Genomic DNA, 72,089 nt, shown 5'->3' with positions numbered 1-72,089 from the left:
CAGCACGGAGCCTGCTTGAGATTCTCTCTCCTTCTCTCTCTGCCTCTCCCCCATTTGCACTCTCCCTCTCTCTCTCTCTCAAAATAAATAAATAAACTTAAAATTTTTCTATTCACTACCCTCCAATTAGATTCTATTTGTGGGACAGAATCCTCCCACTGCCTAATTCATATACTTTCTTACCCACCCAATAACAAAGAAATTATCCCCTTTACCCTGGTGATTTATAGAGAAATCCTCCCTTGTATATCTTGCTTACTTCCTGAAACAATCTTAGGCATCTTGAAATAAAGTCAAAATGCAACATAATCATTTAGATATGAATCAAACAATAATTACTTTTAAGAAACATCACCAATAGAATATATTTGTAAAAAATACAAGCATCTTTTTAGCAAATGATCCTGGCTTGCACTGTTGAAGCATTTAGATGAGGAAATTGCTCAGAAATATGGTAATAGGTAGCACTTCCATTATACTGATATTGACTCGAACTTAGATGTTTCAAGAGCCATAAGCTTCAGCACCTATCTATTCCTTAATTTTAAATCCTCCCCAGTTGGGTGTGTGCTTGTGATCTGAAAGAATCCATTAACTTTCCTGTCCCTTTCAGGAAGCTTTTTGTGTGTGTCTATATCTAGGCAAATAGCACATCTTTATGGGTGGGTAGAAGGTCATATGGAGTGGGGCAGAAGATGATAGTTATTACGATATTTTTCCCTTGTGGTGTCCCAGCCTTGGAGTACCTAAACGGGTTGGAAATACTATGTGGACACATGTTACATTAGCATGTCCAGTGCAGAAGCAATATCTATAGCCAGAGTTCTATGATCTCATTGATAACCAAGATAGAAAACCAATTTTCTGTTTCAATATGAATCCCAAATTGCCATTTTGAGGGTCAGATCAAAACAGCTTATAGGCTATATCTAAAATATATTCAAAACAATAGTTTTTTTTAATCTTGTTTTTACAGGGTTTTTGTTTGTTTGTTTGTTTTTGTTTTTGTTTTTTTTTTTTACATTTTCCCTGAAGCATCTATCTATCTATAAGGCAGCTCCAGCTAGGACCCTGTAAGTAGAATGAGTGTTGAGTTGTTAGAAGAGGGGAAATTTCTGAGACATTTTCCAAAGTGGAAGTGAGTTCTCTCTCTGTGTTGGCCAGCAAGAGTTCTGGTTCTCAATGTTTGCTACAGAGAAAACAATCATAATAGGACACTTGGGTTGAATATTTTGGATAATAAATACTAAGCAAGTATGTGAACCACAAATCAGTGTGTGACCTTGGGCCACTCACTCAAAGAAAAAGGCTTGGTTTCTTCACCTCAAAAGAGGTCTCTGAGGTCCCTTCCGCTGTAATTTTTCACATTCAAAACTTGAATCTATGTACTCAATATACATATTCTGAGGTGAATTCATTTTTCAGATATTATGTGAAAGACTAAGAATAATGGCTTGCTTTTTTTTTAGCATAAATATGTAAAGTTATCTCATTTCATACTTGGCCAGATCAGTCCCATCTCTATACCCAAAACACATGTGTGCATGCATGTACACACACTCACTCAAATATGCACATGTACACAATAAGATGTAACATCTGTATCAGTAATAATCATGACTAGATTATAACACACTAATATTAAGGTGTCCCAATGTATAAGCAGTTTAAAAACGTGACTAAGAAGAAAATCAGAACACAATGAGCATTCTTCAGATTAGGTACCTACACTTCTAAGGGAAAGCTAAAATTATTGGGGGTTTTTAGCCAAATTGTGGAAAAAGCCTAAATGTCCATCAACTGATGAATGGATAAAGAAATTGTGGTTTATATATACACAATGGAGTACTACGTGGCAATGATAAAGAATGAAATATGGCCCTTTGTAGCAACGTGGATGGAACTGGAGAGTGTGATGCTAAGTGAAATAAGCCATACAGAGAAAGACAGATACCATATGTTTTCACTCTTATGTGGATCCTGAAAAATTTACCAGAAGACCATGGGAGAGGGGAAGGAAAAAAAAAAAAAAAGAAAGAAAGAAAGAAAGAAAGAAAGAAAGAAAGAAAGGGAAAGAAAGAAAGAAAGATAGATTAGAGAGGGAGGGAACCAAAACATAAGAGACTCTTAAAAACTGAGAACAAACTGAGGGTTGATGGGGGGTGGGAGGGAGGGAGGGTAGGTGATGGGCATTGAAGAGGGCATCTTTTGGGATGAGCACTGGGTGTTGTATGGAAACCAATTTGACAATAAATTTCATATTTAAAAAAAAAATTTTTTAATTAAAAAATAAAATAAAATTATTGGGGGTTTTTGATGATTCACAAAGAAATAACCAATTAAAAACAAAAGTTGGCTGGGGATGTGTCTATTAAGATCTGATGAGATATATACTTAGGATTTATGTACTTTCCTATTATCTATTTCAATATAAAGTTTAAACATTTTTTAAATGCTGGAATTCGTGCTGCATCTCAATTACATCGGTCAATAATAAGATTTCTGTTCATAGCCCATTGAAATATCAACTGCATCACAAAATCGTATTATACAAAGAACCCATGACATTCATATTTGGATAGTTGTGAGAAGGCTATAGATAATGCAATAGAGCAATGAAATCACTCACTTGCTACTGGTAATTAGGTTTCATATGCAAAATTATGCTGAGAAGCTTACGGTGTCTCTTTGGAAACATGAACATTAAAAAGTTGCAAAGACTTCCACAAAAAAATCCTCATCATAGATTCTATTGCAGTCACTGCCATACTTTATCGTAATGAAAATGATTGTATTTCGGTGCTAACTCAAGCAAGAAAAAATGTCAAGTTTAAAACACTTTGGGCTGGGCCCCTGGCAAATTACAGAGCGTTTCTGTTGGGAGTTTCTCTTTTAAAGGAGGTTTGGAGAAAGGGAAGGGACCCATAAGTATGTCTCAAGCACTGCTTCTGGACTCTGGAGAGCATTCCACCAGAAGTAATAACTCCTATTATTATCTGTAGAGAATATGGACAGTGGAAAATCATGCCCGCATACTTTTGAGCCAAGTGGAGGGACGGTAGAATACATAAGTTGGAAGTTACTGTAAACACACACTACTTAAAACTGCAGATGTAGGATACATTCATTGTGTGCCCAACATACCCATTTCTTAGGTTCCTTTGGCCCGTGATGTCCATATCAGTTTGGGGACTTGAGGTCATCTCTGCAGGGGCGCTGTTGTCCCAGCCAGTGAAGGAAATCTTCATCCTCTCTGTGACTAAGTATAGAGAAGCAGCTGCTTTAGATAGTTCTGTGAATGGCAAGAGACTGCCTGAGGTTAATCAGGCAAAAAAAAAAAAAAAAAAACATGACTGACCATGCAACAGTGGTTCATCACAACTCAAACTTGTTATGGGAAACAAGAGGTGAAACCAATGGGCTTGATGTCCTGAAAGTGAGTTAATACCATACAGACTTGAAATCTAAAGTGTCTCCTCATGGCTAGTGAAAGGTCCAGGGAGATGTCCTTTGGTGGCTCTTTCATTTTCTGTATGTGCATGCAGGAAGTATAATATGCATGCTAGGGCTTAGAATGAGGTTGCAAATGATGTCACAATATAACAACTTTTATTATGGTTTCCCTGAACAGTGAGGAGGGGCAGGTATCTATTATTATGCAGAACATACAGATAAGAAAACTGAGGGTAAGTGAAATTAAGTGACTCACCAAATATCACAAGCCACAAAAAAAGAAACACAGAAAGAAAGAAAGAAAAAAAGAAAAGAAACTAATTGAAAAGATAATGAATTTTCATGGTGCAGGGTTTCACATAGGTAGCAAGATGGTCTTTCAAGTTAGAAATTAGAGGACCTTCAATGCAGATCTAAAGAACTGAAAGTTTATTTTGAAAGTAAGGGGAAGGCACTTTGAGGAGGAAAGCGACTTGGCAGTGTTTAATGGGGATTAGTTCTATAGAAAAGAACAAGATTGGCAGGGAGAAACTACACTGTATATGAACAACAATAACAACAAACTGGCAAGTAAAACTGTTTGAGCAGTTACTATGTTTCAAAACCTCCACTATGGACCTTACTTGTAGAGCCTCCACCTAAGCTAAAAGAGAAGTGATATTATTAGCTCCAGCATATAAATAAAAATATCATTGGAAGAGAAAGGCTTTGCAAAATCACCTGTAACTAAGTAACAAAACCTGGGTTCAAAGCCACATCTCTGGCTTTCTAGTGGTCACTCTCTAATCTCCATGGTGTATTCCAGGGAAGCGGAAGGGAAGCTGGCACTGAGCAGCAACCACTTTAAGTCAAGGCACTATCATCATCTGCCTTGACTACTACAGGAACTTTCTGCTACTGTTTCTGTTTTTACCTGCTATATCAGCTAGGTATGGCCACATAACAAACAATCCCAACTTTGGCTGCTTAAAATGACAAATATTATCTAAGTTTCCGAGAATCAGGAGTCCAGGAGCCATCAAACTGGCTTGTTCTGACTTTAAGTTGTCAGAATATTGGCAGGAGCTATAATCATCTGAAAGCTTGCATGGGGCTGGAGGACATGCTCCCAATTTGGCCCCCTCACACAACTCATGGCACAAAGTGCTCAGTTTCTTACCAGAAGGTCTTAGTTCCCCACAATATCGCAGCTGGCTTCCTCCAGAGCAAGTGATTAAAGAGGGGTGGTAAAGGTCACATTGTCTTTTTTGACCTAGCCTTAGAAGTTTTATACCATCAAACCTATCATGTCCTATTTAAAAGGAGTGTTGGGGCGCCTGGGTGGCTTAGTCGCTTAAGTTTCCAACTTCAGCTCAGGTCATGATCTCATGGTTCGTGAGTTCTCGAGCCCCACGTTGGGCTCTGTGGTGACAGCCCAGAGCCTGAAGCCTCCTTCAGATTCTGTGTCTCCCTCTCTCTCTGCCCCTCCCCTGATCACGCTCTGTCTTTTTCTCTCTCAAAAATAAATAAACATTGTTAAAAAATTAAAAAATAATAATTTTTTTTTAAAAAGTACTGTCACTAAGCCCTTCCCACATTCAAGGGAAGGAAAATTAAACTCCATTTCCTGAAGCAAGGAATATCAAAGAATTTGTAAACATACTTTAAAACTGCCACACTCTCCTCTTTAATAGATTCTATATATGCAGTCATTATCTTTCATAAAGATCTCTCTTTTTACATCTCTATTTACATCTCTATTTTTATTAACCCTTCAGTGGTATCTCATCAATTTGAAGATAAAACCCAACATCTTTGGTCCTACTTGATGTGGCCAGTGCCCACCACCTTCTAATGTCATCTCCCATTTCTCCCTAGCTTTCTGTCCTCTGGCCACACTCTCTTGCTTTCAGTTCAGCCAAATTCCTCTTGGCTCAGGATCTTTGCTTATGTTGTTCCTGTAACCAGAATCATCTTCCTCTTGCTCTCATTTATTCATCACTCATCATGAGCTTTTCTGACTCATTAGCCTTCATCAACTCCCCAGCTACAAGTTCTTGGTATACCCTGAACTCTTCATCTGTAGGGCTAACCAGTTTATGATTACTTACTTATCTAATTATATTGATTATAGTTATCGGGTCCGTTTTGTTTAACATTGAATCCTAGTGCATGGTAAAGAATTTGGCTGGTGTTAGTACAGTAAATATATCTGTATTGAATAGGTTACGAGGAAAGTAAGATGAATTCATAGAACAGATGAAGCTAACCCTTTAACAACATGGGCTTGAACTGTACTGGTCCACTTACATGTAGATTTCTTTCAATAAACACAGTACTCTAGTACTGTATATAGTACAGTACTACAGTGCTATAAATATATTTTCTTTTTTTATGATTTTCTTAGTAACATTTTCTTTTCTTTAGCTTTATTGTAAGAATACAGTATATAACATATATGACATACAAAATATGCGCTAATTGACTATAATTGGTAAGGCTTCCAGTTCAATGGTAGGCTATGAGTAGTTAAATTATACACTATGCTAAGTGAAATAAGCCATACAGAGAAAGACAGATACCATATGGTTTCACTCTTATGTGGATCCTGAGAAACTTAACAGAAACCCATGGGGGAGGGGAAGGAAAAAAAAAAAAGAGGTTAGAGAGGAAGAGAGCCAAAGCATAAGAGACTCTTAAAAACTGAGAACAAACTGAGGGTTGATGGGGGGGTGGGAGGGAGGGGAGGGTGGGTGATGGGTATTGAGGAGGGCACCTTTTGGGATGAGCACTGGGTGTTGTATGGAAACCAATTTAACAATAAACTTCATATATTGAAAAAAAATTACACACAAATTTTCTATTGCACAGGGGCAGTGCCCCAACCCCCAAATTGCTCAAGGGTCAACAATATATCTTCTGCTTCGAGAAGACTCAAATTAAAAAGAGGTAAGCCAGGGGTGTCTGGGTGGCTCAGTCGGTTAAGTGTCTGACTTCAGCTCAGGTTCAGATCTCTCATGATCTCGTGGGTTCAAGCCCAGCATTGGGCTCTGTGCTGACAGCTCACAGCCTGTAGCCTGCTTCGGATTCTGTGTCTCCCTTTCTCTCTACCCTTTGCCCACTCACACACACACACTCTCTCTCCCTCAAAAAAATAAATAAGCATTAAAAATTAAAAGAAAAAAAGAGGTAAGCCAATATATCTCTAATGTTAAATAAAGACAAAAAGAAAAACATACCATAAATGTGCATAAAATGGGATACACCGATGATTGGGACATGAAGAGGGGAAATACAATTAGAGAAAGACAAGGAAGGGATACATGTAATCAGAACTCCTACTGAGTCTCTGATCTATTTAAAATATTAAAGAGATAAAATCCTAATCTTAAATTGTACTAAAGTGGAATAGACTTGGCTCTGAAATTTTAAAATATATCTGCTCATCAAGGTAGCTTTGAGCCCTAAGAACTTTTATTCTGATGTTTTGTCCCATCATCAGCCTGCAACTCCATCACCTACACACTAATGTGCATGTTAAAAGATGCACATATGGCAGTCTCTGAGGGCTGTCACCCACGGGCAAAAGCACCATCTAAAAAGTATCACTTTCGTAGTCTCATTCTCTTTGTTAACACAGCAAGGATGAGGCTCCTGGATTAGAACTGTTCTGGGTTTGGGGCTGTCTTCCGGACAGGAAGAGGTTGTGTTGTCAAACACTTTGCACTCACGGGGACTAAGACGTCTGCATTTCCGAGAGTCCATGCACAGCGCAAGTAAGAAAGGAGAATGGTTTGTTGGGAAAGAAGTTCAGTTCCAGAAGCACAGCTCTGAGCCTAGAGAGGACAAACAATGCTGCTGCTAAGAATAAAAGCAAGTTCAGTGTTTCTCTCATTACGGTTTCTCTTGCTTGAGCTCCTTAAAACCTCTTCTGTTGTGTCCAGGCCTGAAAGCTTCTGGTGATCTGACTGAGCCTCTCTAATGGGGTGCTTGCAGTTCATCTTACTTCTCATTAAAAAAAAATAAGCTCATCAGCACTATAGCCTCAGGGGTCCACAAGGAACATGTTGATAGAAAAGAGACCTTCGTTGTTTATTAGCATTACACAAAGCCTCAGAAATTTACGCTGGCCTAAGCAAGCTGTGGTTCCAAATGTGAACACTTGTCACAAGGCATAAGTCATTGCTAGTGACGGGCCCACAGGGCCCTAAGAAGGCTGCCCTTTCACTCACCCCAGGTTATTTGAATCAGAGAACCTTTAAGGCGACACCCTTCCCAGAAGTCACAGGCACTCATCTGGGTTGAGGCTGCAGGAAAGACAGTCCTTTCAAACTAAAAAATTGTGAAGCACCTACTTACTGTAAGTCCAGGAGGAGAGATGACGTGAATACGGCATTGCACAGGCGAGCGTACGCCGTTGCGCATGCGGGGGTGTAGGGGGGTACACTGTCGCACAAGCGGGGAAGGGGGAGAGGGCATGTGTACACTGTTGTGCGTGCAGGGGTGGACGTACGCCATTGTGTGCGTGGTGAGAGGATACACTGCCACACGTGCGGGGGGGCAGGGGGAGAGTATGCCTACGCCAGGGTGTGGGGTAAGCTGTCGAACGTGCGAGGGGAGAGTGGGAGGGCACGCCTGCGCTGTCGCACGTGCGGGGAAGGGCACGCCTAAGCTGTTGTGCGTGCAGGGGCGTGGGGGAGTACGCCGTCGCACGTGTGGGGGAGGGCACGCCTGCGCTGTCGCACGTGCGGGGGAGGGTACGCCTGCGCTGTTGTGCGTGCAGGGGCGTGGCGGTGCGCCATCGTGTGTGTTTGGTAGGTGGGGTAAGCCGTGGAACGTGCCGGGGGCGGCGTACGCTGTCTGGAGTGCGCAGATAGTCTCCTAACAGCAGCAGTAGTTTATGAGGTGAGTTTCTTGCTTGGTAGGTTAATCTCTGCGTGTCGCAATGACTTCGTGGCTTACTCCAGGTCATACAAGTAAGGGGTGGAGTCAAAAATTTTTACGTGCAAAACCAGGACTTTCTAATCTCCGAGCCTCCCTTTTCCCTACCAAAGTGTATATAGCCTCTTAACATAAATGCAATTTTAACAAACGCCCCTTTGAGAGTCTCATCCCAAACTAGGCAGGCGGAGTAGTGCCAAGGGGGCACAGGGCCAGCCAACCTGGGTTAGAGTTCAGTGTCTGCTGTTGTGTCGTGCTGGGTTACCAGCTGGGCCAGTCTCTTCTTTGGGGATTAGGTTGGCTGCCCTGCTGGAGGACAACTTGGAACACAAGTTATGCATCAAGCAACCAGTATGTCAAGAACCGAGAAGAAATAATGTTCCACAAGGGTAGGCACAGCAGGAAGAAAACTAAATTAATTTCAATTGCTGCCAGAGGAAAAAAAGACATTTATTTCAGCGACTGATACCAAATACTGACTGTTACGAGACTGAGCACAAGAGCAAGTGACTTCAAGTTAAACCTGACCAAATTGATTAATAGTAACCACCAAGTAATTGCCTGTAATAACAGCTGCCTGAAAGGCACTGGAATGTTTGTAAGGAAGTCTCAATTCCACCCAGCCCAAGCATTTAATAGAACCTGAAAACAAAGAACAGAGTTTGTGACTATATCAAGTATATAATTACTATTTTTAATTACTTGACTTAAAGGTGGTTAGTTTACATATGCTTCTTAGTCTTTCCCTCCTCCTCCTCACACAATAGCTACACAATAAATACTGAAGCAAGGAAAGAATGAAATGTAAGTAAGCAAAGAATGCAACAGGTTCAATCCTATTCCACTTCGCAAGGCAAACTGAAGCCCTTTTCACTAAGACAGGAGAGAAACGTTTTCACCAGTAAAGCGTAAAAGGAGACATAAATCGGTGTCTGATTAACCTAACATTCACCAGAAATTTGGTAAGGTAGAAACCTATTCTGCAAATATTCCTCTCTAAATTGAGTTTGAATTTTCACACTGTTCCTATGTGAATCAAATAATTTTTGAATTAGCCATTACTATAAATCATCTCCCTGTAATTAAAATGATTGGCACAGTTACTTCTATCATAAGTCAAAATAAACTCTTCCTTCATATTCAATATGCTAGTTGTATGTCAGGAGACCATCTGTAAATATCTGACCTGAATCTCATTCTGAGACAATAAGATCCTGCAGGCAGTTAGTATGGAACAAAGTGGCAAGTTCTGATTAGCACAGGTGTTGTTTTAAGGAGTCTAAATCCATTTAAGTTTGCTCCAAATGTGGGTTTGCCTTAGGAGAGACTCAGAACATTTTGTGATTTTAAACCAGGTTGGCAAACTATGGCCTAAGGGCCGGACGCAGCCTCCTTCACCTGTTTTTATAAAGTTTTGTTGTATCACAATGACATCCATTTGTTTACAAAATACTTATGTCTGCTTTCAAGCTATAAGAGCAGAGTTGAGTAGTTTAAGAGACATTTGCAACGCTGAACATGTGTGCTATACAGTGCTTTACAAAAAAAAGTTTGTCCACTCCTGCTCTAAACTATGCCCAATTCTTTAGGTCCTATCACATAAACCAAATCAAATCAACAATGTTTATTAAGTTCCTGTTATGTGTAAACTGGCGTATTCACCTCTTACTGAGTAATCCCAGTCAAAATCTTCCCCAGGAACATCCATTATCAGGGTTAGAAATAATGTGTCTGGCTGCTTGCATAGTCCAGAGTTCCAGGGTCATGGCCAATGCCACAATCTTTTTCAAGCAGCAGATATGGACTCATGGCCCTCTGCCATGGCTCTGTTCTCGGTGTTTTGGGTAATATAGGACATAGGAGGCCCAGATCATGCTATGACAGAGCTGACATTCTGCCTGGATAAAACGTAGACTAGATTTATAAGAAACTAATGCCTGCAAGATTTAAATTTTGCAGTTAGCCTTGACAACCTATTCAGACTTTCAAGTCCCTTAGGCTTAAAAAGAAAAACAAAAACTATTAATTTTTCTGGGTTGGCAGGGATACTTTGTTTACAGTTATATGAAGGCATTCCTGCTTAAATCCTTTTAATACTGTAAGTTATTAATAAAAATATAAAGAAACATATAAACAATTAATTGTATGTAGCATCAAGAGATCATACAAACATGTTTGCATCAATCTATCAGTAAAAGCCCCAGAACTGAGAGGGGAAGATGACAGAAAACCCAGGCACATTGAGATCAATAGAGTGATCACTGAGCACATTTCTGCCCTAGAGCATTGCACACATCAGTATATAAAGCCCTAGAATGATTGCTTTTTGAATGATACCTTTAATACTAGGAAACTCGTTACACCTAAGCAGGACATGACCACTGCTTCATTTAATGTGTGTCAATGTGCTGTGACTACATTTCTCAATAATATGTTGATTGCACGTTTATGAGAAGATAAGTCCTCTTGTTAGTTTTCTCAGAAAAAAAGAAACAGACATTTAAAACTTGGCAAGATTTCTGGCAGTAAGTATTCTACAAGGGTTCATGACATTTCCATGAAGCTGTCTATAACACATCACCTATCAACCTCTTTGACACTATCTACACCAAAACATCCCAAAGGCAGTCAGAGGTGAAGGCTCTGGAGTCTAATTAACCTGGAAGTGTCAAGTTTTCAAATTCACTCCAGCCTAAAGATTCTAGGAAATTTCAATATGTTCATTAATTCAACAAATATTTATCAAGTTTAAGGCAATGTTAAGGATACAAAAATGAGCAAGAACAGGTTCTTGCCTTCAAGCACCTCAAAATATATCTGTGTCATAAGAGAGTGCTAGTTTGAGGCGTAAGTGGGCTAGAAAATCCCTGACAAAAATTATTTGAGCTTTTCTGTAATAAATCAAATCTAGCCTATCAGAAAATTGTTTCCTAAGTAAAAAGGATTTTGCTAGAAGGAAAGAGATTATGTGCTGTTTTGAAATGGTTGTAGTTTTTTTTTTTAATTTTTTTTTTTTAACGTTTATTTATTTTTGAGACAGAGAGAGACAGAGCATGAGCGGGGGAGGGTCAGAGAGAGAGGGAGACACAGAATCGGAAGCAGGCTCCAGGCTCTGAGCTGTCAGCACAGAGCCCGATGCGGGGCTCGAACTCACGGACCGTGAGATCATGACCTGAGCTGAAGTCGGACGCTTAACCGACCAAGCCACCCAGGCGCCCGGTTGTAGTTTTTTTTTTAACCTGTTATACTCAAGTTTTAAAATTTCACACAATAAATTTCTTACTGATTTAAAGCAGTTCATCATATATAATACAAGAATTTAACACTTTTTAAAAAAAGAATATGAAGCTATTAATAGCCTTTGATAATCATGAAAGACCAAAGCTTTTAAAAATAATAATATTGTGCCTATTGTGTTATTTAAAGATAGAAAGGTAAAAGCAAACAACAGCCCCTACATGCAATTGGATGCTGGAACAGAAAAAGGTTATTAGTGAAATAACTAGGGAAATCTGAATAAAGTCTGTACTTTAATTAATTGTATTGTAGCAATGTTAATTTCTTAGGTTTGATAAATGTACCAAGATTAAATAAAATGTTAACATTAGGGGAAACTGGGTGATATTGTATATGGGAACTCTATATTTTTGCGTCTCCTCTGTAAACCTAAAATTATTTTAAAACAAAACTATTAAAGAATAATGCATATCCCAAGTCATTGTTCAAAGCTATTTAGCTTTCCTCATATCTTGGTATAGACATGAGAGAATTCAGACAGGAGCATTTGAAATTGGCCAGATAGGAAAAAAGTAAGTCCTGATAATACCTTATCTAAATAAGAGCACAGAAATATAGGCTTCCAGTGGGTCTTTCAAATGTGAAATGTACCTCTTTCCTAGGAGATTTAGAGGCAAAAGTACATAACTCTATGAAAGTAGAGTCAGAGAGATCCTTAGGTTTATTCCAGCTCTTCTCAATTTATCCATCAATAACTCCCTTATGGACAGACTGTTAATGGGCCTCCAGAGGGTATGGAGGTTTGCCAGAAGTGACACAATTACAGATAGAAACTATCTTCACAATGTCAGGTTTAACTTCAAAACTTCTCACGATAAATTATGTTTCATATTATTTACTTCTATAATTGTGTTTCCAAAGTTCTTATAAATCGATGCTCAAAACAAAAACAAAAATTTCTGCTCTTATTACTTAAAAAGTATTAGCTGATTTTGCCATGTTGATCTAAGGGTATGATTTCATCTTTGGCACAACACTATGAAATTTGGTGAGGGGTGGGAGCAAGGAGAAGGAGTGGGCTGTAATTTGAGAATGACAGAGTTCTTGGCCTAATAGACATCTTGAGCAAACTGCATCAACTCTGTCAACTGAATTAAGACCAACCACTCCTGCTGGACGGGGTGGGAAGAGGAGTGGTCTTGAGCATATGGAAGTGCACACTCTCACTTCAGACTCAGGGAAGCTTTCATCCCAGAAAGTTCCTGGGGAACTTTCCCATTTTATGTTCCCTGTCTTTGTTTTGTCATCCCCTGTCTTTTCCCCATATGGGGATGGGAAGAACCTTTTTCAATATATCAAACTCAGTCAATTTAGGAATCCAGGAGGCTGACATACATTTTTTTTTAATGTTTATTTATTGAGACAGAGAGAGACAGAGAATGAACAGGGGATGGTCAGAGAGAGAGGGAGACACAGAATCCGAATCAGGCTCCAGCCTCTGAGCTGTCAGCACAGAGCCCGACGCGGTGCTCAAACTCACAGACCGTGAGATGACCCGAGCCAAAGTCTGACCCTTAACCGACTGAGCCACCCAGGTGCTCGTGACATACATTTTTAAATGCCTTTTCTTTCAGTTTGTTACACTGATAAGCCCATTGTAATGGACTCTAAAAACTGCATGAGAATATGTGCCCTCCAGGGGCCCACTTCTGTCAGTTCTACAGAGCACAGGGTGAAGTGATTCTATTAGCCCACTTCAGGCAGTAAAGATCAGAGTACAGCTCTGATTTGAGAAATACCACCCCAAATCTTATTTATAGAATTAAAGACAGGCCTGTTTGATTTATTTAGATAATCCCGCAATTTATGGATTGGGTTGTTTTAACGGTTTCACCTGACATTTATTACTCAGATACTATTTCTGCAGTCATTTCAAGTTCAAGATTTGCCTGTTTTTCTGTTTAACTCCAATCGATGGCCAAGATTACTATGGTAAAAATTGTTCTACTTTATATTCTATCAATTAGGATTGCAATATAATGCACACTGATATAAATTGTAATTAGTCTGATGAGCTAAAAATCATAAGTATTAAATTGCATATTTGTTCTACATATTGGAACAGGAAATACCACATCCTGTGTTTCTGGCATGGTTAATTTTATAACCACACCTCCAAAAAGCATGTTATTGTTTTTTCTTTTCTTTTCTTATTAGGAAAGAAAAAGAAAATCAGCCTGATTGGGGGATAAAAATCCTAAGAACTTTAGTCAACTCTAACTAGTTTCTGAATAATTCTAGGAATGACATCAAATCCTCAGATGTCAAGCTTCTGAGAAACTTTACATAGATGCATTCCTTAGGGGCTGGTTAATAAGAGTCATGTAAGAGATGTTGGTAATGTAGCACAATAACATTTAAAAATTGTCATTTATCAGGGTGCCTGGGTGGCTCTGTCAGTCAGGCATCCAACTTCAGTTTAGGTCATAGTCTCATGGTTCGTGGGTTCAAGCCCTGCATCAGGCTCTGTGCTGACAGCTCAGAGTCTGGAGCCTGCTTCAGATTCTGTAGATTCTGTGTCTCCATTTCTCTCTCTCTCTGCACCTCCCCTACTTAGGCTCTGTCTCTGTCACTGTCTCTGTCTCTGTCTGTGTCTCTCTCTCTCAAAAATAAATGTTAAAAAATCCTTTAAAAAATTGCCATTTATCTCCTGTTTTGTCACAAGGTAAGTGTGTTTCCTCTATTATCCATTGATGCTATTTTGAGTTTATTTCTAAATGTCTTTTAGAAATTGGAAGATGTGTTTGCCAGGTTTATGACTTACTCATTTTTATGGGTTATAAGTTTAAACTAGATTTGTCTTTTCTACATGATATTACTCTAATCCTAGCACATAGTTGAAAGGAAATTGCTAGATTTACTCATCCCCTGTATTCATGGAATATTAATGTATTGGATTTTCTCCTGTGTTTCTCTTGAGTTCTTAGAAAAAGCAATGTGAGTTTTAATCACACCACATCATATAGAAGGTATAAAAAATTTTCAACATTTTATGCTATTTGGTAGAGTTTATTTTTTCACATGGTACAATATCTAAAATTATACATTTAGAAGGCATAAACTCAAAACAAAAATCTCTTACTTTAATTTTTAATAGTCACCCCATAAAAGGCAACAATGCTTTTTGGAATTTTAAGGTGAGAAAAGAAATATTCCAGTAACTGAAAATTGAAGCTAAGCCATTTTAGACATCATCCAGATATTATAGTCTAGATATCCCTTCTCCTGTCTGCCACCAAAATATCCCCAATTGTATTAGTCAGGATTTTCAGAAAACACAGAGCATTATACATATGTGTGGATGGAGAGAGAAAGAAAGAAGTTGATTGATAATAAGGAAACGGCTCACATGATTATGGAGTCTAGGGAGTCCTAAGATCTGTAGTTGGCAAGCTAGAGACCCAGGAAATCCAGTGAATCAGAGCTGAAGGCAGAAGTGGATGGTCCCAGGCCAAAGAGAGTCAAGCAGGAAGAATGAATTCTCCCTTATTCTGCAGTTTCTTCTAAGGCTTTCAACAGATTGGATGGGGCCCACTCTCATTGGGCAAGGCAATCTTCTTCACTCAGTCTAGGGATTCACATGTTAATCTCATCCAGAAATACCCTCACAGAGAGGCCCAGAATAATGTTTAACCAAATATCTGGGTGCTTCATGGCCCAGTAAAGGTGACATATGCAATTAACCACCAAACCAATCAAATCATGGTAGGATGTTGGTCATCAGATAGCATATAAGCTGTGTTGGTATTTAGCTTCAGAAGAGTTCTAAGGGACATAACTTTTGTGTCAAACTGTAGCATCTGTAATTTCTATTGTGCAGCATACTTCTTGCCTCCCATCCTCTGATTACTTGGAAAATACTTCCTTCATTCTATATGCTTCTGATGGAATATCAGTTATGCTTCAGAAATGGTCAATTCCAGTATTACATTCCCCAGTGAGAGTTGCCTAGGATTGATAAGCAGCTGTAGAGAAGAGTATTGCTTTCTTTCTAGTGGTTGTCAAACTAGGATGGTGTCAAGTTGTGGTTGTAGGTAGTCATCTTCCCTGCCCACGTGAAGGAGGCAGTCTGTAACAAAAAGTAAGGTGACCATCATGCACAGAGAAGTAGAGACAAACAGAAGTATGAATGGAAAGTAAGAGAGACTATTAAGGAGAATATTTGAAACTCTAGATCCAGTTGTATCTGAAGCCATCATTCCAAGACTTTCTGGTTAAGTGAGCTAACAGTTTTTTTGTTATTGTTTCAGTTCATTTGATTGTAACCAAGAAAGCCCTGGCTAATGCTAACTATGCTCCTATGTTAAATATATAATATATATATTATTATTATATATATATATTATATATATACACATTATACATATATATATTATATATGGGAGAGTATCATATGGATAGATTGTCCTTGTTGACCAAAGTTACAGTTTTGATGGGGGTTACTTAGAGCCATGGACAGGACTAGGATTCTTGATCTTTCAGCTGAACAAGTCCTGGAGAACAGTGGAATGGCAGCATTCTAGCTGGATGACCCTGCTGAGAGTAACTCAATGAGATCATAGGAAAATTAAGTCTGTAACTAACGCTGCCACAATTACAGTCATTTAAAAGCCATAAGTCAATGGAATACTACATTCAAATTAAGAGAGATACTCCAGGATCACTCCATACCAAGTAGCAGCTCTAGTACACGGAATACTAACTAGATTTCCAGTAAAGCCCACTCCTACAAGAGGTGAAAGAACAGCACAGATCCTCTGCAAAGTGTAATGAAAGCCACAATGCAAAACATCATCAGGAGCAAACACACCCTAGAGCTCTGTTAAAATCCCTTATGAACTTATACCTCTGTCAACCTCTGAGAAATCAGCCAATGTCTGATTTCACAGATACATACTACATGAGGGCTGAGGCTGCATGTTTTGTAAGCAAAACTTTATGATAGGGTGTTTTGTTTTGTTATTGTTAATTAAGAAAGAAAATAGAGATTCGAAAAGGCATAGAATGGCATCCGGGGCCCAGGGATACATTATTGCCTCTTGCCCTCTATGCCACATACCCTGCATCATAGCATGGCCTTCCATTATAGCACATTTTTCTCAGTGTCTTAATATGACATCACACAATACAGTGTCCTGCAGATGAGGGATGGGTTGGTCTATACTTGTCAGAAATTTATTAGAACAGTAAACCAGAAAAGACATAGAAGTATATGTATAACACGGGGGAGGGAAGGATCATATTCTGATATACTGATATTCTAGCAGTATAAAAACTTGAAAATATTATCAAGATGGAAATTTAAAGAAAGGAAAATGAGGACCTCATCTTATGGAGTGACCAACCCTTTGTTATAGAGTGTGCCCTCTCTCACCCTTTTCAGGTTATTCTACGTCTCTGCCCAGAAGGTTGATGTGCAACCATACTAAGGATATCAAAGCTTTTCCATCCTTTAGCCAATCCTAGTCATTATAATACACTGACATAAAAAACAGATGTCATTAACAGATTATAGCCCTTGCACTATATGCTAACTAATATGGATGTAAATTAAAACAATAAAATTTAAATTTAAAAAAAAGGTAAAGGGAAAAAAAAAACCATTATGGCCCCAAATTATTTTTTTTTCTGTGACTCATATTCTCTTAGATCTTCCGGATCCACAGTATAACTAACCAAAACACTACGTTTTTCAGACGTATCTTTCAAGCAGTACTAGCAAAATGAGCAATAATAATGCCACCCTCTGTATATGTTCATTACCGCGCAATCTCCTGTGTACGGATAGATGTCACATGGAACAACCACCTTATCCCAGCCACTCTTCATACACAGGGCAGAGCTATCCCATTCACTCATTCCATTGAGATCCCCCAGTGAAAGAAACTACAGGTCCCTACCAACACATATCATCTACTAGATGAGGACTTCAAAAAAAATTTTTTTTTCAACATATGAAATTTATTGTCAAATTGGTTTCCATACAACACCCAGTGCTCGTCCCAAAAGGTGTCCTCCTCAATACCCATCACCCACCCTCCCCTCCCTCCCACCCCCCATCAACCCTCAGTTTGTTCTCAGTTTTTAAGAGTCTCTTATGCTTTGGCTCTCTCCCACTCTAACCTCTTTTTTTTTTCCTACCCCTCCCCCAGGGGTTTCTGTTAAGTTTCTCAGGATCCACATAAGAGTGAAAACATATGGTATCTGTCTTTCTCTGTATGGCTTATTTCACTTAGCATCACACTCTCTAGTTCCATCCATGTTGCTACAAAGGGCCATATTTCATTCTTTCTCATTGCCACGTAGTACTCCATTGTGTATATAAACCACAATTTATTTATCCATTCATCCGTTGATGGACTTTTAGGCTCTTTCCATAATTTGGCTATTGTTGAGAGTGCTGCTATAAACATTGGGGTACAAGTGCCCCTATGCATCAGTACTCCTGTATCCCTTGGGTAAATTCCTTAGCAGTGCTACTGCTGGGTCATAGGGTAGGTCTATTTTTAATTTTCTGAGGAACCTCCACACTGTTTTCCAGAGCGGCTGCACCAATTTGCATTCCCACCAACAGTGCAAGAGGGTTCCCGTTTCTCCACATCCTCTCCAGCATCTATAGTCTCCTGATTTGTTCATTTTGGCCACTCTGACTGGCGTGAGGTGATATCCGAGTGTGGTTTTGATTTGTATTTCCCTGATGAGGAGCGACGTTGAGCATCTTTTCATGTGCCTGTTGGCCATCCGGATGTCTTCTTTAGAGAAGTGTCTATTCATGTTTTCTGCCCATTTCTTCACTGGGTTATTTGCTTTTCGGGTGTGGAGTTTGGTGAGCTCTTTATAGATTTTGGATACTAGCCCTTTGTCCGATATGTCATTTGCAAATATCTTTTCCCATTCCGTTGGTTGCCTTTTAGTTTTGTTGGTTGTTTCCTTTGCTGTGCAGAAGTTTTTTATCTTCATAAGGTCCCAGTAGTTCATTTTTGCTTTTAATTCCCTTCCTTTGGGGATGTATCAAGTAAGAAATTGCTACGACTGAGGTCAGAGAGTTCTTTTCCTGCTTTCTCCTCTAGGGTTTTGATGGTTTCCTGTCTCACGTTCAGATCCTTTATCCATTTTGAGTTTATTTTTGTGAATGGTGTGAGAAAGTGGTCTAGTTTCAATCTTCTGCATGTTGCTGTCCAGTTCTCCCAGCACCATTTGTTAAAGAGACTGTCTTTTTTCCACTGGATGTTCTTTCCTGCTTTGTCAAAGATTAGTTGGCCATATGTTTGTGGGTCTAGTTCTGGGGTTTCTATTCTATTCCATTGGTCTATGTGTCTGTTTTTGTGCCAATACCATGCTGTCTTGATGATTACAGCTTTGTAGTAGAGGCTGAAGTCTGGGATTGTGATGCCTCCTGCTTTGGTCTTCTTCTTCAAAATTACTCTGGCTATTCGGGGCCTTTTGTGGTTCCATATGAATTTTAGGATTGCTTGTTCTAGCTTCGAGAAGAATGCTGGTGCAATTTTGATTGGGATTGCATTGAATGTGTAGATAGCTTTGGGTAGTATTGACATTTTGACATTTATTCTTCCAATCCATGAGCACAGAATGTTTTTCCATTTCTTTATATCTTCTTCAATTTCCTTCATAAGCTTTCTATAGTTTTCAGCATACAGATCTTTTACATCTTTTTTTTTAATGTTTATTTTTGAGAGAGAGACAGAGAGAGAAGGAGACACAGAATCCAAAGCAGGCTCCACGTTCTGAGCTGTCAGCCCAGAGCCCGATGTGGGGCTCAAACCCACAAACCATGAGATCACGACCTGAGACGAGGTTGCATGCTTAACTGACGGAGCCACCCAGGCACCCCTACCAGACTAGGACTTCAAAGAAATACTTCTTTAGAGATTCACTACAAGTGATTTGAGGAGAGGTTTCTTCTGAAAACAGGAAGGTTTAATTCTAAAAGACTTTGTCTTTTTGTAAACTTTCTCAGCATTTTCATGTGGAAATAATCCATACAGATTTAATATTCTCAGCATTTATTCATGCTTGTGGATTTCCTCCCAACTCCCACACACATCTCCCACATCCTGCTTTTCTTGAAAAGTAGAAAATTCTAGGCCTGCTCAGTGTGGAGCATAATGGAATTGTTTCATGGTTCCCATAAACTCTGCTTTCAAGTGCGTCCTCCAGACTTTGCTCCTCAACCGTGTAGTACTTTGTGGTCTGCTGTGGTCCAGGCAGACTCTGAGATTCTTCTTGTCCTCCCTCTCACAAGGTACCCAACCCCCTGACCCCCACCGTGTAGGGTTCCTCTTTCTCTTTCTTTGTACATTTCAACGGTTCCTTATGCTGTATATTCTGATCATGTGCCAGCTTATCATGCTCAGTTGAATTCTAATTCTCACCAGAGTGGAAATGATGAACATGGTCTCTCTTTTATCAGAGAAGATAAATTATTTTTGCGTTTACATCAAAAGTCTTAAATCAATAGCTACTTCAGAAACCCAACAGGATAGAGGCAAAAGGCTAAGCAAAACAAAACAAAGGAACACTGTCACAGATAGCAATGCAAGTATGAAAGGGTTGACCCTCTCCTATTCAAATAGCTCATCTTTCTATCTTCACCGTCTATTTGAATCTAATTTGTTTTGCCTTAAAATGTGGGAGAGCTTTTCACACTTAGGGGGATTTACTTCTAAGGTATTAAAGTCAATATTACCAACATTGTAAATCCTGCTTTGTGGTTTATGTACATTATTTAACTTGATATTCATTACCACTTAAGTAGACCCCAGATAAATATTCATGTGTTCAACAAAATAGGTATTGAAAACTGACATGCCAGAGAAAGGACAGCAATAGCCAACACTTTGGCATGATCCTTGGAAAACGGATTACAAGATGCAAGCAGAATAGTTAAAAAGCTGGCATAGTGTAGATGTGAAGTGACTGTGGCGTGGGCTAGAGTGGTATTGGCAGTGGTGGTTCAGGAAGGGGGGAGAGGCAGATTTTAAAGATATTTAGGATGTAAAATCAATATGTTGATGGACTGGATTGGGGGTCTGGGCAGGATATAATTTCCAAAGTGTGAGGTGTCAAGGAATTCCTAAGGTTTCTGGATGTGTTAATTGAATGGATGAAGGTACTATTCATGAGATTTGGAGACAGTGGGGGAGAAAGTTTAGAGGAAGTAGATCTATCAGTTTGGTTTTGGACAGTGTGAGTTTTGAGGTATGCCTGAATTATTCCAAAGGAGATATGGGAAAGGCAGTTAGATATACAGGTCTGGAAGTCAGAGGAATAGTCTGTGCTGGAAATGCAAACATGGCAGTTGTCAATGAATGGCTGTTAAGAGCATGAAAACAAGTGTGATCATCTGGTGTGAAGCTGAAGAATGAAAAGAGTCCCTCAGAAAGTGCTTCCAGAAGAAGAAACGATCAAAGGAGACAAAAAATGTGACCATGGAGCTAGAAGCATCCAGGGAGATTGCAATAAAACAGATAATAAAACAGATGCTGTAAATATAAAAGAAAGAATGAATATGTGGCTAACAATCCTGAGAAGTCACATAAGAGCTTTTTGTATTTATGGACATGGACTTCAAAGCTGGTTTTTGGTGACATAAGTTTCAGAAGACTAGAAAAGACAGATGAAGAGTGGAGTGGCTGAGTGTGGAGTGAAGAGTGTGCCAGGCAGCTTCCAAGTGCTTTACATGCATAGCCTTATCTAATCCTCTATTATAGTAACTCTTACAGATGATGAACCTCCAAGTTCAGAGAAGTAAAGCAATATGACCTACCCAAGCTCATGCAGTTCTGGGAGGCAGCAGAGCAAGACCTCAATACCCAATATCAAAGATCCCTGATTGAATTTCATCACTGAGGCTTTTTTTTAATTAAAGATGAAATACTTCTTTTAAAAAGTGAGAGTAGAATAAATTTGCAAGTCACTTTTGAAATATTCAAAACAGAGGAATAAAGCACCATAGTCTTTATTTTAAGGTGTTCTGTTTCATTTTATCAATACGTGAACAGATTTGAAAAGGGTTATTGTAAGAGCACCTATACCCTGCTCTGTCCTCACCTTGTGTCTACCCTGTAGAGCAATCACTTTGAACCTTTTCAGCTGTGTAGTTGATCTTGGTTATGTTGTACTTATTTTTTCTATTTCTTTTTTTTAATGTTTATTTTTGAGAGAGACAGAGACAGAGACAGAGCGTGAGTAGGGGAGGAGCAGAGAGAGAGGGAGACACAGAATCTGAAGCAGGCTCCAGGTTCTGAGCTGTCAGCACAGAGCCCGACACGGGGCTCGAACTCAGGGACTAAGACTTACTGCCCGTGAGATCATGACCTGAGTGGAAGTCAGACACTTAACCAACTGAACCACCCAGGCGCCCCTTATTTTTTTCTATTTCTAAACAATGAGTTTATGCTACTGTTTCTGAGTTAATAATTTTTTGATATTAACTGTGCACTTCCTGTTAAAGTAGAAATAGCCCAATTACACATGGCCCACTCCCCCTTCTCTTCCTAGTGAATATAATTATATCATGATTTTAATTATAGAAAATTATGTCATATGTTAATGTAACTTTGTATATATTGTTCATTAGAGACAGGTGTTGTGTCATGTGTGGATTTTCCTTTGAGTTAATAATTGCCTCTTTTTAACTTGCATGCTTTTTAAAAACCTACTTTTTTTTAATTTCCATAAGCCACATAAAATTGATTTAAGTATGTCATAATTACACCTCATACCTAGGACATACAGTACACTAGTCAGTAGTTGTTCTTCCTGGTTTTATTTATTCCATCACCAGTAAAAAACATTTTGTATATTTTATATTGTCCTAGCAATTAAAAGACAAGCTCCGGGGAACCTGGGTGGCACAATCAGTTGAGCATCTGACTCTTGATTTTGGCTCAGTTCACCATCTCAAGGTCATGAGATCTAGTCCCACATAGGGCTACCACTGGGCATGGACACTGCTTAAGATTCTCTCTCTCCCTTTGCTCCTCTCCCTGATGAGTGCTCACATACTCTCTCACTCTCAAACAAATAATTAATAAATTAATAAATGGCAACCTCTTTGAGGGCAGGAATGCCATTGACCTTATCTGTTCTTCCATTATGATTTGTGTCATAGTTAAAGGCAGGGTTGCAAAGTCTCAGGCACATAATGGTGTAAACCTATTTTGATTTTCCACCTTAATTACTTTCTGGGAGTCACTATAAGCCAATCACTGGTTGTTTCAAATTGCTCACATTTGTGTCCTCACATTTTTGTGCCTAGTTATGTTTTTATTCTCCCTCCATCTACTCTTTCTTCTGGATTCCCCTGGAAGTGTGCTTTTCTCTTATGTTCATATCCTACCCTCCTTGCAATGGAATCTAGTTTTAGAGGATGGAAAACAACCTGATGCCTGTTCCAGGACACTTTGAGTGTTAGATCCCCACAACTGTGAAATGGAAGGACTGGTTCCCTGCAGAAGGCAGGTGAACAGAGGACAGGGGGATCCTATCTGCACTCTGAAATCAGCCTAACAGGCCACCATGTGTCACTGCAGGTGTTGTAATGTTGCCTCCTCAGTTTCACAGGCACAGTTGAATTAAGACAGTAACTTAACTTTCCATGAGGACCCTCCCTCCACAGACTGGTGCCATGATCATTCTTAGTTACAGAAACATGTAAGTGAAGGTTGAGTTCAAAACAATCTATAAACTATACATTATTAATTTTGCATTAAAACAAATCATTCCTTAAAATGTAATTTATGTTTAGTAAGTAGTTTTTCCTAGTTGTTAAAGCACATTTCTAAATATTTTATAAGCAATTGGTGTCACTATGTCAGAAATATAATAACATCAGGGAATTTTACATTTATTCCTAGGAAAGTAATTATACAGTAGGTTGTAGAGCAAAACAAACTGGTTTATAGTCACTATTCATTTATTTTTGCAAGGACTACTGCTGTTTTAGAAAAATCAAACAATGCTAAATATGTACAGTTGTGAACTAGATACTCTTAAATATATTAATTGGCTTGTTCAACTTAATTGGTACTTGCTGTAATATAGTTCTAAGCTGAATTTTATAAAGGACCGTATTATCTTGCTCTAAAGACAATGACAGCCTCTGGTTAAGGATGGCACATAGACCACAAAGCATTAAGTGATAAAGACCCTGTAAGTTTTAAGATCTCTGCTGGTCAAATTCCACTGGCCTACCCATTGGCTAGGTCATTAGACCCAAAATGAGGTCCCAGCTCCAGCAGCATCAGAATAACTTAAGCACATGTTAGAAATGCAAATTCTTAGGCTGTATCCCAGACCTACTAAGTCAAGAAATTCTATGAGTGGGGCCTAACGCAATCTTGCTTATAGCAGTAGTTCTCAAACTTTAGTGTGCCTGAGAACCACCTGGACACCCATTGTTGGGATCAACTGTAACCCAGCAGTTCCCAAGCGATGCTGATGCTGCTGGTCAGGGGATTTTGGACAACTACTGACCTAGGAAAATAAAATAATATATCAAGTATGTTAAGGGGTTACTAAATGGGATGTGACTGTCTTTGTTCTATGATTTTGTTTAGGGAATTTATCTGATGTCCTCCCCTGGATGCACATGTATGCAGGGAAGGGAAGGGGAAAGTCAGTCCCTGAACACACACGCATTGATACCTACTCTGTGGCGGGCACGAGAAAGATAAGGACCGTACATACTCCTATACCCCTGGAGTCTACATACCAGCAAGTGGAAAAAAATAAACAATAAAACAAATTATGGTTATGGTTATTTTACATGCTTCAAAATGCAAAAAGGAGTAAGCGCTATACTAGCAAAGTGTCTAAGAGAGGAACCTGACTATCTGGGGAAATCAAGTTTTCAGCTTGCAGTCTGAAGGAAAATGTATTAGTTATCTGTTGCTACTATAATGAATTATGCAAACACAGAGACTTAAATAACCCAAATGTTTTATCTTACTATTCTGTACGATAGAATGGATCTCCCTGAATAAAATCAAAACTTCAGCAGGTCTCTATTCTTTCCTCTAGTCTCTAAAAGAGAATCTGTTTTCTTGTCCTTTCCAGCTTCTAGAGGCTGTTCTCATCTTCCCCTCATGATCTCCTTTTTCCTATCAACACCAGCAACACTTTACCTCTCTATGCCTCTCTTCAAAGCTTACTTGTCCTCTAACCGACTTTCCACTTCCTCCTCCCTCTTCCATTTGTAAGGACCCTTCTGATTACACTGGGCTTACCTGAATATTCCAGACTAATTAAAGTCAGCTGGTTAGCAACTGTAATTCTATCTGCAACTTAATTTCCCTGTAGCATATGCACATTCACAGGTTCTGGAGATTAGGACAATGACAGTGTTGATGATTGCATTCTTCTTACTATAGTTGATATGAATGTATCAGGGTTAAAAAAAAAAAAGGGAAAGAACATTCTGAACACATATTGTCCCATCAATAACATATGTCAACACCCAGGCTATGAGAGGAGCATGACATTTTAAAAGGTGAATGGGGTGACTGAGTGGTTTAGTCTGTTGACTCGATTTCTCAGGATATGATCGCACAGTTAGAGAGTTCAAGCTCCATGTTGGGCTCTACACTGACAGTGTGGAGCCTGCTTGGGGTTCTCTCTCTCTCTCTCTCTCTCTCTCTCTCTCTCTCTCTGCCCCTCCCTCTCCCCTCAAAATAAGTAAATAAACTTTAAAAAATAATAAATACATAAATAAATAAAAAGGTGAACAAACTCCAGTGTGACCTGAGTAACAAAGTGAGGGGGAATAAGGTAAAAGAGGAAGATGGTGATGAGGAGGTAGGATCTCCAGAGAAATTTGCAAACAACTCAATTAAAGTTATAATTCTGGCAAAAGACATGAACCAAATAAAAAAGAAGTCACTAGAATATGATGGACTCCTGTTAAAGCAAATATACCCCAAAACTTTTATCCAAGTAATGTGCAGAGATATACAACCCTCAGTTTTAAAGTGAATATTTTGCTTTGTAACAATGATACATGTATTTCTGGGAATGCTTAAAGTTATATTTAAGTTTCCTAGATTTGTGCCAGAAATGTCAATAAGAGAAAGGCCACTGCTCTTGAAAGCTACATAATAGATGAAGAGCTTCTAGTAGAAGGGAAGGTTTCCATGTTATTTTTCTTACCCAGGCAAACCAGTTTTTATCTATTTGATATGATAATTCATAAAGAATAATTTATCATTATCAGCAAACATTACTTGGAAATTGCAATGCAGAAATTCTGTTTTCTTTCTGGTATCTAAAATGTCCTGAGAGACAGGAAGATGATTAGTGCATAAGATAATTAGTCTATTTTGCCCATGGGAAGACCCTCAAAGGGACTATTGCTTTGAGTCTAAATGCAATTCTCTGGGGGTGCCTAGGTGGCTCAGTCAGTTAAGATGGTTAAGCATCTGACTTTGGCTCAAGTCATGATCTCACAGTTCATGAGTTGGAGCTCTGCATCGGCCTCTGTACCGACAGCTTAAAGCCTGGAGCTTGTTTTAGATTCTATGTCTCCCTCCCTCTCTCTCTGCCCCTCCCCCACTTGAGCTCGCTTGCTCACTCTTGCTCTCTCTCTCAAAAATAAAATAAACATTAAAAAAAAAAATGCAACTGTCTGTGCTGGAGTTGGGGCTCTTAGGCAGAGCCTGAAACTCCTGACATTACCTGTAAAGTTATCCAGGTAGGTCCATGTTCCATGTCCGTTTTTAGAGAGAAAAAGAGATTGTGGCTTTAAACAAAGGGTTATCTGACTTTAAAAAGCGTAAGATTTATATAGAGCAATGAAACTGTTCTGTATGACATTACACAGGCAGATATATATCGTTATACATTTGTTCAACCCATAAAATGTATACCACCGAGACTGAACTCTATTGTAAGGTATAGACTTTGGTGATAATGTTGTGTCAGTGTAGGTTCAAAGAGGTATAAACATGAAAGCATCAATACCATCACAATTGATAATCATTGTTCACATTTTGGTAAATATCTTTCCAGATTGTTTTCTGTTTCTAAACACACAGGTGCACATGAATGGACACATACACACACACATAATACAAGTACATATAAATTAAATGTATGCATTTACATTTGAATAAATAATTTCCATAAAAGGAATTATACTTAAAATATGTCATAAATATAAATTTATGATACTAGCACAATTTTCCTAATGGTTATTTCACTGAAGTTCTTTTTCTTTTGGTAGTTTTGTTTGTTTGTTTTTAATGTTTGTTCATTTATTTTGGAGGGGCAGAAGCAGAGAGAGAAGGAGAGAAGGAATCCCAAGCAGGCTCCACACTCAGCATGGAGCGCAAGGCGGGGCTTGATAGAGATCCGGATCATGACATGAGCCCAAATCAAGAGACAGATGCTTAACTGACTGAGCCATCCAGGTGCTCGTCTTTTGGTAGTTTTTTGTAATGATGAACACTATGGTGTTACATGCTTTTACACTCATTGTCTTCTTGGGAAAGGTGTTGGTGTTGTTTCTGCTTTGAAGTATGTAATCATTTAAACTTTTGATACATATTGACAAATAGTTATACAGGTTTTATTGATTTACATTTTTATTGACAGCACATTTCTCTCAGCACGAGACACTTTAATTCAAAAAAAAATTTTTTTGCTAACCTCATAGGCTTCATGCCCTACCCTGTTGTTAATACATGATATAATTTAACTGTAAACTTAATACCTTCTGTACAGAATTGCCTCTACCCTAGTATCTATTGAAATATTTCTCTTTTATTTACTGGATTTTAAAACTTATGCCATATTATAATAATTTATGTATATATTTTGGTAATATACACTTTAAGTTTATAATTTTTTAACCCGGAAGTGAGCATGTATTACTTTCACTCCTGTTCATTGGCTACATGTAGCGGCAAGTGGAATGGGGAAATTTAGTCTCTGGCTAGGCTGTTACTTCTCATCTATAAATGTATACTATAGAAAGGATGAACAAGACTTAGAGGACAAGTATACTTTATGATATAACTTACTTGAGACGTTTTGACAAGCAGAGGTGTGTGTGTGTGTGTGTGTGTGTGTGTGTGTGTGTGTGTGTTTGTATGTTTTTTAGTTTCATAAAGTTAAATCAACCTTTCTTTTTTCTTGCAAATTATTTTCTGATTCACTGCCTGGTGGCATGGAGACTGAGCAGAAATGGGTGGCCTAGAACTTAGGACAGTCTTCTCATTGGGATGTGGAAACAGAAATTGGAGTTCAGAGATTCCAAGACAACCAGGACTTGAGGACCAAGATCCTAGAAAAAAGGACCTGCAGAAAAGTGAGCCCAATCCTTTGTATATAATCTGCCCTCAGTACATTTCCTGGCCCTAACCAAAGCAAATGTGGTGAGAGGCTCTGAGAAATCAGGCAGAAAGCAGCTTCTAAAGGGCTAAACCTTGGGGTGCCTGGGTGGCTCAGTTGGTTAAGCCTCCGACTTCAGCTCAGCTCATGAACTCACGGTTCTGGAGTTCCATGAGTTTGAACGCTGTGTCCGATTCTGTGCTGGCAGCTCAGAGCCTGGAGTCTGCTTCGGATTCTGTACCTCCCTCTCTCTCTCTGCCACTCCCCTGTTTGCGCGCTCTGTCTCTCTCTCTCTCTCTCTCTCTCTCTCTCTCTCAAAAATAAATATTTAAAAAAAAAAGTTTTTAAAGGGCTAAACCTTTAAGCAGAGAACACAGGGATTAGGAAAACAAATTTGAATTCACCCAAGAGAAATGGCCAAGGCCCAGAAAGAATGAGAGCCTGAAGGGGCTATGCTGTGGGACTAAGGGCAGATAAAAAATAGAATAGTTCAACTGGATATAACTACCTACCAGAATAAAATTGAATTTCTTGAAAAAAATCCTATCTAGCAATTCCACTTAAAAGCTCTCTGTATCTGTTATGACTAGAGTGATAAACTAGTTACAGACAACCCAGAATGATTCAACATTTTCCCCTCTCTTCCCATCATCTTTGGGTTTTACTTGGAATACTAAAAGAATACTGGTTAAGTGCCTTGGGGTCATAAGTTTGTTTTTAATTAATCGATACATTTTTTTTCCCAGAGAATATGATTTGCTTGTACTGCCATGAGGTAAGCAGCCTCTGCTGAATGTCAGAAAAATATTTTTCTTTCTTTCTTTTTATCTTTTGTGGGCCATAGAAATCCTATAATTCTGGAATAGGTGGTTCATGTTTGACTTGGCTTCAGTTACAGATTGGACTTTTTACAACTCAAGAATTTATTATTGCCATTTAAAAACAAATTGTAGAACAAGCAATTGGTTTATGTGTTTAATATGAAAATATAGTCTCATTCCTTTATTTTAATGTGACCGTATAACCAGGGGCAAAAATTCATTCTACTGTTGACTATACATGCTCCATACTTGCTCTCTTCATTAACACTGAATGTGCTTGTTTCTCTGTTATTAAATCACATTTTTAATGGGGAAAAAAAACCCTTATTTTGGTTACTTTGTGCAAATACCTCCCATTTGAATTTTTTAAGGAAAAATCTAAAGGAAAAAAAACAATGGAAACTAAACATTGTATGCTTCTAACAAATAAGAAGAGAATCAGCCTGTGTGTTAAAGGTGTTTTGGGGGGCAAATAATATCTAATTATATCTTAGTGAATATACTTTATTTCTTAAGCAAAATGGGTTTTTAAGAAATATAATGTGAGAGTCTGGAAATGAAGGATGAAGCAAAAAGAGCATAAGCCTTGTCTACCATTATATTGCTGTCATATTGTATTTCAGCTTGTGTGCAGCATATTCTAATTAAACTGCATGTGTGTGTGTTAGTGTGTGTGCAGAAAGTAAGGGTCCAGTTTAAAGTTTAGGTTCATTAGTGCCATCAAAGCAAGTACTTGGGTCTAAAATAGAATCCCATCTCCCCTATCGCACATGCACACATGCACACACACACACACACACACACACACACACACACACATACACAATGTCAACTGCAGCTTAAGATAGCTAGGAATTTATATAAACATAAAAAATATGTTTTAAAAAAGTGGACTAAATCCTGTGGAGTATGTGGGGAGAAAATTACTTTTGTTCTATACTTTTGCCTTAAGGATACTGAAGGAAAGGGAAAATTCTTTCCTACCTTTCAAGGTCTTCTAGCTGGACTAAGAATTAAATTTACATGAGATAGATAAACAGAAGGAAAAAAATCAAAGTTTTATTACACGTGCATAGAGACCCAGTTATGAAATTGAGACCTAGAGAAGTGACCAAGGCAAATAGTTTCATGCTTTTGTGGGCAAAGAGATGATAAATCTGTAAGGAGTTGACAGGACAAAGAAAACTCAACTTTGGGAGCTTCATTTGGTAAGGAATGCTAAACGGAATTTGGGCTGGGATAGTAAATTAGTAAAAAAAAGTTACCAGGGTTGGGGCCCCTGGGTGGCTCAATCAGTTAAGCCTCCAACTTTGGCTCAGGTCATGGTCTCAAGTTCAAGCCCCTCCTGAGTTTAAGCCCCTCATTGGGCTCTGTGCTGACAGCTCGGAGCCTGGAGCATGCTTCAGATTCTGTCTCTCCTTCTCTCTCTGCCACTCCCGCACTCACACTCTGTCTCTCTCTAAAATAAATAAGCATTAAAAAAAAAAAAAAACAATATAATTGCAAACATATTTTTTTTTAAAGTAACCAAGTTTCTTCATATAGCCTTCTTGGCATTAAATGTCCTATCTCTGGTGAGAAAGGATGTCTCTTTACTTCCTGGTACTGGGAGGGTGTCTTTCACAGGAGAGATTTATTTTCTGCTTTCAGGGGGACAGAGGAGCATCTGAGTGTCCTTGCACAGGCCGTCTCTTCTATAACTTTTATTTAAAATAATATGCTAAAGTGGCACATTTTGGGACTGCCTCCCTATGGTTCTTACAGTATTCATGAAAGAGGTTTTTATTTTATAGCTATTTGAAACATTTCATAATTGGTTCCAAAAAGAAATGTTAGATTCACCATAAAGAAGAGAAAATAAATACACTTTTAAGCTCTGGATTTCTGTTATATTTAGATTTTAAAAGTTCAAGTCTAGTTTGCTAATTTCCCTCCATTTTCCTTTTAATAGAACCAGTTCAGAATCTTGCAATGGATCAGTTCCAGAGTAGTTTCATTTTACCTGTAGAAATTTCAGTTTTATGAGTACTCTACTTTTCAAATGTATAATAGATATGCTTTGCCTTTATACTAACTTGTTCTATTTTAATTTTTACTGAGACTCTCTCGTCTGTTTGCTTAAATCTTTGATGCTTCAGGCCCATGTATATTTAAAAACAGAACTCATTTTGTTTTAAAAGCATTGAACAAAACAGAAAATGCAACATACTATATACTGAGATGGAAAATGCTGAAATTCCTTTTTTTTAAAGCAAACCTTTCAAGTTTTAGCATTACATATACTCTACATTTCAATTAAGAGTTAGTAGAGATGCTAAGAAACAAGAATAATAAGTTAAGCCAAGGAGTTAAAAGATAATATAAACAGACCCACAGGTGATTCAGATGTTAAACCCATACATTAAGAACCTGTAATGAATATTTTCAAGAAAATAGGAGAAAAATCATCAGAACCCAATGGCTTCACCAAATAATTCTTCCAAATATGTAAGGAATTAAGCCAGAATAACCTTGATTCTAAAACCTGAGAAATCATTACAGGAAAGGAAAATTACAGGCAAATTTCTCTTATGAATAAAAATACATAAATTTTTAACAAATATTATCAAATCAAAGTAAATAGTATATAAAAAAATAGTTCCAAATCATGGCTAAATTGAGTTTACTCTGAGAATATAGAATTGGCTTAACATTGGAAAACCAGTTTAATTCACCACATTTAAAGATATTAAAAGTTGATTAGGGGCACCTGGGTGGCTCAGTTGGTTGAGCGTCTGACTTGGCTCAGGTCATGAACTCGGCAGTTCATGAGTTCAAGCCCCATGTTGGGCTCTGTGCTGACAGCTCAGAGCCTGGAGCCTGCTTCAGATTCTTTGTCTCCCTGTCGCTCTGTCACTCCCCCACTCACACTCTGTCTCTCAAAAATAAATAAAAATTTAAAAAAAAATGTTTTTAAGTTGATCAGCTCAGTTGGCTCAGAAAAAGAATATGATAAAATTCTACAACCATTAATGATTTTTAAAAAAAACTTTTTTGGCAAACTAGGAATATAAATGTATTTAATCTGAAAACTATGAGAAGTAGCTAAGAAAACATTTTACTTAATGTTATGCTGAAAGTTTTCACTTTGAATTTGGAAATAAGTTCGCCACTGTTCAAAATTTGATTGGAAGTTCTAGCCAGTATGACGACAACAACAAAAAATAGGACAAGAGATAATAGACCAGGCATTATAATGAAGAAATAAAACAATCTACTTTTTATAGATAATTGTCTTAGATCAGTGCATTATCTATAAGAATTCAGTTTTTTAAAAATGTTTTTTTAACATTCATTTTTGAGAGACAGAGAGACAGAGCATGAGTGGGGAAGGGGCAGAGAGAGAGAGACACAGAATCCGAAGCAGGCTCCAGGCTCCGAGCTGTCAGCACACAGCCCTACGCGGGGCTCGAACCCACGAACTGCAGGATCATGACCTGAGCCAAAGTCGGATGCTCAACCAACTAAGCCACCCAGGCGCCCTTATTAGAATTTAGTTTTATTTCATTTTTATATACCAGAAACAGAAATTAAATTCTTTTTAATTTTTTAAGTTTATGTTTTTTGAGAGAGAGACAAAGACAGTGCAAGTGGGGGAGGGGCAGAGAGAGAGGGAAAAAGAGAATCCCAAGCAGGACTTGTGCTGCCAGACAGAGCCCAATGTGGAGCTTGAACCCATGAAACCTCAAGATCACGACCTGAGCCAAAACCAAGAGTTGGATGCTTAACTGACTGAACCACCCAGGTGCCCCAGAAATTAAATTCTTAACAAAGATACCATTTATAATAACATCAAAAATATCAATATTTAAGGATAGTGTTAACAGAAATTATGTAAGATTTCTACATGGAAGACTATAGAACATCACTGTGAGAAACTGAGGAAACCTAATGTAAACATAAAGATATCATTGATGGGGCACCTGGGTGGCTCAGTCAGTTAAGTGTCTGACTTCAGCTCAGGTCATGATCTCACTCGGTTTTTGAGTTCGAGCTCCACATCAGGCTCTGTGCTGATAGCCCAGAGCCTGGAGCCTGCTTCGGATTCTGTGTCTCCTCTCTCTCTCTCTCTCTGCCCCTCCCCCACTCACACTCTATCTCTCTCTCAAAAATAAATAAACATAAAAAAATTTTTTTTTAAACTGCAAAGGGAACAGGGTAAAGACTTTCTTGAATAAGAACATGGTAGGAAGACTTATTCTACTGAATACTGAGTCTTGTTGTCAAGCTGTTGCTAATGCAAGGATACAGAATAGAAAATTTAAAAATTATTTTAGAAGATTGCAAGAATAGACCAATGGAATTAGAAAGTTTATAAAAATAAAAGGCCATAAGGGGGCCTCAGTCGGCTAAGTGTCAGACTCTTGGTTTCCGCTCAGGTCATGATCTCACAGCAGTTCCTGGGATATAGCTCCGCATCTGGCTCTGCACTGACAGTGCAGATCCTGCCTGAGATTCTCTCTCTTTCCCTCTCTTTCTGTCCCTCCCCTGCTTGCATGCTTTCTCTGTCTCTCCCTCCCTCTCTCTCCCTCTCTCAAAATAAATAAACTTTAAAAAAAAGTTAAAAAAAATAAAAAAGCCATAGGAACAGAGGTACTTAGTTTATGAGGAAGGATTGGGGGACAGAAAGGAAAAAAACCCAGTATTTTTAACAATAATGAAAATTATAAAATTGGGTATTCATACAGGAAAAAAATGCACCTTGATTCCTACCTCATAAAAGCAATTACAAGTAAAGTATAGATATAAATGTTACTGATACATTACGAATAACTAAGAGTGCTAGAAATATTCAGATGTCTGCAGCATTGTTCTTCAAAAGTGTGACTAGCAAAGATCTTACACAGCCTCCACCTTTGGGGTGTCTCCAGATGAATTTAGGGAAGCTAAAACATAATTATTCACCCATACCCCCAATCAATCATGGAGAATTCATTAAATGCCATTAAATGCTGACGAGAAAAGATTACAGTTCAGGTGTGTTTGAGGGGAGTGGACCTGAAAGCAAGGACGTTTAGAAACCCAGCAAGATTTAAGGTGTTTGAAGCTTACAATAACATTGTTAGTTTTGGAATGGAAAGAAAGCGGCAAATCAAAAAGATATTTTAATAGGGCTTAGCAGCTGGGTTGGTATGGGGGCAAAATGGGAAAAAGTCTAAATGACCCAGAGGTTTTGAGACTTATCCTTTTCTTAAGGACAGAAAATCAAGAAGACGTGGTGCCTGGGTGGCTCAGTCAGTAAGCATCCAACTCTTGGTTTTGGCTCAAGTCATGATCTCACAGTTGGTGAGTCTGAGCCCCACATGGGGCTCCATACTGCCTGTAAGGAGTCTGCTTGGGATTCTCTCCTCTCTGCCCCTCCCCACCCCTTGAAATAAATAAATAAACTTTAAAGAAAGAAAATCAGGAAGGCAGTCTGGTTTGGGAGAGAAAATTATTGAGTTTGAGGTGACAGAGGCATATGCAAACGAAAATGCCCAAAGAAGTAAGTTATTGGCAGTAAAGGTGCGAGGGGCGAGGCCTAGGATATTCAACAGTGTCTGCGGACAAATGACACATGGCTACTCACTGTCTGTCTCAATTCTCTCACATCTGTTCCTTGAGTTACAATTGTGGTATCATCTGCATTCACAGATCACTAGCCTGGTTTTGGAATGGAGGGGAAGGGACAAGTGCTGATGTTAACAGAGATGGACAATTCCTGCTGAGAGTTGCCTTTGAATAACTCTTAAGTCACACAGAACATTGATAAAACTTTAAACTAGCCTCGGCTTAAGACATTCTAGATAAAGAGATATTTCGGTAGATTCTGGCAAGCCACTCCATTATTTCACTAGCATTAGAATCTTTTGGGCACCTTCTTTCATCAATTAAACTCACCCAGTAGAATATTAGTAAGGGATGATGCCACATCTGAGGAACAATCCACTTAACTTCTTCAGGTGGGCTTAGGGAGGACATCAGTTATCTGGTATGGAAGAAAATCTTCTTCATGACTCCTCTTTTCCTATTCTTTCTAGTATAGGGATAAGGCAATATATAAATATTTATGGCCATGCATGATGGTTGTCATTGACCACCATTCTACTAATGGATGGCACCTGGATCCAAAAAAAAAAAAAAAAGTTATTCTTTAATGGAATAAAGTTCTGAATGATCCAAATTTCAGAGGAGTGCATAAGCATGAATATTTATGTAACACATTACCATTTAAAAACATTTTTTTCTCCTTTCAAAGCTTTCTAATTGAGCTATAAAAATTCATGCTAGCCTAGAATTAGGCATCCATGCTAAGTGCCCAGAAGTGCCATGTTAACACTTTAATCAAGTTTGGGGGCTGGGGCTGAGGTGGCAAATTTTCTCTCCCCTACTCCTATGATACCAATTTTCTAATTCTTTCTGTAAGAATTCTTATTTCCACATAATTCTTTGCTAATAGTCACTGATCAAACTGCCTTTTGACCTTGGGGCCTATTTAAAAGAATTTTGGGAGGTGGGGGAAGTACTTTAGGAATAGAAGAAATGAAATCAAATTCATAATGTTTCCATTTAACAATCAGGAGCTTTTATGGGCAGGTAAACAGTGAAGCAAAGATGATATTTACTTTATAACAGCAAAGAGTATTGTAGGGGACAAAGGCAGACCACCCCAAGATGGGCCACTTTATCAAAATTATTTTGAGTTATAAGCCATCAAAACCCAGCAGATTTAGAACAGCTCTTTACCCCCCTCTTCTGCCTAAATTTACATTGGAAGGGAGAGTGTATACCAGGAAGAGAGCTATTAACAGAGATGCTTTTTTACCTAAGAAACTTATCTGCATAATAGGGCAACCTTTGTTTTCTAAACATCTCCTCTCACCTTCCTACTAATGGCCTTCTTCCCTTTTGTGTCCCTGGACTCCCAACCCTCTCCTTAGCTCAGAATGTCATATAAGCCTCTTGTTGCCTGTCTTTGGAATTTCATGTCTGTGTGGATTCCCTCTATGTACAAAATTAAATTAGATTTTCTCCTGTTAATCTCTCTCATGTAGATGTAATTCTTAGTCCAGCTAGAAGAAGCTTGGACAGAAGAAAATTTCTTCACTCCCCAGCAATACAAATTGTGGCTCCATTTTAATGCTAGAAATGGTCTTCTTATAGATAAGAAAAAGAAAAAAAAAGGTTTCTATAGAAGAATTTGAGATTAATGAATTGCTCTATTTCATTACAATGTGGGGGTTGGGTTTGATTTCAGAATCCCTGTCAATAACAAATGGGTTCTAAGAAGATATGAGGGAATTCAGATTGCCTCTCTGTAGACAGTCTGTGTGGAAGCCACAATTTGAGACTTAACCTCCACTTCAGGGAGTATCAGAGAACTCAGTGTGCTTCAAATAAGATCAGGTCTTTATCTTGTCTCTGTAGAGAAGATGTTCTTCTAACCCTAATAAAGAAAATTCAATAAAATAAATAGTAGTGAAGGCATACAACCAAATTCACCTGGGTTAGGAATACAAATCATTGCCCTTACTAACAAACCATAACTTTTATGGCCAGTTTATGATTGTGATAAAGGCCCTAATGATGTGAATGAGCACAAAGCCTTTACTTTTCTAAGCTATTCCATGAAATCTGTTTATTGCTCAGAGAACAGAGACTAAGAACTTTTATGCAAATGCTCAAATGCACACATGCTTTAATGTACTAATAAATAATATTTTCCCCTACCCCAGCAACCATTTCCTATCGAATCTTCTCTGCCCAAACTTCTGCAAACCCTATCACTCAGCATCAACTGATTCTACTAATCAGGGATGGACACCTTAGTCATCTTTGACCTGTTAGATTTTCTCTTCCAGGAAACTGAGTTTGGGAAACTGCCTGAGAGATTGGTACAGGGATCAAACTGAAGGGTCAGAGAGACATGGAGCTAAAGCTTTCATGTTGGGATAGCTGGAAATCTAATTTTCAGAGAGAAGAATAAAGTAGATGAGAAATGTGGAGAAGAGACACCACATAGACCCAGAGGAACAAAATTGGCTCCCTCTACCACCTCCTCTCATTTAAAAGTAATGTACTTTCTCACTTTTAACACAAAAATGCTCTTGTTTCTATCTAGTGTCTTTCATTCAATATTATATTTGTGCAGTTCATCTATGCTGTTGTATATTGTGTAAGGTTTTCCATTCTCATTCCATTATATGCTAATGTATGCATTTACTACAGTTTATCCGTTCTGTGGATGGGCAAGTACACTGTTTCAACACTTGTTGTGTTCAACAACATGTTGTTGTTGTATGTATGTTCACCTATTGTTACTATATGCCTAGGAACAGAAGTGGTGATTCATGGGCATATAAGTGATATGCCCCGATTCGAGAGACCCCCCGAAAACAAACCACCAGAGTCCAGAGCCAAAGCCAAGCGGCAAGGGTCGTTTATTGCAGGTTCGAACCCGGTCCTCTGCACACTCGTTGCCGGTGACGCAAGAGGCCCCGAGCAAGGATCTTACAGCTTCTTTTATAGACAGGCACAAACAAGTTAGGGATTTTTTTTTGAGGTTACAGAGTTGTTATAGGCTGACATTTAAATTTGAACGCTCAGCAGAACTTGATTGATTCCCGCCTTTATGTCAGACTACGACCGGGCGCGCCCTGGCTGGTTTCGGGAACGGCGGGGGAGGGGAAAGATCTTTTCTTTGCAGTTGTGAGTACACCTGGTAATTTTTCTCTTAGCCTCTCATAAGTAGGTATTTCAGCCTTACTAGATATTGTCAAACCATTACCCAAGGTGGTTATACCAATTTACACATCCATCAGTAGCATCAGGAGCATGTGGTTGCTCCACATCCACACCTCTATCAACACGTGGTATTGTATGTGTGTATATATAGCCATTTTGAAGGAGGTATAATGTGATCTCACTATGGTTTTTAGTTGCATATTTCTGATATCAAATGATGTTGAGCAACATTTCAAATATGTATTGGCCATTTGGATATCCTCTTCTGTGAAGAGGTTTTTTGTCCATTTTTTTTAAATTGACTGTCCTTTCCTTTTTAATTTGCAGGAGTTCTTTATGTATTCTTCACATCTTTACACTTCACTAATGATGTTTGATGAACAGGAATTCTTATTTTTAATGTAGTGAAATTTATAAGTTTTTCCCTTTTTGGCTAATGGCTTTTTTGTGTCTTGTTTAGGAAATCCTTTCTATCTCAAAAATACATATATTTTTCTTAAGATTTTATTTCACCTTTCATTTTAGGCCTGTAATCCATCTCAAATTGATTTTGAATAAGAAAAAGGCAATAATAATTTGGATAAGAAAGAGGTAATAATTCTTTTTATCATATGAATATAAATTGAGTACCATTTATTGAAAAAAATGAACTTTCCTCCATTGTACTATAGTGTCACCTTTGCATAAGTCAAGTGATAATATATAGCATACAAAGTTGAAATATGCTGATATAGAAGTACCATAAAACAAATCAAGAAGTCAGGAATCAGTTGCAGGAAAAAATTACTGAAAGCACAGATAAATTTTAAAGGAAACACCACACTTGATTGTCCTAGAATGTGGGTGTCAAACAACAGTGATTCTTAGAATATGATTCAATCATTTAATGTTTTGTAGTGCTCTGAAACCATTACATTCAGTCTGTAAGAATAAAAAGAACCAAATATTGAATATGACTATGGGATTATGGTTAATAATGGACAAAGTGACAAACTTGTTCTTTTAAACTCTGGCTACAGAGTACTCCTGTGTCAAGACTGAGGCAAACTGAAATGAGACAACTTGGGTACACCTGTGACATAGTCTTGGCCCAATTTTAGAAATCAAGAGTAGTGAGGCCATTTGTGCAATAAAACAAAAGTTTAGGTGAGTGTCTCCTACATAACAACTGATAGCATTTTCTAGCACTGAATAACTTATTGAAAATGTTTTGTCTCTCACATATACATAACTAATCTGGTCTATTGGGAAAAAACAAGTCAGCGAGTGGAGTAATTAAATAACATGTCTGTCAAAGTGTCTGATAGTGTTGTTACACAAATAAAACTACATCGTGGACTTTGTTTTTCCTTTTGTATTTTGGATGTATCAATATGATAATTCAATATAGTTCTTGAGGAATACATGCTATTAATATAAAATGAAACTCAACTTGACTAAATTAGTCTTGAATATAAGTAATGCACAACACCAATATTTTAAAATGTACAACACCAATGTTTTCTAGGCAATGGAAATTAAACCTATCATCTTTAATCTAAAATGATGTTTTAGAAATGTCAAAGATGTCTCTGAAATTGGAATATTAAAAGGGCAGCCTGTGCAAAGTGCCCATTTTGAAATTTAGCTCTGCTGTAGGCCCAAATATTCAGGAAAAAAAAAATTGAAGTTACTGATTAACTGACATTCAGGAAGGAATCATTTCCCAGAATGAGGTCTTAGTAACACAATAGAGTTGCTGGAAGAATGAAACTTCTTGGAGTGAAACGTAAGATAGAGCCTCATCCCTGTGATCACACCTCATCACTCAAGTTTGTTGGGATTGTGCCCAAATTGAGGAAATCTTTTCTACTGTCTGTACACATATGCATGTCACAAGTATTTCGCTCATCTATGGCTCATTAACCACTTACTGGAGATAGAAACCACTTGGTGGGTGGTTGGGCAGAACTACACAACTTACAACCTCTTCCCTTCCTCTTTCCCTTTGTTTCAGGCATTACATGCATAGTTATTTCACCTTGATCAATCTCTCACTATGGATATATATTCTATATTCACTCTCTCCCTTTTTCGCTACCACTTATGGCCCCCATTGCCTTGGAAGATTTCTCTCTGAAGACTAGGGTCAGGCGTGCAACTTTTGCTGTGGCACAGGACCCATTGCTAGAAAAGCATCACACTTGGCTTAAAGCCCTGTAGGTACTGTCTTGAAATTTTTAATTTTGTCTTCGAACTTGTGTTTTGAAAATGAAGTCTAATGGAACAGTGGGGCATGTATATGAGCAAGAGATGGGTGCAATATACATATTAATTGTTTCTTACCACCCCATTCACATGTAACATTTGCCATGCCCCATGAATGTAGAATTCCAGTGGACCCATAACACATGGGAGTTCAAAAAAACTCAGTGAATATAAGTATGTCAAGTCTGTGACTAAGTGTGGGTACTGAGAGCCACAAAAAGCCACATGCTCTTCTTCAACTAGAACTTCTTCTGTAGAAAGAAAAAAAACATCCAAGGAACTCTGTCATATTTTTCCTTATTCATCTTGCTTCTTGTATTAGCCAGTTGTATTGAAAATGATGACATAAATGGAAAGGAAAAGGTAGAGCAACCCACAATTGCTTTTCTTTTCAATCTCTCCTAACTCATCAGTAAGCTGAAGGTAAAGGGTTGGTAGAATACCAAGACACAGTGCATATCAAGACATGGAATAAAACAGTTGAATTAATTTTGTACAGGACTTCGACAAAATACATATTCATGTATTAGCTATGAAATATGAATTATGTAATTTTGGTGATTTCATATATGAGTTAAATGCTCTTATGTTTGAACCTAAAACTGTATCATTGCACAATATAAAGATGAAGGGTAAAAATCATGCCAATAACTTAAAATTTCATTTTTTAATTAGAATGGCATTAAATAACAAAACATGGTGACAACTTGGTGAGTTGTAGAGAAAAAGCTTTATTTTTTAGTACCTTAACTGCACTTTTTTCCTGCTCTTTGATTGAGGGGTATTGCATTTTCATTTGTCACTGGGTCCCACAGATATGCAGCTGGTTCTACTGAAGACTTTTCAGTTGGGAGTCGTGTGCCTCAGTTTTACTAATTGTGGCTGAGAGCATTACAGCAATACTAGCAATATTCCTGAATTATAGAAAGGGAAGATCAAATTTCTTGCTCTTTGAAAACTCCTTGAAAATTTCCTTTGCATTCTCAAGTGGTTTTGAGTAAAACTAATGTCCTCTCAAACAGAATAACCAAGATAATTTTTAAAATTATTTTTTTCTTTAATTATATTGCTTATTTTATCATGAGGATTACAAAATTATTTTTTCTACTGTTTTCGCTGAAAAAGATGTAGCATTTCAGCTGTACTATGGGCTACATGAACTTTGGCCAGCATAGGAACCACAATAACCATATGTTTTCTAGGGCTGGGTTGGGAAACTTACCACCATTTCAGTCTCTGAGAGAAAAGTGTTTTCAGTGCCAAATAAGTAACTTACAAGCCAACTTTCATTCCATAGCCTGTTTGTAAATCAAGCGCTATCTCCTTTTGTTTTACATTTTCTTGTGGTTCAAATATGATGCTTGATATATACTGATGCTTAATGATTGGGAAATGTGTTAATGTTTATTTAAGACCTTGGTATGTTATTTTTCTTTGGGTTAGGCCTGGTCAAGAAGAGACAGGACATATGGACAGGAAGCAGACAAACAGGAAAACCGGAGTTTCAAATTTTTACCAAGATTCAGACATTTCCCACTCATTTTCTTGCTTCTGTAATGACTACTAGGAATACTTATTTTAAGTCATTTTTAGTCACTCATTTCTTTAGTCATTCAAACCCTCAGAGATTGAATGTTTTCTATGAAATTATCCTATAAGAATATAGAAAAATTTCAAAATGCTATTTATCTCCAAGAATTGTATTTGTCTTTAATCAGTAAGAAGAGTGGGAATTCTAACTTGAAGAGAAAAATAAAATAATAAAAATTAAATGATATTCCCTGTAGTCTGTATGTCAATTGTGGTCACATTTAATAATTATTCTTCTGGGTATTAAACCCATCACTTCCAGTTCATCTTTTGAATGCATAATCTTCTCAACCAGTAACCATCCTAATTTGAGACTGGCAACAGTAGTGATAACCAAGTGCCTATATTTGGATTTTTAGGTCACAAGCTCAACATAAACCAGTTTTGCCTTCCTTGAGTTATATTCTTGCTATATTTCATTCTCCCCCCGCCCTTTAAAAGCTATATTTTATTCTCAGATCTCCCTACCATGTAAGGGAAGTCATTTATAAGAGGACAAGTACACAGGTAATTTAAATAGTCTGTTTAGGTAAACTTAACATTAGATTGTTAAAAATTAAATTTATATGAGAAAGCCTTCTTTAAGATGATTTTTCTGACATGTTTTGTTTATAGAACATGTGTACTTTTTTACAAAAGAAGGGACTGTCACAGCTTGTAACTTAAAAAGGGAAGCCTGACCATCATTTCTCTTACTGAACCTTGGTGGTTATTTGAAATATTTGTCCCTGATGCGACCTTCGTTTAATTCCATAGATTTTAAAGAATGGTGGTTTATTTTATTTTTATGAAGACTGTATTTCTGTCATGACACTCTTGGAATGAGTTTATTTCTCAACTTAATTACTTTCATTAAAAATTGTTTTTGTGTGTATTTTACAAAAGTAACCTTAAGACAGAGACTTACCTACTACAGTCAATGTTCGTATTGAGAAACTATGACCAGATTTTGCATTCTCAGAAATCTCTAGTATGGAGATTATTCCACTGTCTTACAGCAGCAAACAACAAAACCACAAACACCTGGTGGTTTTTTTTCCCCCCAATATATGAAATTTATTCTCAAATTGGTTTCCATACAACACCCAGTGCTCATCCCAACCACCTGGTGGTTTTTTAAGCATCTACTGTGTATCAGATTTTTAAAAAACTGTTATTTCATTTAATCTTCATGATAATCTTGTGAGATAAAATGAAATTCTAGGACTAACCTGTAGCCTTAAGAAATAACAGCTTTGTTTTAACACTGTAGGTTAAGAGATAACAGCCTTATTCTGTCAATCAAGGGATGTGATTAGTGTTTGATTGGATTGGGGCAAGGGCCTGTTTGAACTGTTTCCACCTGGGAACTATTGCCTTGTTCTGTTCCCAGGTGATAATAAGACAATGTGGTTGGCTATAAAAACTCTGTACCCCAGCTGTTCGGGATCGCACTCTGGTCAAGAGCATCGGTCCTGATCGATCGGTTTGCCTTGCCTCTCATTGCAGTAAACTTTGTTGTGACTGTCACTGGTGCCCATAGCATCCTGTTTCAGGAATCGTGTGGATGCAACATTTGGTGCATTGGCCGGGAAAGTTAAAGGTCTGAAACAGGGCCCTTTCCTCGGATTGCTCCACCAACCCCTGGAAAGAGGCTCGGGATTGGGAGAGGTAAGGATTGGGGCACGCCATTTGAATGACTCAAGAAGGGTCTGCTGGACGCGGCTATAGACCGAGAGTCAGGGTTCCTACCGGGATGCCGGTGGATCCCATTTGGTTTGGTTTTTGTTAGAAAGGATCCTATTTTCATGTGGCCACCGCGGCCTACTGGCCTCGAGATCTCGAACTTGTGTTCTCTTCATGTCTTAATTATTTTTTCTGTTGATTGTCTTGTGTATCCTACTTGGTTTTGCCTAATTGTTTTCTTTCTGTTGGTTGTGCATCCTTCTTGGTTTTGCCTAACCCATTTCCAGGACTATGGGAAAGCTGCCTCAATTCTCGACTTCCATGTCAAGAAGCCAGTCCTTCGAACTCTCTGCGAGGTGGAATGGACCAGCTTTCAGGTTGAATGGCCTCTGCAGGGGTCCTTTGATCTTACTCTGGTACATAAGTTTCATGCTATTGTCTATTCTAGGCACAAAAATCAAATCCCATACATTGAGGCATGGAGAACCCTCATTGAAAACCCTCCAGATTGGCTAAAACCTTCCCTTCCCCCTCACCTCCCTAAAGCACAGGTTTTGCCGCTTAAAGTCCATCCACTTGATAAGAATATTGACAGGACTAAGCAGCCGTCCCCTTTACCATCTGCACCGGAAGAAGAAGAAGAAACTTGTAAATGGCCCTATAGTTCCCGCCTGGAGAATACGGGTCAGGATGCTTCAGACCAGGAGACAAGCCTGAGTCGGGACACTCCCCTGAGCCCGTCTCACACCCAGTCAGGAACCTCCTTCCATCCCCCTCCTGCTGCCTTACCCCTTTGGCCAGGGCCACCCCTGCAGGGTGATGTCTGACCCTTTATGATTTATGTACCCTTTTCCACTAGCCACTTTTATAATTGGAAGCCTCAAAACCCCCCATTCTCAGAAAAACCCCAAGCATTAATTTCTCTCCTGAAACTATATTTGTGACCCATCAGCCAACCTGGGATGACTGCCAGCAGCTCTTACAGTTTCTCTTCACTGCTGAGGAACGGGATAAGATCCGTCACAAGGCCCAGAAATTGGTGATGGGGCCAAAGGGCATCCCACCGAGGATCCCGCCTTACTCAAGGAAGTCTTTCTTTCCTCGTATCCTGAAGATTGGGATCCAAACACTCCTCATGGTAGGTGATCACGACCCTATTTCGCCAGACTCTACTGGGAGGTCTCTGAGCAGCCGCCTTCCGGCCCACAAACATGTCTAAGGTAACTGAAGTAGTTCGGGGGACCGAGGAGACCCCCTCAGCCTTCTTAGAAAGGCTCATGGAAGTGTACTGTACCTTTACACCTATTGACACTGAGGCACCTGAAAATAGAAGGGCATTAAACCTGGCTTTTATCTCACTTGCAGCCCCAGACATTTGGAAGACATTGCAAAGATGAGATGGGTTCGAAGGGAAAAATTTATCTGAGTTAGTTGAAATAGCCCAAAAAATTTTAACAATAGGGATTCTCAGGAAGAGAGACAGACAAAAAAATTGACTAGGGTCGTAGCGAGGGAAGGGGAACCCAAATGCCCAAAGAATTCTGGTCTGGGAAAAAGAGAAAAGACAGACAAAGGGTTAGAGCGCCACTAGGAAAAAACCAATGTGCATATTGTAAGCAAGAGGGACACTGGACAAAAGATTGCCCCAACTTAGCCGAGCATAAAACTCGGCCACCCCAGGAGTTGATAATGAAAGCTGATTCCGACCCATGGGGCTGTGGCTCGGTGGCCCCTTCTGAGCCGTTGGTTACTGTTAATATAGGGGGCCAGCCTAAGACTTTCTTGGTCGACACCGGGGCAACATTTTCAGTCCTAAAACAAGATCCTGGCCCCACCAGGTGAGGAGCAACCCTGGTGCAAGGAGTGACTGGGTCCCAAACTTGTAAATGGACCACTGAACAAGTAGATTTAGGCCGTAAAACTGTTACACATTCTTTCCTAATCATGCCTGAATGTCCCTACCCTGGATTACTGGGTAGAGACCTATTACATAAACTAACTGCTTCTTTGAGATTCACTAAAGGGGGTATACGTGTTAAAGTCGCCCAGGATGGCCCAACAATAGTAATGGTGACTGTGCCACTTGGGGAAGAGGGCCTACTTACCCCGGTGCCCAATGAAAATGTTGACACAGTCGATACCCTCAAAAGTCTCCAGGCGGACTTTCCCCAGGTATGGGCCAAGACCAATCCACCTGGACTAGTGATTCATCAAGCCCCAGTAATTGTGGAACTTAAGGTGTCTGCGCTTCCGGTAAGACTGAAACAATATCCTATGTCCTGGGAGGCTAGGCAGGGAATTGCTGTTCACATCAAGCGTTTGCATGACTTGGGCATTCTGACCCCATGCAAGTCACCATGGAATACTCCACTTCTCCTTGTCTGAAAGTCTAACTCATCCGATTTCCAGCCAATTCAAGACTTGAGAGCAGTAAACGCCAGAGTAATGGATATTCATCCCACTGTACCCAACCCGTATACTCACATTAGTCTGCTTCCCCCTTCTCAGGTGTATTATACAGTTCTGGACTTAAAAGACGCCTTCTTTGCCATCCCACTGGCCCCACAGAGCCAGGCACTGTTTGCATTTGAATGGACCGATCCTGAAGAGGGAAAAGCTGGACAGCTCACTTGGACACGACTCCCCCATGGATTCAAAAACTCCCTTACTCTTTTTAATGAAGCCCTGCACCAGGATTTAGAACCATTTCGAATCTCCAAACCGCAGGGAACTCTGTTGCAGTATGTTGATGATATCTTGCTGGTGGCCCCCTCTCGTTCAGAATGCCCGAGTGCCACCAAGGAACTCTTGAGTCTTCTGCAAAAACTGGGATACCAAGTATCAGCCAAAAAAGCGCAGATCTGTCACACTGCGGTCAGTTATTTAGGTTACAACATTAAAAAAGGTAAGCACTATCTCGGTGAACAAAGAATTCGTGCTATACTCGATATTCCTCAGCCTAAAACTCGCAAACAAGTTCGCGAGTTCCTGGGGGCAGCAGGCTACTGCAGACTATGGATACGTGGCTTTGCTGAACTGGCAGCCCCTTTGTATGCCACTCTCAAGGGGTCTCTGGAGTCCTTCACATGGGGGGGAGACTCAAACCAAAGCCTTCCAAGCTTTATGAGAGGCTCTCATGACCCCACCGGCCTTGGCCCTGCCAGGTCCCACTAAGCCATTCCATTTGTTTGTAGCTGAGAAAGGGGGTGTAGCCAAGGGAGTTCTGACTCAGCACCTGGGACCTTGGCGCTGACCAGTGGCCTGTTTATCCAAAAGGCTAGACCCAGTTGCTTCCGGGTGGCCCACATGCGTTCGACAGATCGCTGCCACCGCGCTACTAGTCAAAGACCCAGATAAACTAACCCTGGGACAGATGTTGCCTGTTATGGTGCCCCATGAAGGAGGCCTTACTGCGGGCTCCCCCAGAATGGTGGCTATCAAATGCTCGGATTACCCAGTATCAGGCATTGCTGCTCGACCAGCCCCAATACGTTTTTGTGCCCCCAAAGCCTTAAACCCAGCTACTTTGCTGCCCAAAGGACTAGGTCCCCCTCTACATTCTTGCCCAGAGACCTTAGCAACAGTTTCGTCCCTCTGCTCCGATCTCACGGACGTGCCCCTACAGGATCCTGATATCAACATGTTTTCAGACGGCAGTTTTGTGTTTCAAGGGCAAAGGCATGCCGGTGCTGCAGTTACCACAGACCGCGAGGTCCTATGGCAATACACCCTTCCCCCAGGAACATCAGCCTGGTGCACAGAGCTCATCGCACTAACTAAAGCCCTTGAAACTTGGTAAAAACAAGCCAGTTAATATTTATACAGACAGCCGCTATGCCTTTGCAACTGTGCATGTGCACGGGTCCATCTGTCAAGAGCGTGGCCTCCTCACAGCGGAGGGCAAGGACATCAAAAATAAAGCCGAAATTCTAGACCTTCTAACAGCCATCTAACCTGCAAGTCTCAAGATCATTCACTGCCCTGGACATCAAAAAGGCAACTCCCTAGAGGCATTCGGAAACCGCCTGGCTGACACGGGCAGTCTGGGAAAGCTGCCCTAACTGAAAGTAAAAGTGCTTTGGCACTACTGATCTTGATAGACCCCCTGCTTCCACCGGAGCCCAATTACACGCCTAAAGATGTGGAGTGGATTTCAAAAAAAGGAGGAAGTATGATACCGGGACAAAAGTGGTTTCAGGATCCTGAAGGTAAGATACTCTTACCCGAGTCACTTGGGTGACGCATGGTGCATCTCCTCCACCAAGGGACTCATCTGGGAAAAAAAAAGATGGCGGAATTGGTGCAGAAAAAGTTCAGGGCGCAAGTGCTGGGAAAAGAGATTGAGGAGACAGTTGAAAGATGTGTAAGTTGCGCCCAAGTAAATCACGGTGCAAATAAGTTTTCAGAAGCTAAAAGAGATAGAGGAATTGAGCCAGGCCGGTTTTGGGAAGTAGATTTTATTGAAATTAAACCAGGGAAATACAGATACAAATATCTGCTTGATTTTTTTTTGGACATCTTCTCCAGGTGGGTTGAGGCATTCCCCACTAAATCAGAAATGGCTCAGGTGACAGTTAAAAAATTATTAAATGAACTAATTCCTAGAGTCGGGCTGCCTTTGAGCATAGGATAGGACAATGGTCCGCCTTCACAGCACAGGTGTTGCAGCGTCTAGCCAGAGCATTGGGAATAGATTGGAAATTACATTGCTCATATAGACCCCAGAGCTCGGGTCAAGTAGAAAGGATGAATCGGACTCTAAAGGAGACCTTAACCAAATTGTCCCTTGAGACTGGTGAAAATTGGGTTGATGTTCTGCCTTTTGCCCTTTTGCGAGCATGTTGTACTCCATTTATCAAGGGATTGTCCCCTTATGAAATTTTATTTGGCAGACCTCCACCTATCTTGCGGAAGCTAGGGGATGACATAAAGGAACAGCTAGAACAGGACCACTTGTTGGCTTCACTCATGGCCCTGCATCTTGTACAAAAGGAAATAACTAATGCCTTGAAAGAGGCCTTTGCCCATCCTGTTCTTCCCCACCCCTTTCAACCAGGAGACTTAGTTTGGGTCAAGAGGCACGAGCCTAAACCCCTGGAGCCACGCTGGAAAGGACCACACACTGTGATCCTGACTACACCAATGGCCATGAAGATAGACAGTGTCCGAACCTGGATTCATCACTCTCAGGTTAAGAAAAACTGCGCGGAGGTGGGAACACCCAGGACTGATACGGGACCAGAGAACGAACAGCGATGGAAGGTTAAAAGGAATAATAATAGTCTGGGTTTGTATAATAAGCTTGGGAGACTGTGCGGAACTGCACCCCTTGTCTTTTTGGCCATACCAATGGGAACTCAGACACTGTCACAGGGAAGGTGGTAACATCTAATGCCTCTCGTACTATGCCTTGTTTCTTGTTCGACCTGTGTGACCTGGTAGGAGAAGAATGGGGTTGCAAACCTGGGCAAGAACTCTCGGAAACATTGGGGAGAACAATTGTGGATGTGGAAATAGGGCACTAGAGCGAAATTTGGCTAAGATGCAGACAGAAAAAATGAATGTGAAGGAGAGGGTCAATACCACTGTGCCAAATGGGGTTATGGGATGCTAGCCCCCTGGTTAACAGGACGGGACATTGACCCCCTAATTACTCTCCTTAGAACCCCGAACCCCCAATGTGAGGCCCAAGGAAAATGTAACCCAACACCAGCTCATCTATTTTTTCCTCATTCTGAGATACTGGGCACACTTGGGGCCTCCGAATGTATGATGTCATTGTGCCCTTGGGGTTCACGACCAATTTTAACCCTAGAGGACCTCCAAGGGCAGGGTTGGTGCATACTGTGTCATGCCAACAATTCCGGATGAATTCGAGACACTCTCAGTTTGGTAAGGAACAATCTTAGAGCCAGGGAACGTGCCAGGGAGGCCAGCAATAATTGGTATCACTCTTGGTCCCCCTGACTCACATCGCTGCTCACCACCATAGCCGGGCCACTACTGTTGCTACTTCTCGGGTTAACTATCGGCCCATGCATTATCAGTTGGTTAGTACAGTATGTCAAGAGGCGAGTTGGTGAAATAAAAATTATGATTAGGTCCAACTATGTCCCCTTAGTTCCTAGTGATGAATCAAGGGATTGATTCATGGACAAGAAAAGGGGGAAATGTAAGGGTTAAATTGTAGTGTAGGGCTAACCTGTAGTCTTAAGAAATAAGAGTTTTGTTTTAACACTATAGGTTAAGAGGGAACAGCCTTATCCTATCAATCAAGGGATGTGATTAGTGTTTGATTGGATTGGGGCAAGGGCCTGTTTGAACTGTTTCCACCTGGGCACTGTTCCTTTGTTCTGTTCCCAGGTGATAAGACGATGTGGTCAGCTATAAAAACCCTGTACCCCGGCTGTTTGAGACCACACTCTGGTCAAGAGTGTCTGTCGGGACCGATCAGTTTGCCTTGCCTCCCATTGCAATTAACTTTGTTGTGACTGTCACTGGTTCCCATAGCATTCTGTTTCAGGAGTCTTGTGGATGCAACATTAACCCGGATTCCAGTACCCCCCTAACCTTGCCAACAGGCTCTTAAGCCCTTACTATTTCACACATGGTAATGTGCAATGTATCTCAATATCCTTTGTGTATGTTAGAAAGATCTAAGTGGGAGAGAGTTTAGGGGTCCTTTGGTCCTCAACAACTAATAGCCAATGTTCTTTCTAGAAATGCAACCAATCCAGTAACAGGCCACTAACTTATTAGTGCCTCCGGAAACCAGGTTCCTTTTATTAACCACTTTATTCCAAGCAAGAGTCCTATTCCAAGTGACCTGATTTTTCTAACTACTGTGTGACCCAGCACAAATTTGTTACCCTCTTCCTTTCCTTTGGTGGGTCTCAGATTACTTATGTATGAAATCATTATCTTGAATCAAGTTTTCCTGGACTTTCCCTGAACTGACTCTAGAGGTCAGAGGAAGTAAGAGGAGGAATCAGGAAAGATGAGTCAACCATCCTCTCAAGGTCTGAGAAGGGCAGATCAACGGGGTTCAACTCGGTAGGCAACAAGCTGAGAGTAACGTCCAGGAAGCGCGAGCCCAGCAGCAAAAAGCCAGATCTTGAGAACCTGAGTTGGAGCCGCCCCAGCGCTAGCTCCTCTTCCGGAAGCCACGCCCACTCTAGGAGCCCGGTTCACGCCAGGCTCCTGTTTCACTACCTGTGTTGACGGTGAACTACATTTCCCAGAATGCCATTCAAGCCGCCTCGCAGGGCAGTGATAAGTGCCTGGGTGACGCCATCAACCGGCGCGCTGTTTAGCGTCCACTGATGTCGTGGCGCTTTGTAGAAAGAACTTGGTGTTTCTTCAGGCCCTGGTTCTGAAGACGCCGTCCGGGGGGGCCCGTGGCTCCTTTCTACCCACCCCTCCTTCTGCTTTTTTTCCTTCCCTACTCTGGCAGGATGAGGCGTGCAGGCCTGGGTAAGAAGAGGGCTGAGGTTCGAAGTTCGGGTCCCTAGAACTGGTCGTACTGGGCGCGGGGATGTGGAAGGAAACCGGACCGGTCTTATGTCACTGGAATCTGGGCCAGAAAACAGGATGTATTGGAAGGGTCTTTGGAGGCGGTGCCCAGTGGAAACACACCATTTGTCCCAGATTCAAAAGCTTTTCTTTAGTTTGGTTCAGTCCTAAGTTTCAATGGTAGGTTTATAGAGTAGTGGAGGAATGGGGGTGGGGTATGTCCAGGTGCCAACTCAATAGTCAAGGTTGTTTTTTTTTAATTGTTAATGACTGTCAGAGAGTGATTATGAAAACTGCTGGGTTTCCCGAATTCCGGCTTCGGTTTCTCATACTGTACTCGTCCTGGATGTTAGTTTTTTCAGAAGCGAAATTTGAAGAATGAATGTTGCACGCGAAGCACACTAACAATCATATTAAACTGGTAACAGTGAGTTACAAAGGTAAACGTACATGTCGTTACTGTTAAAGACTGTAGTGTGTAAGATTGGGGGCAAAGGCCATTTTATCCAGAACATTTCTTATCTGAGTCTTGCTCCACTGTGAAAACTTAGGAAACAGGTTCACCAAGCACAAGGACTTTTAAGGGGGCCATTATAAGGCACAGCTAATAAAACAGCATTTTCTGGTTTTTGAAGCTCTCTAATAAGAGATACTTTTTTTAAAAAAAAACCTGCTAAATTGGGGTACAGTATACCTGAGAAAATATATGGAATATTTGGAAAAAGGGAATGTTGCTTTTTTTCAGTTGTTACAATTAGAGGAAAAAAAAGTTTTTCGAAAGTGCCAGGTATTTAAAATTAGTGAAATTTTCCAGTAACTTTAGACGTATACATTGATTAAAAAATTGTATGAGGAAGAGCTTTTGAAAAATACAGCTTTTATGAATACTTGGATCATAGAAAGTTGGCCAAGTAACTTGTAGGGGAAAAATAACTAATTTTGAACAGTTCAGTTTTATATGCTTAATTTTTTTCTTTTTATCATTATTAATGACATTTATTGTGTACTTGAGTAAGCTCTAAGTGTACAGTTAATTGTGGCCCTGTTTGTGCTCCCAGAGCTTCCAGTCTGTAGGATGGTGAGTAGGAACATGTACAAAGATAAATTATGGTATAAGGTGATAACTATGCATCCAAATACTGAATAAGTTCTACAGCTAGTGTCTCAGAGGTTTCAGAGATAGAGCACTGCATACTTTGTGGAGATATCAGAACTTGGCACTAGAGCTTGAATAATGGAGGGTGAGACAGGCAAGTTCCAGTTGGAAACCAGACTCCCCCTCCCCTATTCCTACCCCCCCCCCCCCACCAAAGTTGTAGGACTAGAATTATGAATAGTGTGTTTAAGGGTTATCATTAAGCCAGTTTGATTGAATTAGGAGACATGGAACCAGAACCACATTGAGAAGATCTTTTGAGTGCCGGCCAAGGAGTTTGGATCTCAGCAATAGGTCCTTTGGGCCCTTTGAATTTTTTTTTTTTTTTTTTCAGCAGTGTGCCATCATTTAAATTGCAGGAAACAAAGTGACTTGAGAAGTTGTGGTTCTTAGCCCTGACTGTACATTATAATCACCTGGAGAGCTTTTAAGGCATTGATACCTGGACTGCAGCCCAGACTAATTACATTAGAATCTCTAGGATGGATATGGATAGAGCTTTTGTTTTGTTTTGTTTTTGAAGCTCCCTTGTAGTTGAGTGGAAAGACAAGACGTTTACTTAAGTGTCTATTGTTATCATTTACACTGGTGTGCTGATTGTAATTTTTTTAAATTCTGTGTGTTGTTTTGTTTTGTATCAGTGTGTATTGGCCTGGAATTTTAAACTTGGGATAAATATTGAAGCTGATAGATATTCATGTGGAACACTTCACATGAATCTCTAAATGATTTGGCTCAGTTATTGATAGAAACTACCCAAAAGAAGTAGCATATATGTAAATGGACAAAGGCTAAGGATGATCTTTGGCATTCACTAGCTTTCCTACAACTTTTCATACTATATTTGGAGAGTTTTATGGATAGTGTGTCAGCAGTTGAGGGAAAATTTGGGAAATGCAAATCTTTCTACCCTGGAACACACTTAAACAAGTGTTAAACATTTTGTTGTGGTTTCGGTGGTGGTGGAAATTGTGTGTCTGCTGCATATAAAGTACTCATTAGGTACAGGGGATATAGAAGTATGATACACTGTCTCTGCCCTCAAAGAAGTTTATGATTCCATTCTTGAGAAAGGCAGGCTCATTCAAAGTTGCATAACAGTGAATTCAGATTCTATTTAATTCATTTACAAGTATTTATTGAGTGTGCCTTTGTGTGTGTGCATCTGTGTGTGTGTGTGTACACATTTGTGGGGGATATATAGCCATAAGTGAAACAAATTTAGTTTTTGCCCTTGTAGAACTATCTAGAGTGTGATATTACTGTTATGTACAGCAAGAGCTGTAAGAATTCAGAGGGAGTTTTACCTTTTAAAGAAAGGTTCCTGCTGTGTCTTGAAAGAGCTTCCATTTTACACTTCAGCCATCCTTCAACTACGAGCACTGACTGCTACTTCCTACCCTTCCATCTTTTACTGTCCCTGTTGCCCCATCTACTCTTTGAGTTTGTAGAGACCTAGTCTCTGTATCATCCCTTCCTCATTTCTCCATTGTAACTACTTCAATTCCTGTCCAGTATAGACCCCATATTCCATATCTTAAACCTCTCTTTTGTCAAGCAGTCTCAGCCTTTTGGAGCTCTGTTCTTCAGCCCCAGTGCTGTAAATCTCTTGATGAAATTCTTGATCAATCTAACGATGCAGGTTCTCACGGGCTAACTCAGGCTGATGAGTCCTTCTTCAGAAAAATCACACATTCAGGAGGATTGAAACCACCACAGTGTGTTGCCTCGGCCAGGATTATTTTCTCACCCTAGGATCCGTGTAGTCCTAGTCACTTTCCCTCATTATTCCCCTTACTGCTTTTTCCAAATGATACTGTTCCTTAAAGACAGCCTTATCTCTTCCTTTACTGAGAAAACTGATTGTATCAACTGTCTTTTGAAAACGTGGTTAAATAAGACCCTCAACTATGCTTTCCTCTCTCAATCCTTTAGCATATTTATATATAGATTCACTCTTCAGGCTCACTCCACCCGTTTGATTGCCTGGTGAATATCAAGCACTTTATTAGATAGTAGCTGGGACTATGTATTCTGAAGTGCAATTCCACAGACGATAAGCTCCAAAAAGTAGTACCTAGAAAGAACAATGGATCTGACACATGGAAGTTTCTGAAATATTTGTTGAATGAATTCCCCTCTTAATTCTCAGGTAATGTTCTCCATAAGTTATTTTCCATAAGTTCTCTCTTCTATTTAAAAGAAAGAAATGCAAATAAAGGACCCTCCCTCTGCCATGAGCTCTTTCCTGCTACATTTATCCTCTTGCTCCCTTTCCCTTCGTAGCCAAGCTTCTTCAATGGATAGTTGAGACTTTTAGATCCTTTTTAAAAGTTGTAGTTTTATGGAGAAGGAATGTATCCTGAATATCCTTGTAGATCAGTGCCTACTTTAGTGTCTTGTGGGCAATTAATAAGCAATCAATAAATAAGTATAAAACAAATTGAGTATTCTTTGCTTAAAAGAGGGCATTAGAAAAGTTCTGATCTCCATTTGGTTATTAATTTTTAAAATTCCTTTGAAGTGTGAATGTTATAGACATATGTGGTCTGCAACGCCCTCCAGGGGTCTTTTTTGGTTCTTTTCTATCAAGGCTTCAAAGGTGGCTTGTTTTTGCTACAACTATACTGTGACTCTGATCCTTGCAGGTGAAGGAGTACCTCCAGGCAACTATGGGAACTATGGGTATGCTAACAGTGGGTACAGTGCCTGTGAAGAAGAAAATGAGAGACTCACTGAAAGTCTGAGAAGCAAAGTAACTGCTATAAAATCTGTAAGTACATAACAGATGATATACTTTCCAATTTGTGTATTTATGTATACACATGTACTTATAAACTATTTGTTGGTATCATATGGAGGAATTCAGTTACCCAAGTTGTGTATAGTTCAGTGAGGTCAAAGTACACTCAAAATTTAAACATGATTTGAATAGAAGATTAAAAGTGTGGCCAAATCAAAACATAATGGTACATTTATTTTTTTTAACTTTAGCTGTGTGTGTGTGTGTGTGTGTGTGTGTGTGTGTAAATCTACAGTACTATATGTTGTCTGTAGTAATGTCTCAGAGCGGTACATCTTCCACCCCCAAGCAGTTCTTCTCCTGACTTTCGTTCTTCTAGTATACTAAGCTACACATCTCAGTGTTTCTATCTTTGTACATCACGTTAGTCACTGAGTTTTGTGCTTCCTTCTTTCTGTTTCTACTTTTCTATTTCTGATACTATCCCCTGGTTTTCGTAGGCAAAGTATGGAGAGAGCCTCGTAACCTATTTGTTCCTCATTTTTTGCATGTTCCGCCATCTTTTTGGAGTGTTTGTAAAATTGCATCCTTTGCTCCCAGAAGTCTTCAGTGCCTTCCCATGATGTAAGAATAAAATCCATACTCTGTAGCTTGGTTAAATGGGTCCTTTAGAGATTATCCACAGCTTATCAGACCTTATCTCCTACACTTCTGGAATGTGTATATGTTTTCTGCCAGACACATTAGAGAATCTCTCGTCCTGTGCATCGTGTCACTTGCACTCCCACATCTTTGATCATACTCTCCCTTTACTGGGGAGGTGTCCTTTCCCTCCTTACATTGGCCAAAGCCTTTAATAGTAAAGGCTCCACTTCACTGCACTCCTTCCTTCCTGCAAGCTTTACCTAATTACCACATCAAAAGTAACTCTTTTCCTTGTGAACATAAGACAGTTTGCACCATTTCTACAGCATGTATTGCATAGGAATCTGCATTGGGATTATTTGTATGTAAAAGAAATTTACCAGAATGTAGGGTTTTCTGTTTTTATTTTTATCTTTAACACAGCACCTAAGCATAATTCATTATCAGTGGTATTGAGTTTAACATGTGTTAAGTAAAAGAATTACAAAAATATGATTTTAACAGTGTATGTAATTGATTCTGTATTACAGTAAACATGCTATAAACTCATAGAGCCTTCAGTAGAAACTCATGTTGCTAAAACTTAATTGGTATTTCATTAGTCTTTGGAAAATACAATTGTGTTCAGCCTGGATACTAATAACATTCTGAAAAGAGTGTTGTTTTCAAAGTCATATTAGATCAAAAAGAGTTGATCTACGAACTAAGTAATACTGTATAATGTTAACAGTTTAGAAAATCAACATTGATAGAGAATTAAGAATTATTTATTTATTTTTAACTCTGACATTGATAATTTAGCTCCTTATTGGAAGAAAGCTTTACCTCCCCACCCCCCCATCCCCCGGGAAATTTCTTTCCTTGTCATGAATGAAAGTTGTAGAAAGTAGTTAGGTGATTTGGGCTATTTGGCTTTATAGTTGCTTTATTATCTCTGGGTTGTTAAATTTGGGGAAAAAGCTCATGTTCTGATCTATAGAATTCTAGTGTGATTTTGTGTATCACCCCATATACTTTCCACACAAGAGAAGTTGAGAACAATATTTGCAATGGTTTGCCAAGATTTTCATTTGTTGCTTGTAATTTATCCAAATATCTTGGAAGTGAAGCCTTTAATGAATTTGTCATATAAAGTATTGAATAGGCTTTGGTCTGAATAACAGCAATAATCACTTAAATTGTATTTTTTTAAGGCTCGGCTGAGCCTTAACAATAACTTGTCAATCTTTTTCCAGTTTATTGTCATACTTTAAAGAAAAACTTTTAGAATCTAAATAGGGCACCCCATGACTTAGTTAAGCCTCCTATTCTTGATTTTGGCTCAATTATGATGTCATGGTTCATGAGACCAAGCCCTGCAGTTGAGACCAAGCCCTGCATTGGGCTTTATGATGACAGTGCAGAACCTGCTTAGGATTCTCTTTCTCTCTCTCTCTCTCTCTCTCTCTCTCTCTCTCTCTCTCTCTCTCTCTCTCTCTCTGTCTCTCCCCTGCTCATTCTCTTTCTCTCAAATAAACATTTTTAAAAAAGAATCTGAATAAATAACTAGTTTAGGCATATATTCAAAGTAATGTCCCATGTAGATTTGAATTGATAATGTAAGTACTTATATATATCTCTTAAAATGTAAAGAAGAAAATATACATATAAATGCTGTTGTATGAATAATATAAAGAGAGGAAGAAAAAAGCATGCAAGGATAAGAGAACCAGAGAGAAGTGTGTACCAAAATTAAAAGATGGAATTGAATATTAAGATGAAATCAAAATGTAGAGCAGGGAGACAATATCCATAGTTGGGAAACAGTAGAAATTCTAAATTTATTTTCCTTTAATGTCAGTGGAAAAATTATCAGAAAAAACTATATGTAGTTTATAGTTTTAGAAGACAGTTTTGAGAAAATGTGTATGCTTAGAATGGCATTTTACTCTATAACACTTAAATGCCATTATGTGAGTAATAATGCATGTGTCTTTTTTTTTTTTTTAATAGCTTTCCATTGAAATAGGCCATGAGGTTAAACATCAAAATAAATTATTAGCTGAAATGGTAAGTGGTTGTGACTTTAAATTTAAGAAAGTTGATCTAATATTCTCAAATTTAGTCTGTTAATCAGGAATAATATCATTTTAACTCTTATCCATTTTGAACTTAATCTAGAGATCATAAGTTCTGGATTCCGGTCTATTTGTATCTCATTGCTTTGAAATAACTAATAGGTTTATTCATTCTTGCATTTTTCATCTTACCTAACACACTGTGAGTAGGAGGAGGAGGTGGAAGCCATTGTATTTTTAATCTTATGTTTAAAACACTGTTAAAGACTCAGGAAAAATGACTGTTTTGAGTGTTCTTGGAGATCTCAATGAATACTGACTACCAAGTAATCAAAAAGCACTTCATATCCATCCAATTGATTGTCTTTCATGTAATGTGAGCCTATTTCTATTTGATCTCCTAAGGATCACTTCTGAACAAATCAATAAGATTTGAACATAGTAACATCCCAGAGCCTTTTATCTCTCCAGTCTAAGGGAGCTCAGCAACATATACCTTTCTTTGTAGAACCTCTTACCATTCTTTAATATTTATTTCGAATGTCAAATTTCTCTAGACCTTCCCTAGTTTCTCCACTTGATTTTAAAATTGTGTTATTCAGAAATATGTCATTGAAAGCAATGTTCTCATGGAGGTTGTGCATTCAAATCACTGGGGAACTTTCTGTAAGTGTTTATGCTAGTTCTCAATCTAAATAGAATTTTAGGGGGAGGGACCTACATATATGTATTTTGGAAAAAGAAAAGTGTCCCAGGTGATTGTGATACATAACCCTGGTGAAGAGCTATAGATCTGAAGTGCTTGAACTACATAGAGCCCGAGCTGTGCAAATGCTGTCATTATGCTGGGGCCTTTACATCTTAGGATACTGAGATTTCTGTGAAAGTGCAGTATTTCTAATCTACACCTAGTCCTCTCATCTTTAGGACTTTTCCAGTTTCCAACTATGTTTTAATATGGTAGTTTTCCCCATCCATATTTGGAGTCTTAACCACATTTTACTACCTTTACATGATATTCTCTTAACTTTTAATAAACTCTGCTGTACTTCAAAGTCAGCTATCTGAATTAAAGAATCTTAAAAGTAAAGTACCTTTAACTGCTAACCATATTAAACTTTAGATGAATTATCATACTGAATTACTGAAAGCAACCAACCATTTGCCCTTTGAGAGCAATGCCCCAACAAAAACTGAGAATCAAACACCTGTATGATAGTAGACAAACTACTTACCTTTATTATTAGTGTCTTAATTCACACAATTGGAAAAAGACCTAAATAGTTTGGGATTTTGAATTACTCTGATGCTGAAAGAAATGTTTATTCGATGAAAGAGCTTTTTATTCATTGAGAGAATTACTCTATTTTGCACAGAGTAATCAGGCTTGATTACCCAAGTTATAAACAGGCTCTTGAATTGATTAAACACTAAAAATTTCATTAAAAATGTATTCTAAGAACAGTATATTCAATTACTTAAATGTGCATATGTACAATATTAGAATCTAACTATTTTGTTTTCCTTTTCTCCTCATAGGATTCACAGTTTGATTCTACAACTGGATTTCTAGGTAAAACTATGGGAAAACTGAAGATTTTATCTAGAGGGAGCCAAACAAAGCTGTTGTGCTATATGATGCTGTTTTCATTGTTTGTCTTTTTTGTCATTTATTGGATTATTAAACTGAGGTGATGCAAGTAAGTGTGAGTTTGGGATTTGTTCCAACTTAACTGTTTGGAGTACCATTTTGGTAAAAAAATCAGCATCAAAACATTCCTAATTTTCAAATATTATGACTTTTTCCATTGACGATTACTGAATTGTGCTTGTTTTATAAATCACATTAGGTAATACAGTACTCTTTGAATACTGTTTCTTAATGATTAATTTTTTGCCCCTATTTTCAGGGGTACTGAGATGGGCTGAAGTCAGTCTGGCCCTAAGAATTTTTTTTCCTGTTGTTTGCCATCAGATTAAATAGCCGTATAATACTCTGTTATTAGCATAAATGTAGGTTTATGTTCACGTGAAGAAACTTAGTGGGAGAATAACAGAATGCCTGGAGAGCCTGATGTTGAGCTCTTGAGGTAGTGAACAAGTTTGTGATTGAATGCTATATGTCTTTTCCCAAGTTGTCATCAACCCTGATAATGTATTCCCCTTTCTTCCTTCATTTGGTTAAAATTATAGGCTGATTTCCTCTTACCTAAGTTTTCCTCAAAATTTTTGATGATATGACTTCTCATTCTCCTCTGCCCAAGGACCTCATCTTTTACTAAAGCTTGTTATTTTGGCATATTTCTTGTAGGGCCCAAAACAAATGTATACTAGTCTAGTTGTTTTTTGTTAACTTTATACATACCATTGACTTGGCTTATAATAATTTTATGATTTTAGCTGCTTAGGTAGGCCATTTGGTTATAATTTGTGATAGAATAATGTGAAGCTAAAGTAATTGCTAAGCTCCGAGTGGAAATAAAATTAACTGCCTCTGCTTTATTATGTGTTCAAAATAGATATTGAAAGTACTCAGGCATTGAACTTGGGGTTAAGAGTATTGTTGCTTTAATCCAGTATGTTTGTTTGTGGAAAGGAAAACAAAGATGGATAGAAAGAAATATTAAAATGTTCTTAAATACTCTGTATTGCTACTGTTTGGGATTTGCCCATTGATGGGCTCTAAAAATAAAATTTTTAGTGAAATATATTGTCTTTGTTGCCTCTCTGTTCAAGTGTTGTTTTCTTTGTTGTTGTTGTTTTTACATAGAATCTGAGACATGGTCCTGAAAACAGATCCCAAACAAAATCAGGAAAAAGTTAATATATTTGTGTTATTTCAGAATTTGCTTCAAACAAATGACATAAATCATGACTTCAGTTTGAAAAATCTTTCTTTGTATTTTCAGTTGTAAGTCTATTATCTTTGATTTTGCTGAGTGCAATCCTTTTTGCTCATCCTTAATTACCTATCAATTCAGGTCCTGTCTTTGGCTGTGTTTATCATCAGGCCTCTACTGGACAGGTGGAAACACCAGAACTGAGAGGGGTTAAGTGACTTTTCATATAAGAGGCTGGAAGATTTATGATGTGATATAAGGGACTCTGGTTTGAGTTAGATGACCTGAGTTCAGATCACCATTCCTTAACTTGCTCAGTCCCTTTTGGGACTGTTTCTTCATTCTTTATTCACCTATTTCCTAGGATTGTTGTGAGAGGTAGATAATTTATTGAAAATACATGACACATAATAAATATTAGTTCTCCCTATTGTTAACAGACACATCAGATATTTTACAAGACAACATGCTGGTGTCAGGCTTTGAGATGATGCTGTGACTTCCAAGTGGACATCCCTATCAGAGATTGATTCAGTTTTGAAGAATTATTTAACTGTGTACTCTGTGCCAACTGTGTGACATCAGAGCTCAGGGAACACTCAAAAATCATTGTCAATAATTAAAATTGCAAAAGGAAGAACAGAAGGCCAAAGAAAAATGACTAGAAGATGGAAACAAGAGAACCAACAATGGGAATAAATGAAATATCAAAGCCTTGGGAAAACCAGTGATGGCAAGTGGGGGATGGATTTCAAGATTAAGGTTTGGCTGTTATATGACAGTCTTTGTAAAGTATTAAAACACTATTTAAATGTTAGATATCAAGGAGGTGGGGATTTCAGGAAATGGGGCTTGGGGGCGATGTAAAAGTGATTCTCATCACTGCACTGTCCATTTCTTATTTTACAATTCTTTCTAAAAACTGCCTAAAACAGGTTGGCTGAGATTCCTGGCAGGCAGCAGACTTCTCTGGAAGGGCCTGTCCCTGCCCCATCAGAGATTCTTCTGACAGCACCATTTCTTCCTTTTGTTTGGAAACCCCTAGCAAAAAGTACTCCCAGAAATAAAATTGGGGGAACACCTCAAATATGGAAAAGTTTTAGCCCTTCATAATCCTTCACAAGCCCATTGCTAATTCTATAGTACTTTATTGCTATAGGTGTCTGGGAAGTTGATTATAACAATTCAGGCAAAATATTCACACTATAGTTTTTATTCAGACAGTGTAAGGCTTGCAGATATTTGGGTGGTGGGTGACACACTATATATTCTATATTTTAAAGGGTGGAGAAAATTGAGGAAGCAATTTATAAAAATCCCAAATGTCCACATTTTTCTGCCAAGTATCTAGTCACTTCATTTCACTATGAGTTGGTCCTTGGAAGTATGCTAACACATTTGCACAGAAAAGAAAGTATTACTTACCTGCACCATCCCTTTTGGATACAAGGTGTAGGTCTCTACAATGAGGAGAGGGAGAATTACACATATTATTGATAGAATTTAAATTGGCATGCAAATTAATTCTTGGATACTACTGGAACAGAGAATAGTCGTTAAATCTAAAGCAAATATGCACCATCTTAAACATCAGAATTCTGGAGCAGAAAACCCAGCACCTGCATCCATAGAAAGCTTGTTCTATAAAATAAACTAGTTGTCCTATTTTTTCAATGCTCTTAAATTTCAAATTATATGTATTGAATTTGCTTTCTTGTAGAGAAAGTGGGAAAAGCGCTTGATAATTTGGGTTCATTCAGTTAGTAAATAACTTCATCAGGCTATACTGATGAATAACCTTTGACTAAATATTTACTGGGAAGCAGAATAGCACCATAGCTAAGACTGAGAGCTATGAGGTCACACTGGCTGAACATAAATCCTGGTTCCCACTCATAAGTTTGGGCGGATGACCTCTCCACCTCAGGTACTCTCTTTGTAAAACAGGAATAAAAATTGTATATAGGTAGTGGTAACACAGCATTACTGTGCTAATTAAGTGATATTACTTGTAAAGAAATTAGAATGGGTTCCTGGGACTCAGTGGTAGATGTTGCCTTTGTGGTCGGACGCTTAGAAATCTAATCGGTCACACTCACCCACATGTTGCTGAAAAAATTTCTCCCCGCTGCCTGGCCTCCCTGCCCCACCATCCTGCTACAGAAGGAAACCGCTGTCTTTCCTCTTCTAGTGAGGGGTCACCACTTTCTGGAAGTTAGTTCAATTAGGTTTCTTTGCAGCCTCAGCAATCTGATGGAATTAAAAAAAAAAAATTAACGTTCATTCATTTTTTGATAGAGACAGAGCGTGAGTGGGGGAGGGAAAGAGAGAGAGGGAGACGCATTATCTGAAGAAGCCTCCAGGCTCTGAACTATCAGCACAGAGCCCGACGCGGGGCTCGAACCCACGGACCGTGAGATCATGACCTGAGCCAAAGTTGGACACTTAGCCGACTGAGCCACCCAGACACCCCTGATGGAATTAAAAAAAAAAAAAAAATCTGTGATATTTTAGTGTATCTATCTTATTTACATTATTAGAATGAAAGCAACAGAGTTCAGCTTTGGAAGCAGAAGTCTGAAGAGAGAAACTTAGAAAGTTGTCTACCTGTAGAGGTTTGATGAAACAGTTGATAAACATTCTATTTCCTTTTACTTTCTCTACAGTTATATTTTTTAATTCCATTTTGAAACGTACTTAACTGTATGAGGTACAGGGCACAAATGATTTTCTTTTTTTTTTTAATTTTTTTTTAAATGTTTATTTTTGAGAGAGACAGAGTGTGAGCAGGGGAGGGGCAGAGAGAGGGAGTCACAGAATCCGAAGCCTCAGCAGAGAGCCTGATGTGGGGCTCGAACTCACAAACCTCAAGATCATGACCTGGGCCAAAGTCAGACACTTAACAGACTGAGCCCCACAAATGATTTTCTTTTTAATTTACAAAGTGCCAACTAGTTATTCTCACAGTAAATATTGGATAACATTTTCTTGCTCTTACATATAGGGTCTTTTGCTGGGGTATTTATTTTGTTCTATCCAGTTTTCTATTCTTGCACCAGTAACACACTATTTTAATTATTGGACTTTCGTAGTGTTTTCATAGTTAATAGATACCTATTCATTCTTTCTGATGAACTTCATTATACTTTGATGATATTTTAATAAGGCAGAGTGGATTTTTATGAGAACCACGTTAATCTTTTATAATATTCTCTGAAGAAAATCTCCAAAATGTTTCCCTAACTGGAAAGTTGGATTCTGACTCCAAGCAAATTTCTCATTTCATTTCATTACATATTAATATTTAATGGTATAGCCCCAGAAACCAGCTTTCTGGGGCTGGGAAGGGTAGGACGGTGATTTATAGTAATTTTTTATTTCTTTGGTGTAAATATTCCCACTACACTTGATTTCAATCTACCAATGTGACATCACTGAACACAGTTGTGAAAATATCTGCACAATTGGCTCTCATGAGCTGGTACAAGGTACTGTAGCATACCACTGGCTATACTGATGACAAATATTCTTTTAAAAGATGTATAAGTTACTTGTTTTGTAGATGAGGACATCTCACTTAAATTTTAATAGAAAACAAAATTAGGCAACATGAAGTTAAATTGATAAATTAACTTGAGAATAGTATTTTTCAAAGACAGTGGACTCTTAGAAGATCATTTGTGCATTTTGCATGTCAACCTTTTCTTAATTTGCATGCATAAACTCATGCTACATTTATGGACCTTCCATCCTTTGATAGTTAAGTTCTGTATGTGAATCATATACAAAAAGGGTAGGTGATTATAGTCATTCTCCATGCTTTTCCCTGCAATTGGATGTTCAAACAGAGTGCAAGGGTCACTCTGTATATTTAAAAAAGCTTTTTTCTCTTTAGAAAAGTATTGGCTTCTGGGGCGCCTGGGTGGCTCAGTTGGTTGAGCGACCAACTTTGGCTTAGATCATGATCTTGCAGTTTGTGAGTTTAAGCCCCGTGTCAGGCTCTGTGCTGACAGCTCAGAGCCTGGAGCCTACTTCAGATTCTATGTCTCCCCCCCTCTCTACCCCTCCCCTGCTCACACTCTGTGTCTGTCTCTCAATAATAAATAAACGTTAAACAAAATTTTCTTTAAATAAAAAAAAAGTATTGGCTTCTAAAGTTTATCTTAGCTGAAGAGTTCAACTCACTGGGTCTCACCTTTTTAGAAGAATTTTTCACAAGCCTTTGAAGGACGACCATATAAACTGAAGAGACTTGCAAAGTGCCAGGACCAGGTCTTAAAATAATCTTTCCTTACTTTTCAAAATGAACAGAAAGATAGAAAAACACAATATGTTTTAATAAAAACATTATCCACAAACTACATGTGAGATTCTAAAATTCACATTAGCTTAATAATTTATAACTTTAATAGCTACAAATATAACCATATTATCCATTGTAAATGTAAGTATTCTACAAAGTTTTTATGATGTTTATGAAGAAAAATAAACGTTTATTGTTTTCTTTTTAGTAATTAAGTCAACTTTGCTAACTTCAACAAGGGTCTAATATTATGTAATTCTGTAAAAAATTGTTCCTACCATGCTTTTTCAAAGATCCACAATCATGGCGTGATTCACATTAAAGCAGACAGCTGAATCTGACTTTCTCAGTACTTAACAGCTTCTCTCATGACCACAGTGAATTTGGAAATAAGCAAAAAACCCCATACCTGAAAAAAAAAAAAAAAAGGTCCACATGAAACAGATTTTAATAAACAGTGAAAAACTTTGTTAGGTCATCAATTTATATTTTAAAAGAATATTTATAATTATTCCTTTCTCCTCAACTTTCTTATTAATGAATAGTCCTAAAAACCAATAACTTATTAAGCTTTCTGCATTATTCAATAATGCATTGGCTTTAAACGTATATTCTTTACTTTCAAGGAAACTGGAGCATAAGTGTTATGTGAGATAAACTGTACGCAGAAAAGTTATTGGAATAAAATGCTTTAGTCTCTTATAGACAGATTTAATGTTTAGCATTTTAAAGCCTCCTTTTAAAGTATTATAATTTCACATTTATGTATATTTATTTAATATATTACTTAAACATTATTTAAACAAAATTAAAGGTAAGTTGGGTTTCTTTTGTTTGTGCATGCGTGCATGCACACATACTCACACACACACACACACACACACACACACACACACACACACACACGTTTTCCAGGGAGAATAAATATGTTCCAGTGATTTTTGTTAAAGATGTCCATACTACCAGATTAAAATTCCTTCAGTGATTAATGGATTATCTTCCAGGTTATTGCTCAAAAGACAAGAAAATTTCTTTTTTTTATCTTTAAGACAAGAAAATTTCTGGGGTTGCTTGGGTGACTTAGTCGGTTAAGCGGCCAACTTTGGTCATAATCTCACAGTTCGTGGGTTCGAACCCCGCCTCGGGTTCTGTGCTGACAGTTCAGAGTCTGGAGCCTGCTTCAGATTCTGTGTCTCCCTCTCTCTCTGCCCCTCCCCTGCTCTCTCTCTCTCTCTCTCTAATAATTAAACATTAAAAATAATTTTAAAGACAAGAAAATTTCTGAATTGTGTGTGCTAGTCGGCTCCCTTGGATTCTCTTTACTTTTTCTGGATTTACTTCTCACGATTAAATAATTTAATTTTAAGCTATTTCTCAAATAGTTTCTAGAATTCATAGAGAGAGCTATTTAAGTGGGATCAATGCGGATAGAGAACATTCTTATTGATTACACACTGTTTCATCTTCAAAACTTCCACAAAATTACTTTTGAAGGCTCAGCAGAAACAGCATGAGGGCATTGGCATATTTAAGACTCTGGCAGAAAACTAGAAAAGCACAAAAATTTTCTTTGCACTCCCAATCAGGGTCACACAGAGCAAGTGGCAACACCAGACTCCTTACTGTGAACTTCTTTGCAGGTGAGATAAGACAACTTGCTTAACACAAAATTGTTTAATGCAAAGTTTAATCTATCTGCTTTCGTACATGTAGTATATCTGCATCTGCCTGTTGGGCTAATGGTTAGCCAACTGCCTTTGAGGGAGTCGCTTAAGTTCTTTGTACTTTCATACATCCAAGATTAACCACTAGGAAATTCTCATGTAATAAGGTTTAATATAAGCTGAATATTTGTAAACAAGTGAGAAGGAAAGAAGAATATATATTTTCTCTCTCTACATAAAATTTATTCTATATATATTTATTTATTTTATATACATATTTATGCATGACTGTCAATTTTTGTTCTAGTACTTACTTAGAGCTATTGTAAATACATTGCTCTGGTACCACCTAGTATTTAAAACTCATTTCTTCCTTACCAGTGAGAAACTTTTTAGCAACTGTTACCTCTTCAAAAACTATCTGTGGCATCTGGTGACTATATATCCCATATACTCAGTTTTACTACATTTTTTAGAGATATGAATTTCTCATAATAAAAGAACATGAAAATTATTCATGGAAAAGGACATTTTTAACTATCAAAACTAAGGTATTTTTGTTGTATTAAGAAATATTTGGTATCTACCAATATAAGAGATCTTATATTAAACACCTGTGCCTTCCCTAGAGCCCATGGCACAAGAGTAAATTCCAAGAAGCATTTGATGAATAAATTAACCAGAGAACATATCTTTTTTATCATCTCTCACTAAAATTCCAGTGCCGATACCATAGGAAATCCTTAATAAAAATGTGTGACTTGGGACACCTGGGTGGTTCGGTCAGTTGAGCAACCACCTCTTGGCTCTGGCTCATGTCATGATCTCATGGTTTGCGGGATCCAGCTCTGTGATGGGCTGTACGCTGATAGCACAGAGCCTGCTTGGGATTCCGTCTCCCCCCTCTCTCTGCCCCTCCTCTTCTCACACTCTTTCTCTCAAAATAAATAAATAAACAAAAAATTTCTGTGGCTTGATTAATACTATGCCAAGTTCGGTTACTAGCTGAGCTTCATTGAATATTGGAGGCACAATAGTATACCCATAAAGTTAATTAGGGGCCAAAAAATGTTGCTAATTTCACATTTTTCTCATGGCTTTCCCTTTTATAAAGTTGAGGGAGCATGAGTTAAAATCAGATGCTCCCCTACAGGGTCAAGAACAGATGCCACTTCATCAGACACAAGTGGCACAAGAGTGGAGGAAAGCTATTTCATATTCCTCCTCTCCTATAACTACTCATACTTTAAAACATAAGAGGTTTATGAGCATATTGGACCCAAGTTGATCAGGTTAGCAGGGCCTTCCATTCCCAAAAAAACCTAGAGTAAAAAAAAATGTTTATTTTGAGAGAGAGAGAGAGAGAGAGAGAGAGAGAACAAGCATGCATGGAGGCATGCATGAGTAGGGAAGGGGCAGAGACAGAGAGAGACAGAGAGAGAGAGAGAGAAGGAGGGAGGGAGGGAGAGGGAGGGAGGGAGAGGGAGGGAGAGGGAGGGAGAGGGAGGGAGGGAGGGAGAGGGAGGGAGGGAGAGAGGGGGAGAGAGAGAGAGAGAGAGAGAGAGAGAGAGAGAGAGAGAGAGAATGAATCCCAAGCAGCCCTCACGCTGTCAGCTCAGAGCCCAGTGTGGGGCTCAATCCCATGAACCATGAGACCATGACCTGAGCTGAAATCAAGAGTTGGAGACTTAACTGACTAAGCCACTCAGGCACCCCATAACCTAGACTTTTTTAAAGTTTTCTTTTTTTCCTTCTGTTTCTATTCCTAAGTAATTGGAACTGACTCCTGTCCTTAGTGAAAAAGTCTGCATTTCGTACAAAGTCCTAACAAGATGTGTAACCCATTTAGTCAGCAATGTAAGTGGCAGCTTCTCACTAGGAGTTGTCATTGGCACACAGACCAAGGACTTATTCAGGTCAAGGAGTGGGGCAGTACATCACCACTGCAGGCAGATAGGCCCATCCAGTCAGCCTAACATTCCTGGTGGTCCACATTTTGCTGCCATGGATGATACACTGTACAGTCATCACATTTTTTTAAAATAGGCTTCATGTCCAATGCAGAGCCCAACATGGGGCTCCAACTCATGACCTTGAGATCAATGCCTAAGCTGAGATCAAGAGCTGGACACTTAACCTACTGAGCCACTTAGGCATTCCTAGTCATCACCTTTCTTTACATGTCACCTTGATACCTACTGAAAAGGGGAATCAGAGGAAATACAAGTTTTATTTTATATCTTTCAGATCAGACAGTCCATTCTCATTCATGAAAGGCAAGTGATAAATATTAGCAACTTAGAAACTCAGCTCTTTAGGTCTACCATGGATTTTCAGACCTATAATTTTCTGGCAGGTTCACAGTACTATATAATTTTGAACTGGAAATGAGACACTATCTAATTCCAACACATCATTTCATAAATGCAAGCTTCTGGTCAGCATATTTTCACAGGTAAAACTGAAAGAAAACTGAGGATCGATTGAGACAAGAGTGTACATGTAGATAGAATAACAAAGACAAACGGATTTGTCTTGCTGGTCTGGCTACCTTATTTCTCATTATCAAATTTCTGATCATTAGCTTAGCCAACGAAATAGCAGAATTGGTAAGAAGATTGGTGTTAGGGGAACAGAAGAAAGATAAAATCATTAAATTCACACATCACAGGAGTACCACTGTGGTTCATCACAAACAGCACGATCACCAGCTCTAAAACGTTCTAGGTCCTGGATATATAAGGAGAAAAGAAAAAAAAAGGGGAAATCTGCAGATGGCCGAACGTGATTGAACAGACTATTTAGAATGCAGCACAGAAAGACAACAAGTAGAAACTGAAAGTGAAATAAAGATACGCAAAATGAGAACTCCAGCTTGTATCGAATATTCCCAAGGGAAAAAATGGAAGAAAAGGAAATGGGGAAAAGTTTTAAGAGATAATGAATGAAATTCTCTGATATGCCACCCTATGATGCAAGCAGACTCATAAAGGAAAGAGAAGAACAAGAAATCCCACAGCTATGTGTACCACATTAAAAATGCAAAACATGGGGCACCTGGGTGGCTCAATGGGTTGAGCTGCTGCAGACTTTAGCTCAGGTCATGAGGTTGCGGTTCATGAGTTCGAGCCCTGCATCAGGCTCTGTGCTGACAGTTGGGAGCCTGGAGCCTGCTTCGGATTCGGTGTCTCCCTCTCTCTCTGTCCCTCCCCCTCTCGCACTCTGCCTCCAGCTCAAAAATAAATAAAAATATTTTTAAAAATTTTAAATGCAAAACACTAAAGATGAGGAAAAGCCATCCTAAATATATTTTTTCAATAAGAGGAATAATGAACATAGAAGCAAGGAGATGAACATAAGAGTGACACTTGAAAGGTAACAAGAGAACCTGATTTATTTGGTCATATTCTTTCAAATGTGAACTGTCCCTTGCCTTATTTTCAGGGCTTTGAGACCAATAAAAATGGGGGAACAATGGCTTATGAAATGAAACCACTCTAATCGACAGAACTCCATAATAGAGCCTAAAGTAGCAGCACTCCAGACTTAAAGGTTAGGACTAATGGGAATGAGGGGAGTGGTCAGAGAGGAACTTAAATTTATTCCCCAAACTCATATAATTATGTCACACCTGCTATTGCATGAGGAGATGGTATGGCCTCAAATGTGCTGTTCCTTTTCAAAGCCTTGTGCCCACTGGTATAAGAAAAAGTATCCTTACAGACAGTGATAAACACAGCCGGAGAGTCAAATCTGGGAAAACACATAGGATGATGGTAGTTTAAGAAGATTTATTCCACTCACTTGTAACATCAGATCGTATACCAGCTTCACTAAGACCAAGAGAAGTGGTGAAACCCTCTGGCAACAGAGGGAAAAAGTCACTGCTGTGTAAGCTCTTGGCTCCCATGCCTGAGGTTAAGAGGTCAAAGGAGCACTGGATTAAAACTGGCCATACTTATTGGCAAAGTAAATGATCAGTCCTATCAGAATCGGAGCTGTTTGTTGTCAGCCCTGGCCAATTCCCAGTGTCCGGGTGCTCAATAAATATTTACCGAGTGAATGAATTGAAGTAATCTGAAACACAAAGGAAGGTATAACTTTAATAGGCAACTTAAATCCCTCTGAAATACATCATACTCTCTGAAGGTAAATTTAAAAAATAAACAGAATCTAGCTACTGGTTTTCTGTGCAATCATATTTAAAAGAGGAGAGGGTTATAAAAATTTTAGATAATGGTAAATTGAGTTTACTAATTTATGACTTGACACGTAAGGGAAAATTCTATTTTCAGGCCACACAAACATATTTTTAAATGAAAATATTTATAAAACACTTTTCAGGTGGTTGTATATCCTCGCCATTACATAGAAAAATGACAGAGCAAGGCTTGTGTGGTGGATGTTGGTTGTTTTTACGTACCCAGCTCCCGGGCACCCCTGCCTATTATGGGGCAATCTCTGTATGAGTGTTGCTTCCCACCCCAGAAGCCAAAGGGGCTGGGGACTCTCTTCCTGCTCTCCAGGTAGTCTGGGTGTAGGCTCATTGGGTATTTCCAACCAGGGCTTCCAAAGATGCAGGGACCTGAAAAACCACTAATGACAGAAGCCAGCAGCATCAGCTATTCAGCAGAGCTAGACGCAGAGTCCAGTGGCAGCAGCCTCGAGTGTCCCACGTTGAACAGTCTGGCAGAGACACCGAAACAAGAGCCTTGTTGTCCACTAGCGGCAGTACCAGTGACAACCATCAGGAGTGCTCATCAGTCAAGACTAGCTATGCTTCCTGCTCTTTGGCCAACCTTCGTTTCCCCGTGTCAGTTTTCTGTTCTTGATCCCCCAGCTTCCGGAATGATTATGTGGACAACTTGAAAAAAGCTTCATTTTCTCTTCAAGTTAGCCAAAACCATTTTCTTGACATAAAACTCTGACTGATACACCTTGCCATTCGTGATACAACTTCATGTGAGATAGTAATGTGTAATATTACTAAGAGAAAACACACCAAATGAGTCTATCGTCCCTTACTTTACACATCTGCACCTGAACTTGGAGAAGAAAAAGTTCTATGAATTGTGGGCTGAATTAATTAATTTGTTAAGAAGTATTTCTAATCTGTCTTGGCATTAACATAAACTGCTATCTATGCAGACGGCAATGTGGACCATAATAGCCGCAGATGACTTTTTATATTTGGCTCAAAATCTGACTATGCTCCATCACACACTTTGTCTTTCAGACAATGCATCCTTATTACAAAGGCATGCTTCATTTTTAACTAGGTAACTTACCTCTCGGGAATGTGATATTGATGATGTTTTTGTCTATACACTGATGTAACTTTCCTATGACTCATAGGTAGCAGCTGATCAGGGACACGTTGATGCTAATTCATCATCTAAACATCCTTCTGGGTCATACATAAACATAAAACAGACTAACTTGTATACACTAAAGTAATTTCAAGGGCTTCATCACATCATCATAGCTTTAGAGGAAGAAAACTAGATGCTATTCCAAATAGTCTCTCTTTTCTGGAGGAGACGAAAAAAGAAAAAGGAATTATATACATAGATGTATGTATTCTACTGCAGAAAATCTAATTCTATCTATATCCACAATTGCACTTAAATTTCCCTTCACTCATTAATTCGGGGATTTTTTCTGTCAAGAGAAATTTAAACTTTAATAATGAAAAAAGAATAAAAAACATTCCCAATCTTAAATGGGAGGAAGATGCAGTAAAATAAATGTAAAAATATTGGTCATGATTCCTAATGGCAACACAATGGGATTCTTATGATAAAGAAGATTTTTTGTACCACAAACTATTAAGTCCAATAGTTTATTTTTGAGGGGAGGGAACATGGGAAAGTGCTATCCCTCAATAGTCTTCTACTAACCGGGATAATGTAAAATGATGACTTCTACTGTTTTTCAAAGGAAGACAGAAAGAGAGAAAGAGAGGGGGAGAGGGAGAGAGGGAGGGAGGGAGGGAGGGAGAGAGAGAGAGAAAGGAAGGAAGGGAGGGAGGAAGAAAGAAAGAAAGAAAAGTTTTACTACTTG

General features: G+C 38.8%; 1 protein-coding gene across 2 annotated transcripts; it reads left to right on the top strand.

Annotated features, from left to right (window-relative positions):
• The first annotated feature begins 50,388 nt into the window (after positions 1-50,388).
• On the top strand, positions 50,389-61,159 carry BET1 (Bet1 golgi vesicular membrane trafficking protein). 2 transcript variants are annotated; one of them, XM_019443334.2, is made up of 5 exons: positions 50,389-50,579; positions 54,423-54,547; positions 57,155-57,211; positions 58,759-58,792; positions 60,500-61,159. In XM_019443334.2, the coding sequence occupies exons 1-5, from the start codon at positions 50,561-50,563 to the stop codon at positions 60,556-60,558; spliced, it is 294 nt and encodes a 97-aa protein (XP_019298879.1). In that variant the 5' UTR covers positions 50,389-50,560; the 3' UTR covers positions 60,559-61,159. The 2 variants fall into 2 exon arrangements, with proteins under 2 accessions (XP_019298879.1, XP_019298878.1); XM_019443333.2 differs by lacking the exon at positions 60,500-61,159 and having other exon boundaries at positions 50,393-50,579; positions 58,759-59,925.
• The last annotated feature ends 10,930 nt before the right edge of the window (positions 61,160-72,089 follow it).

This window comes from Panthera pardus, unplaced genomic scaffold (assembly GCF_024362965.1).
Source record: "Panthera pardus isolate Hobbes unplaced genomic scaffold, ASM2436296v1 HiC_scaffold_8, whole genome shotgun sequence".
Classification (NCBI taxonomy): Eukaryota; Metazoa; Chordata; class Mammalia; order Carnivora; family Felidae; genus Panthera; species Panthera pardus.
The sequence above is the reverse complement of the archived record's forward strand: the minus strand, read 5'-3'. Positions and strand labels throughout refer to the sequence as shown.

What these genes read in the sequence shown, in the direction of transcription:
- BET1 (XM_019443333.2), top strand. An exon ending in AAGTAACTGCTATAAAATCT is followed by an intron (nt 54,548 to 57,154) that starts GTAAGTACATAA and finishes TTTTTTTAATAG; the next exon opens with CTTTCCATTGAAATAGGCCA. An exon ending in ATAAATTATTAGCTGAAATG is followed by an intron (nt 57,212 to 58,758) that starts GTAAGTGGTTGT and finishes TTCTCCTCATAG; the next exon opens with GATTCACAGTTTGATTCTAC.